General features: G+C 41.8%; 1 protein-coding gene across 2 annotated transcripts; it reads right to left on the reverse strand.

Moving 5' to 3' along the window:
- Nucleotides 1-19,664: 19,664 nt before the first annotated feature.
- Nucleotides 19,665-30,297, reverse strand: VMA21 (vacuolar ATPase assembly factor VMA21). Of its 2 annotated transcripts, none has more exons than XM_049873418.1 (3): nt 30,188-30,297; nt 24,635-24,744; nt 19,665-23,311 (listed from the first exon to the last, which is right to left on the reverse strand). In XM_049873418.1, exons 1-3 carry the CDS (start codon nt 30,295-30,297, stop codon nt 23,169-23,171), a joined length of 363 nt encoding a protein of 120 aa, XP_049729375.1. In that variant the 3' UTR covers nt 19,665-23,168. The 2 variants fall into 2 exon arrangements, with proteins under 2 accessions (XP_049729375.1, XP_049729376.1); XM_049873419.1 differs by lacking the exon at nt 30,188-30,297 and adding an exon at nt 29,959-30,128.
- Between the last annotated feature and the right edge of the window lie 41,792 nt (nt 30,298-72,089).

A 72,089-nucleotide genomic window follows, 5' to 3' on the forward strand; every position in this document is an offset into this window, starting at 1 on the left:
AGAAAGGGAGCAACAAAAGAATCCATCAGGCACCAGAAGAAAACAAATAATAAAAATTAGAGCTGAACTAAATGAATTAGAGAACAGAAAAACAATTGAAAGAATTAACAAAGCCAAAAGCTGGTTCTTTGAAAAAATTAACAAAATTGATAAACCATTGGCCAGACTGACTAAAGAAATACAGGAAAGGAAACAAATAACCCGAATAAGAAACGAGAAGGGCCACATCACAACAGACCCAACTGAAATTAAAAGAATCATATCAGATTATTACGAAAAATTGTACTCCAGCAAATTTGCAAACCTAGAAGAAATGGATGAATTCCTGGAAAAACACAACCTACCTAAACTAACACAATCAGAAGTAGAACAACTAAATAGACCCATAACAAAAAAAGAGATTGAAACGGTAATCAAAAAACTCCCAACCAAAAAAGCCCTGGCCAGGATGGCTTCACTGCAGAGTTCTACCAAACTATCAGAGAAGAGTTAACACCACTACTACTAAAGGTATTTCAAAACATAGAAAATGACGGAATACTACCTAACTCATTCTATGAAGCCACCATCTCCCTGATACCAAAACCAGGTAAAGACATTACAAAAAAAGAAAATTACAGACCTATATCCCTCATGAACATAGATGCAAAAATCCTCATCAAAATTCTAGCCAATAGAATTCAACAACATATCAAAAAAATAATCCACCACGACCAAGTGGGATTTAAACCAGGTATGCAAGGCTGGTTTAATATTAAAAAAACCATTAATGTAATCCACCACATAAATAAAACAAAAGACAAAAAACACATGATTGTATCAATTGATGCAGCAAAGGCATTTGACAAAGTCCAACACTCATTTATGATAAAAACTCTCAGCAAAATAGGAATTGAAGGAAAATTCCTCAACATAATAAAGGACATCTATACAAAGCCAACAGCCAACATCACTCTAAATGAAGAGAGCCCGAAAGCATTTCCCTTGAGAACGGGAACCAGACAAGGATGCCCTTTATCACTGTTCTCATTAAACATTGTGCTAGAGGTCCTAGCCAGAGCAATTAGGCTAGACAAAGAAATAAAGGGCATCCGGATTGGCAAGGAGGAAGTAAAATTATCTCTGTTTGCAGATGACATGATCTTATACACAGAAAACCCTAAGGAATCCTCCAGAAAACTACTGAAACTAATAGAAAAGTTTGGCAGAGTCTCAGGTTACAAGATAAACACACAAAAATCACTTGGATTCCTCTACATCAACAAAAAGAACATCGAAGGGGAAATCACCAAATCAATACCATTCACAGTAGCCCCCAAGATAAAATACTTAGGAATAAGTCTTACCAAAGATGTAAAAGGCCTATACAAAGAAAACTACAAAGTACTACTGCAAGAAACTAAAAAGGACCTACATAAGTGGAAAAACATACCTTGCTCATGGATAGGAAGACTTCACATAGTAAAAATGTCTATTCTACCAAAAGCCATCTATACATACGATGCACTTCCGATTCAAATTCCAATGACATTTTTTAGTGTGATGGAGAAACAAATCACCAACTTCATATGGAAGGGAAAGAAGCCTCGGATAAGTAAAGCATTACTGAAAAAGAAGAAGAAAGTGGGAGGCCTCACTCTACCTGATTTTAGAACATATTATACAGCCACTGTAGTCAAAACAGCCTGGTACTGGTACAACAACAGGCACATAGACCAATGGAACAGAATTGAGAACCCAGATATAAATCCATCCACATAGGAACAGCTGATATTTGACAAAGGCCCAGTGTCAGTTAATTGGGGAAAAGATAGTCTTTTTAACAAATGGTGCTGGCATAACTGGATATCCATTTGCAAAAAAATGAAACGGGACCCATACCTCACACCATGCACAAAAACTAACTCCAAGTGGATCAAAGACCTAAATATAAAGACTAAAATGATAAAGATCATGGAAGAAAAAATAGGGACAGTGTTAGGAGCCCTAACACAAGGCATAAACAGAATACAAAACATTACCAAAAATGACGAAGAGAAACCAGATAACTGGGAGCTCCTAAAAATCAGACACCTATGCTCATTTAAAGACTTCACCAAAAGAGTAAAAAGACCACCTACAGACTGGGAAAGAATTTTCAGCTATGACATCTCAGACCAGTGCCTGATCTCTAAAATCTACATGATTCTGTCAAAACTCAACCACAAAAAGACAAACAACCCAATCAAGAAGTGGGCAAAGGATATGAACACACACTTCACTAAAGAAGATATTCAGGCAGCTAACAGATACATGAGAAAATGCTCTGGATCATTAGCCATTACAGAAATGCAAATTAAAACTACGATGAGATTCCATCTCACTCCAACAAGGCTGGCATTAATCCAAAAAACACAAAATAATATATGTTGGAGAGGCTGCGAAGAGATTGGAACTCTTCTACACTGCTGGTGGGAATGTAAAATGGTACAACCACTTTGGAAATCTATCTGGTGTTTTCTTAAAAAGTTAGAAATAGAACTACCTTACAAGCCAGAAATCCCACTCCTCGGAATATACCCTAGAGAAATAATAGCCTTTACATGAACAGATATATGCACACCCATGTTTATTGCAGCTCTGTTTACAATAGTAAAAAGCTGGAAGCAACAAAGGCGTGCATCGACGGATGAATGGTTAAATAAATTGTGGTATATTCACACAATGGAATACTACGCATCGATAAAGAACAGTGACGATTCTGTGAAACATGTCATAACATGGAGGAACCTGGAAGGCATTATGCTGAGTGAAATTAGTCAGAGGCAAAAGGACAAATACTGTATAAGACCACTATTATAAGATCTTGAGAAATAGTATAAACTGAGAAGAACACATACTTTTGTGGTTCCGAGGGGGGAGGGAGGGAGGGTGGGAGAGGTTTATTTACTGATTACTTAGTAGATAAGAACTACTTTAGATGAAGGGAAGGACAATACTCAATACAGGGAAGGTCAGCTCAACTGGACAGGACCAAAAGCAGTTTCCGGGATAAACTGAATGCTTCAAAGGTCAGTGGAGCAAGGGTGGGGGTTTGGGGACTATGGCTTAAGGGGACTTCTAAGTCAATTGGCAAAACAATTCTATTATGAAAATATTCTGCTTCCCACTTTGAAATGTGGCGTCTGAGGTCTTAAATGCTAACAAGCAGCCATCTAAGATGCATCAGTTGGTCTCAACCCACCTGGAGCAAAGGAGAATGAAGAACACCAAGGTCACACGATAACTATGAGCCCAAGAGACAGAAAGGGCCCCATGAACCAGAGACTTACATCATCCTGAGACCAGAAGAACTAGTTGGTGCCCGGCCACAACCGATGACTGCCCTGACAGGGAGCACATCAGAGAACCCCTGAGGGAGCAGGAGATCAGTGGGATGCAGACCCCAAATTCTCATAAAAAGACCAGACTTAATGGTCTGACTGAGACTAGAGGAATCCTGGCAGTCATGGTCCCCAAACCCTCTGTTGGCCCAGGACAGGAACCATTCCCGAAGACAACTCATCAGACATGGAAGGGACTGGACAATGGGTTGGAGAGAGATGCTGATGAAGAGTGAGCTACTTGTATCAGGTGGACACTTGAGACTGTGTTGGCACCTCCTGTCTGGAGGGGAGATAGGAGGGTAGAGAGGGTTAGAAACTGGCAAAATTGTCACGAAAGGAGAGACTGAAAGGAGGGAGCGGGCTGACTCATTAGGGGGAGAGTAAGTGGGAGTATGGAGTAAGGTGTATATAAGCTTATATGTGACAGACTGACTTGATTTGTAAACTTTCACTTAAAGCACAATAAAAATTATTAAAAAAAACACTCTGAGTTATACCTCTTTTAAACAAAAACCATGTCTCTGCTTTATTTTCCCCCCTCCCTATGGCTGAAAACATGGCAGAACAATGAGGACACTGAGACTTGTTTCTCAGCTCTCCAGCTGCTCCATCTCACTGAATGACACTCTTCTCCACTCAGTTGTCCAAGCAGAAACCTGGGGTCCTACTGGATTTGACTCTTTCCTCCAGCATTCAGCCCCTCAGCTGGATCTAACCACCTCCACTCCATACAATGCCCTTGGTCTGAGCCATTAATTACACCATTTCTCTCCTGGATGACTGCGCTGGCCACTGGCCTCCCATTTGGTCTCCCTGACATCGCCTCTTACGCCTTCCCACCTAATCCAATCCAATCTTCTTTTATTTTTTAAAGTTTACAGTTGGGACGGTATTATGAACTAAACTATGTCCCTGCACTGTCATTAAAGACACAAAGTAGGAAAATCCCACCTTCATTGTTAAATATGTGGTAAGAGTTAGCATGAATCCAATTCCCACCTGGAAGTGGACCTGGGCTTCACCTTCCCACATCTCCATTCCTTGCCATCAGTCACTTCCATGGCATTTCCTCTTTCTGACCTTAACAACCCAGAGTCAGACCTCACCCCCAGCTACCCGGAGCCAGGTCAAAACACACAAGTTAGAAGGACTCTGTCTTAGTTATCCAGCGCTGCTAGGATAGAAAGTGGGTGGCCTTAATAAAGAGAATTTTATTCTCTCACAGTCCAGTAGGCTGGAAGTCCGAATTCAAGGTGCCAGCTCCAGGGGAAAGCTTTCTCTCTCTCTAGGCTCTTGTCATCAGTCTTCCCCTGGTCTAGGAGCTTCTCAGGCTCAGGGACCCCAGGTTCAAAGGATGCTTTTGCTTCCAGCTCTTTTTTCTTGGTGATAGGAGGCCCCCCAAGTCTCTCTGCTCGCTTCTCTCTTTTATATCTCAAAAGAGATTGATTTAAGACACAATCTAATCTTGTAGATTGATTCCTGGCTCATTAACATAACTGCTTCTAATCTTGCCTCATTAACATCATAGAGGTAGGATTTACAACACATAGGAAAATCACCTTAGATGACAAAATGGTGGACAATCACACAATACTGAGAACCGTGGCCTAGCGAAGTTGACACACATTTTGGGGGGACACAATTCAATTTATAGCAGACTCGGTCCTTCTTCATCAACTGCCCGTGCAGCCTTTGCCACCCAGTCATCCAGGGCTGAGCCTTCATTAAAAAATCGGACTTCGCAGCCTTTCTCTGAATTAGCCACCCCAAGCTAAGTCAGAGTCTTATTGCCCCCGTGGGTTCATTAATTTTCTATAATGGCTCAGAAAATTCATGGAGACTACGTATACTTAAAAAAAAAAAACCTATACTTACAGTTACCCATTTCTTATAACCAGAAAGGATACAAATGAAGAGATTCATCAGGTGCAATCTGGGAGAGGACCAGACAAGTCTTCATTGTCCCCAGGGACATGCTACCCTCTCTGGTTCTTGAGTGCTCTCGCTTATCTAGGAAACCCAACTGCTTTCGTGTTCAGAGCCTCTTATAGAAATGCATATGCATGATGCACCTCAGTGCATAGTCATGTTTGGTACTTCATTGCATATGTATCATCAACCAAATCAATGAATATGCGTGCTGACTGTATCATGCCCCCCTCCCCCTTTTCCTGAAGTTATCTGGCCAGGTGTGGTCTTTGGAAGGAGCCCTGATGACGCACTGGTTAAGCACCTGGCTGCTAACCAAAAGGTCAGCTGTTTGAAGCCACGAGGAGTTCCATGGGAGAAAGATTTGGCAGTTTGCTTCTGTTTTTTTTTTTTTTTCTTAAATTACAGCCTTGGAAACTCTATGGGACAGTTCCACAGCAATGGGTTTTTGGGTGGTCTTTGGGGATTCCCAGTACATTTGCAAGTGTTGCCTGGCTATTTTGCGAAACAAAGGCAGCTTGATTGCTGGCAAATCCCAAGGGTTATTTTCAGGAACCAGAGACAAAAGGCCAAATGGAGTTCTTTGTCCCACACAGTCCCCTAAAAAGATATGTTGAAATCCTAACCCCTGTAACTGTGAATGTGACTTTGGAGAAATAGGGTTTTTCTTTGAAGATGTTATCAGTTAAATCAAAAAGTCATCCCAAAGTAGGGTGGGTCCTATCCCTTCTGAGTGGCACCTTATAAAAGAGAATAGACATGGAAATAGAGTCAGGCACAGGGGGAAGATAGCATGGGAGGATCTTTCTACAAGCCAAGAAATGCCAAGAAATGCTCAGGGCTGCCAGAAGTTGAAAGAGACAAGGAATGATTTGCCCCTACAGCCAACTTCTAGCCTCCAAAACTGTGAGACAAAACATTCTTGATCTTTAAAGCCACTTTGTCTTACAGCATCCCTAGAAGACTAAGACAGGCAGATCCTGTTAGTTGCCTGTCCATTTGCTGCTCTCTCCCTTCCCTCCTAACATGAAACCTGCCCCTGAATCGGGAAAATGGATCAGCTCCCTAAGTCCATGGGATGGTTTAGAACTGGGCATGTGACCCACTTCTGACCAATGAGATTTAAGGAGGAAACTTCTGGGGAGTTTCTGGGAAAGAATATCCTTCCTGTTAAAAAGGGACTCACTTTAAACATTGTCACGTGATACATGATGCTTGGAGCCATGGCAGCCATCCTGCAACCATGAGGGCAAAGCAAATAGGTTTACAGAGAACCAATCTGAACCCACAACATGACCATGCTACTAATTAACCAATCCTGGAGCCCTGGTGGTACAGTGGCTAAGAGCTCAGGCTGCTAACCAAAAGACTGGCAGTTGGAATCCACCAGCCCCTACTTGAAAACCCTATGGGGCAATTCTACTCTGTCCTATAGGGTCGCTATGAACCAGAATCGACTCGATGGAAACAGGTTTTGTTTTGTGTTCGGTTTGGAACGACTTACCTCTAACCCTTTTGTTATATGGCAGGGGTCAGCAAACTTTTTCTTAAAGAGGCAGACAGTAAATGTTTTAGGCTTTACAGGTTTTATGGTCTCTGTTGCAACTACTCAACCTTGGTATTGTAGTGTGAAAGCAGCCCAAGACAATATGTAAATGAATAGATGTGGTTATGTTCCAAGAAAACTTGGAACTTTTGATTTTCATATATCACCCATATTATTATGATGATGATTTTTTAATCAATTTAAAAAATGTAAAAACCATCCTTAGCTTGCATGGGCCATACAAAAATTGGAGGTGGGCAAGACTTAGCCCACAACAGTTCATAGTCTGTCAATCCCTGTTATATGGAATAATAAAAACCCCTACCCTTAGACTTTTTTTTTTTTCTTTATGGCAAGGAAGGGATGTTTTCTTACTTGCAGCCAAGAGTATACTAACTGAAAAAAAATTTTTTCTTTTCTTTTCTTTTTTCTACTGTTTCTATTATGAAATATTTCAAATATACCAAAAAGCTCACAAAATAATAGAACAGGCACCTATGCTCCACTACCCAGATTTAATAGATGTTAACATTTTACCACTTGCTTACTGAAAGTGAGAACAACTTGAAACACTTATTGATGAAGATCAAAGACCACAGCCTTCAGTGTGGATTATACCTCAACATAAAGAAAACAAAAATTCTCATAACTGAACCAAATAAGCAACATCATGATAAAGGGAGAAAAGATGGAAGTTGTCAAGGATTTCATTTTACTTGGATCCACAATCAAAGCTTATGGAAGTAGCAGTCAAGAAATCAAACGACGTATTGCATTGGGCAAATCTGCTTTTTGCAAAAGACCTCCTTAAAGTGTTGAAAAGCAAAGATGTCACTTTGAGGACTAAGGTGAGCCTGGCCAAAGCCGTGGTGTTTTCAATTGCCTCATATGCCTGCGAAAGCTGGACAATGAATAAGAAGACAAGAAAAATTGACACCTATGAATTACGGTGTTGGCAAAGAAAACTGATGCCTTTGAATTATAGTGTTGGCAAATAATATTGAATACACCATGGAATGCCAAAAGAACAAACAAATCTATCTTGGAAGAAGTACAGCCAGAATGCTTCTTAGAATCGAGGATGGTGAGACTTCAGCTCAAGTACTTTGGACATGTTGTCAGGAGGGATCAGTCCCTAGAGAACCACATCATGCTTGGTAAAGTAGAGGGTCATTGAAAAAGAGCAAGACCATCAAGGAGATGGATTGACACACTGGCTGCAACAATGGGCTCAGGCATAACAGCGATTGTGAGGATGGCACAGGACCGGGCAGTGTTTCGTTCTGTTGTGCATAGACTCGCTATGAGTTGGAACCAACTGGACGGCACCTAACAACAACAACATTTTACCCTACTTGTTTCAGATATCTCTTATTTTCTTAAAGAGATAAAACATAACAGCTGAAAGCCACACACTGCTCCCTTACACCTCCCCCCACAGAGGCATCCCTTGCTGTGAGGTGGGTGTGGACCTTTCCATGCACCTGTGGGTTTTGTGTGTGCATGTGTGTTTGATACTTCTACGTACTAATGCATTTTATGTGCTTTTAAACTTCACATAGATGGCATTGCACTGCACATAGCCTTTTCAACTTACTCCCCCCTCCACCAATATTATCCATGTTGATACACATACAGCTGATTCAGTCACTTTTGCCATTGCCTCAATAAACCACAATTTCCCTCAACACTTCCCTATTGAGGGGAAGTTGATTGTTTTCCTCATGCCCAAGGAATCTTACATTGTGTTCACTGTAGCAGTTTGTATTGATAGTAAAATACTGGAAACACACAAGGAAAATAATAGAAGTTTAAAATAGTGGAAACTACTTCACATCCACTAGGATGACAGTTTGCCATACTGTGGAGGCTTGCGTGTTGCTGTGATGCTGGAAGCTATGCCACTGGTGTTCAGATACCAGCAGGGTCAGCCAAGGAGGGGACAGGTTTCAGCTGAGCTTCCAGACTAAGACGGACTAGGAAGAAGGACCCGGCAGTCTACTTCTGAAAAGTATTAGCCAGTGAAAACCTTATGAATAACAGCAAAACATTGATATAGTGCCAGAAGATGAGCCCCCCAGGTTGGAAAGCACTCAACTGGCGAAGAGCTGCCTCCTCAAAGTAGAGTCAACCTTAATGACGTGGATGGAGTAAAGCTTTCAGGACCTTCATCTGCTGATGTGGCACGACTCAAAATAAGAAGAAACGGTGGCAAACATCCATTAATAATCAGAACCTGGAATGTACGAACCAGGAATCTAGGAAAAATGGAAATCAACAAAAATGAAATGGAACGCATAAACATTGATATCCTAGGCATTAGTGAGCTGAAATGGACTGGTATTGGCCATTTTGAATTGGACAATCACATAATCTACTATGCTGGGAATGACAACTTCTGCAAGGAAGACCAGTTAATGCAACTATTATTCAAATTTACACACCAACCACTAAGGCCAAAGATGAAGACATAGAAGATGTTTATCAGCTGCTGCAGTCTGAAAATGATCGAACATGCAATCAGGATGCATTGATGATTGGAAATGGAAAGTTGGAAGCAAAGAAGAAGGAATGGTCGTTGGAAAGTAAAGCCTTGGTGATAGAAAAAATTCAGATCAAATGATAGAATTTTGCAAGACCTACGACTTCTCTATGGCAAATACCTTCTTTCACCAACATAAACGGTGACTATACACAGGGACCTCAGCAGATGGAACACACAGGAATCAAATTGACTACATCTGTGGAAAGAGATGATGGAAAAGCTCAATATCATCGGTCAGAACAAGGCCGGGGCCGACCGTGGAACAGACCAACAAATTGCTCATATGCAAGTTCAAGCTGAAACCAAAGAAATCCGAACAAGTCCACGAGAGCCAAAATATGACCTTGAGTATACCCCACCTGAATTTAGAAACCATCTCAAGAATAGATTTGATGCACTGAACACTAGTGACCGAAGACCAGACCAGTTGTGGAATGACATCAAGGACATCATACATGAAGAAAGCAAGAGGTCATTGAAAAGACAGGAAAGAAAGAAAAGACCAAGATGGATGTCAGAGGAGATTCTGAAACTTGCTCATGAATGTCAAGCAGCTAAAGCAAAAGGAAGAAATGATGAAGTAAAAGAACTGAACAGAAGATTTCAAAGGGTGGCACCAGAAGACAAAGTAAAGTGTTATAATGACATGTGCAAAGACATGGAGATAGAAAACCAAAAGGGAAGAACATGCACGGCTTTTCTCAAGCTGAAAGAACTGAGGAAAACATTCAAGCCTTGAGTCAGAATAGTGAAGGATTCTATGGGGAAAATATTAAACAATGCAGGAAGCATCAGAAGAAGATGGAAGGAATACACAGGGTTATTATACCAAAAAGAATTAGTCGATGTTCAACCATTTCAAGTGGTAGCATATGATCAGGAACCGATGGTACTAAAGGAAGAAGTCCAAGCTGCTCTGAAGGCATTGGCAAAAAAACAAGGCTCCAGGAATTGACGGAATATCAATTGAGATGTTTCAACAAACGGATGCAGCACTGGAGGTGCTCACTCGTCTATCCCAAGAAATATGGCAGACAGCTTCCTGGCCAACTGACTGGAAGAGATCCATATTTATGCCTATTCCCAAAAAAGGTGATCGAACCAAATGCGGAAATTATAGAATAATATCATTAATATCACACGCAAGCAAAATTTTGCTGAAGATCATTCAAGAACGGCTGCAGCAGTATTATCGACAGGGAACTGCCAGAAATTCAGGTGGGTTTCAGAAGAGGACGTGGAACCAGGGATATCATTGTTGATGTCAGATGGATCCTGGCTGAAAGCAGAGAATACCAGAAGGATGTTTACCTGTGTTTTATTGACTATGCAAAGGCATTCGACTGTGTGGATCACAACAAATTATTGATACCATTGTGAAGACTGGGAATTCCAGATCACTTAATTGTGCTCATGAGAAACCTTTACATAGATCAAGGTGCAGTTGTTCAGACAAAACAAGGGGATACTGATTGGTTTAAAGTCAGGAAAGGTGTGCGCCAGGGTTGTATTCTTTCACCATACCTATTCAATCTGTATGCTGAGCAAATAATCCAAGAATCTGGACCATATGAAGAAGGACAGGGCATCAGGATTGGAGGAAGACTCATTAACAACCTGTGTTATGCAGATGACACAACTTTGCTTGCTGAAAGTGAAGAGGACTTGAAGCACTTACTAATGAAGATCAAAGACCACAGCCTTCAGTATGGATTGCACCTCAACATAAAGAAAACAAAAATTCTCACAACTGGACCAATGAGCAACATCATGATAAATGGAGAAAAGATTGAAGCTGTCAAGGATTTCATTTTCCTTGGATCCAAAATCAACAGCCATGGAAGCAGCAGTCAAGAAATCAAAAGATGCATTGCATTGGGCAAATCTGCTGCAAAGGACCTCTTTAAAGCATTGAAGAGCAAAGATGTCACCTTGAAAACTAAGGTGCGCCTGACTCAAGCCATGGTATTTTCAATCGCATCATATGCATGTGAAAGCTGGACAATGAATAAGGAAGACGGAAGAAGAATTGATGCCTTTGAATTGTGTTGTTGGTGAAGAATATCGAATATACCACGGACTGCCAAAAGAACGAACAAATCTGCCTTAGAGGAAGTACAACCAGAATGCTCCTTAGAAGCAAGGATGGTGAGACTGCGTCTTACATACTCTGGACATATTGTTGGGAGGGATGAGTCCCTGGAGAAGGACATCATGCTTGGCAAAGTACAGGGTCAGCGGAAAAGAGGAAGACCCTCAACGAGTTGGATTGACACAGTGGCTGCAACAATGAGCTCAAGCATAGCAACGATTGTAAGGACGGCGCAGGACCGGGCAGTGTTTTGTTCTGTTGTGCATAGGGTCGCTATGAGTTAGATAGAACTTGATGGCACCTAACAACAACAACAGGATGAGTGTTATCAAAATTTTTTTTAAAGGAAAATAACAAGTGTTGGTGAGAATGCGGAGAAATTGAAACCCTCGTGTATCGTTGATGGGTAAAATGGTACAGGCACTTTAGAAAACAGTCTGGTGGTTGCTCAAAAAGCTAAATACAGAATTCCCATATCATCCAGAAATTCCATCCTAGGTATATACCCCAAGGATTTGAAAGCAGGGATGCAAGCAGGTACTTGTACAACAATGTTTACTTCAGAACTGTTCACAATAGACAAAAGGTGGAAACAACCCATATGTCCATCAAAAGATGAATGGATAAACAAAATGTGATACACTCATACAATGGAATATTACTCAGCCATAGAGAGGAATGAAGTCCTGATATATGCTACAATGTGGCTGAACCTTGAAAACATTATGCTGAGTGAAATAAGTCAGTCACAAAAAGGACAAATATTGTATGATCTCACTTATATAAAATACCTAGAATAGGCAAATGCATAGAGGCAAGAGAAGATTAGCGGTCACCAGGGGCACGTAGCAGGGGGAATGGGCAGGTACTGCTGAAGAGGTGCTGAGTTTCTGTTCGGGGCGATGAAACAGTTTTGGAAAGAGATGGTGGCAATGTTTGCACAACGTGATGAACATAATTAATGTCACTGAAATGTGCACTTAAAATGGCTAAAACAGTAAAATGTTTCTTTTATGTATTTTACCACACAAAAAAACAAAGAACAGTGAAAACAAAGTATCTTGTCACTTCTTCCCACTGTTGGTAAGGGGAGTTTTCTGGTAACACGGGTTTGATCATGTCCCTCTCCTGGTGAAAACTCTTTTTTTTTTTTTTAATTACATTTTATTGTATTTTCAATGAAGATTTACACAGCAGTTTAGGTTCAAATTCAATAATTTCTACACAAGTTGTTCAGTGACACTGGTCACATTCTTTACAATGTGTGAACATTCTCATTATTTCCGTTCTTGTTGTTCCATTTCCGTTAACCTAGTTTCTCTGCCCTCTTGCATTTTCATCTTTGTTTTAAAGTAAGTGTTGACCATTTGATTTCATTACAGGTGATTTTTTAAAGAAGTACCGTACTTACAGGTGATAATCATTATTTTGTGAGCCAATTTGTTATTTAGCTACAAGGTGACCTCAGGAGTTAGTTTCAGTTCAAGGTTTGATGAGTATCTCAGGGCAGTAGTCTCAGGGAGTCCGTCGGCCTCAACTAGTACAGTAAGTCTGGTTTTGTTTGTTTGTTTTTAGAAATTTGAGGTTCTGTTCCATATTTTTCTCCCATTCTATCAGGGTCCATCTATTGTGGCCCTGATCGTAAAGGTCAGTAGTTGGTAGCTGGGCACCATCTAGTTTTTCTGGTCTCAGGGTAGATGAGGCCATGGTTTGTGTAGATTATTTGTCCTGTAGACTAGTTTCTCCCTTAACTGGTAAAAACCTTTTGGTGCTTCCTTGTTGCCCAGTCTCCTGACCCTTGGCCCTGTGCTTTTGATCCTCGCTTCTTAATCCTTGCAGCTCTGCTCCTGCCATATTGAACTGCTTTCCATTCCTCAAATGCTCCAAGCTCCCTTCCACATTTGGGTCGTGCTTTTGGCCGAGCATAAAGCTCCCAAGGCGCTCTGTGTCCTGATCCTCCTACCTCCCAACCCCTGTCCCTCTCACCCTTGCTTCTCCAATATGACACCTCCTGCTCTGTCCCATGCCTGGAATGCCCTCCTCCCCAGCTCCACTTCTACCCCCACTGCCCACCCCTTTGTTTTCCCCACCCAGATAGGTGTTCCCTCACCAATGAAGCCTTAGTGAGCTTCCCTCGACTTGGGAGAATCAACTCCCATGTGCCTCCAGCATACCACTTGCAGACATCTATTGGAGCACGTCTCAGAGAGGGCTGTCTGCACTTACTTACTACTTCTCCTCTCTAGTCTGGCAGCTACTTGACTTCAGGCACCATGTCCTTCAGGCCTCTCTCTTCCCCCAGCATTTAGCACATGGAAGACACTCGTTAAATATTTGATGAATTAATAACTGGATGATGCATAAAAAGTCTGATCTCTGCGGCATCAACCCCCAGAAAAAGGAACTCGAATTACGGTGCTTGGTATGTGACTGACAGAATCCAATCTAACCGAGTCTCCCATGTGGATATTTGAAACCAGCAAGGCCCCCGAAGCTTTGCTTTGGTAGAATGATTCAACCCATTTTTGTATTGCTCTAAGTTTTCCTAAAATTAATTTTAAACTATTCTGAAACATCAGTAATCGACTAAATTATTTACCTTTCTTTAGGCAGGCTTCTTTCCATGGTACATAAACCTCTAAAGAGAAGAAAATCCATACCTTTTAGGAAACAGGTTCACAAAAAGGATACCTAGACACTAACTGGTAGCGTAGTTCAGGGATCCAAGAGTTAATGTTGCTTCCAGAAGGTGACCATTGGCTCCTTAGTTGCCAGAAGGATCTGGTGCAATGATTACACATTAGTGGTTTCATTTCCATTGACTTTGGGGAAAAGATGTTCTTAGTACTTTATACCAAAGAAAAAGTCATAAGTGGTGTTCCATGAAGTTACGACACTAAATTTCTTGTGTCTCTTATGGAAATCAATCTTTCTGACATACAAGTATGACACCAATCTAAAAACGTCTTGTTTACCTGACAGCACTGCAGTCCAAGAGGTGCCATATAAGGGAATTTTAAAATTTTCTTAACTTACCCCTTTAAATCCCAGAGTTTATGCACTTGGACTGGAAATGCTTCTAAATATACTATGTACTTCTTAAGAGAATGACACAGAATTCTATTTAGCATTCTCTTATATCCCCAGCATTATCCCCTGGACTTTGTGATGCGAAAGAGGCTACTGTGATGCCAAGAGGGTTGGCCTGGGAGTTGGAGAATTGAGTTGCCATCCCAGATTTTCCTTTTTTTTTATTTTTTATTGTACATTACATGAAAGTTTACAGAGCAAATTAGTTTCCCACTCGATAGTTTGTAAATAAAGTGTTCCATGGCATTGGTTGTATTCCCCACAATGTGTCAGCACTCCCCCATTTCCACCCTAGTTTCCCCATTTCCTTTTGTCCTGATTTTCTACCGCTTCCTAGTTTTTTCTCATCTTTGCTTTGGGGCATATGTTGTCCTTTTGATCTTATATCATTGGTTGTTCTAAGGAGCTCAGTCCTCTCCAGTGTTATTGTTTATCTTATGGGCCTGTCTATGGTTTGACTGAAGGGTGGTCTCTGGGAATGGCTTCGTTTCCAGTTCAGAAGGGTGTCTTAGGGCCATAGTCTCAGAGGTTCCTCCAGTCTCTCCATCCCGGCTCTTCCATGACTGACTGCTTCCCTTTTGTGGGACTCATCTGAACAATGAAGAGAAAGACTAGATGGTATTGAGATGGTTGTTTTCAGGTATCTGAAGTATTTATCAAGTTTCCAAGTACACATAATTGTGTCCGTATTTTACAAAAGGAATATAAACAGTTACACCCTGTGCCTTCTAGAATTTGGTAGGCTACAGAAGTATGAATTAAATAAAACACATATGACAATTGTCCTGTCAAAGACAAAAAATGCACTGCGCAATGTTAAAACAGGCAAGGTTGACTTTTATTCAAAGAAAGATGTTAGTAGGAAGGGGGAAAGAGCAGTTAGAGGGCAAGGGCCATTGTAATGGGAGGGAGGGGACCATCACAAAGGGGAGAGAGACCAGAACTAAGTCTGAGTTCCTATTGCACTGAAGCAGAGAACTGAGAGCCTTGTAAAAGAAAGTTGGGGATATGGACCACTGGGATGCTAAGAGATGGGGGGGTTGAGGGGTGCACAATAAGGGTTGGGCCCGAAGAGAGGAGAGAGAAAGGCTGGGAAGGTAAGGAAAATCCCTATACTAATGTTATTTAAACAGAGTAGATCATTAAGTCTGTCTCGTTCAGTTGCTCAAATAAACCCTCTCTGGAACATACCAAAGGGTGAGGGATTTTCTTAACAAAGGGCTCAGGTAAAACTCTGATTAAATAGTGCCATGACCTTTAGTTTAACAAGACCAGGGTTTTGTCGAAATAATAAGCAAACTGTGTCTCATCGGTAGGTCTTATTTTTTAAGACCCAAACTTCTAGATTTTTCTTCCCTGGGATGGGCTCACTTAGTACTCTGGAAAACAATAGTCTCAACACTCTTGTCACTCTGAATATCTACAAGTGCAGACAGATAATTAATATATGTCCACAGGGGGATTTGCAACCACAAACTACATGTGAAAACTGTTCCAAAGTGCAAAACAAACCCCCTAAACCCCTTCCAGAGACAATGACGATTAACAATGGATTCAGTGGAAAATTACTTTGTTGCAGTCAATGCCTGAAGTTCTGCCAGAATAGGAGAGAATCAACAAAATAATAGTGTCGGGCTAGATTGAATCCACAGGCCATATTATAGAAGAGGTACTTAATGAGATAGGCAAAGGATGCTGCTTGCTCACCAGGTGAATTAATAAAAGACCCTTTGACCAAGATTTCCATAACAATGCTCTAATTTTCTCAAGGAGAATTTGCTCCAGTGGTGAGTCACTGCCCTTTTCCTGGCATTATTCTAATGACATGAGATAGAAGAAAAGGTCACAATTTAGATCAATGCCATCTTTGCCCGACAGAGCGGGTGAGTCACCAAATGAAACGAACGCTGAAGCACGGTTATCATTTTTGCTGTATATCCGTTCCCCCGATACACTCTACGCACACCACCTTCAGTGAGGTATTTCAGGATAGTGGTTGCTAGGTTTCAGCCCCATTCAAAGCCCTTCATTTCAGCATGGACAAGAAATGGGGAAACTTCTCAAGATAAGAATATTAAATTCACCGTGAGGCACTCAAAGGGCCCAGATGCCTGTATGTTGACTCTGACCACGTAGTAACTGACATAAAATACAAAAACAAAAGTAAGTCAGAGCTACAAGAACTTTGGAAATCATCTCAGCCCCTCTCCTTAGAGAAACTGACATTCAGAAAAGGAAAGGACTGGCCCAAGACCACACATTTGGTGGCAAGATAGGACCAGATCTTCCTTGACCAATGTGCTTCCCAAGCATTAGGTATTCATGAGACACATACTTAGTTTTTGGCTTTAGGTTTTTACAAAATGTTTCTTATTACTTGTAATGGGAAGGAGTGACCAAGATGACCTTTAAAAAAAGATTAAACTTGTTCAGATTTCCAATCTTTTCTAAAATATTAATTATAAAATTATGCTATCATTTTCATTTAAGATCTTTTAGAACTCAAACATTCTGGAATAGGAAGTACAACATAGTCCATTGAGCCAGTGTACAAGGAAGACTGATAGTCTCAGAAACACACTAAACATTCTTTAGAACATGAAGGAAAACCACTTTAACCCAAAGAAACTGTTAGTACAGAGAGATGTCATTAAGCATCAAAAACTACATTGCATGCTCATAATGAAAATAATTAAAAAATTCAATATACCAATGCTTATTTGATTCAAATAATTACATGTGTTTTAACATGTGACCAGGGATCAAGAAGCTTGTTCCTCGAGTTCCATGTGACAATTAAAACATCTGTTGCTCCTGGTGAGAGGCGTCCTGCTGCAACAGCCACCCCAATGGTCTGAAGGGGGGGAGTGATTAGAACCCAGCCAGCAGTGCCTCGGGAGACAGGCCTGGTGATCTGCTTCCAAAATGTCACAGCCTGGAAAACCCTATGGAGCAGTTCTATTGTGTAACACGTGGGGTCGCCACTAGTCGGAATCCACTCAAGTAGGCAACTAAGAACCATTTGTTCTATCCATTCCCTCAGGGCAGCTGGTTTTAACTGTTGGGAGGGGAGCATCTACAAAGTTGCTAGAATGTGACAACTGCTCTCCAACCTAATTCCTCCCAGGCCTGTATTTTCTAAAAAAGATTCATCTCAGTGCATCTTTAGAGGGCTAGCGTAAGCAGTGAGGAGACAGGGATTTGGGACAGGGGAGGCATCCTATTAACAGAGCCGAATAGGGCAGATATGCCTAGGAAACCATTTCCGGTTTTCTCCATTACTTTCTTTCCTTTTGAAACCACAAATCACCTCCTAGGTTTTCCCTATCTGTAAAGGCCACAAAAATGAGGATTCCAGGTAAGGGCCAGGTATCACTGGAGCAGCAGTGGCCATTTCTATGCACGGCTAAGTTGTTTCCAAGTTGGTCATTGCCTGTGCTAAACTTCTCCTTTAACATAATCTACTAGCAGTGAAGCCGTCTCAGGATGGATCTGCAAGGGTACGGTGATTTCAATGGAACCTTCAACACAGCATCGCACAGGGTCTGCCTTTGGTGAATAAAGCGGGTGCCCCCTTGAGGATTTATGCAAGCATCTTCAAGTCCAGCATTAAAAGAGGGAAAATGCTAACTCTTGCAGCAGTTCTCAGTTCTGGCTGCACGTCAGATACAGATAAGAGATTTCCAGGTCCCGCTCCCAGAGGTTCGGATTGGTTAACTTTTAGAATTGCTGCTGTATGGTTTCTGCAAGGTCCTTGTTGTGTAGGATTTTAGAAATTAACAGTTTATGCATGACAAACCCAAGTATCTATTAATTTCTCAAAATCCTACACATAAACTCGTTTAGTTTATTGCAAGGTAGTTATGGCAAGGCATATAAGACCTCACAACATTCATCCAGAACCGGAGAATCAGAATTCACAATTGCAATTACAGTGTTAGTTCAACGGTTAGGGTCCACATCTTTAGATTCCACGCTTTTAAGCAGAGTTACCTTATAGCCACGGTCCAAGGTTGAAAGCGGGGGAGGGGGAGGGTCTCAGCAGGCTCTTGGTGTTTGCCTCTGTAGGGTCGCTATGGGTCAGAATCGACTCCATGGCAACGAGTTGGGTTTTTTTTTTTTTTGTATTCTCTCAGTGAGAAAGCAGAAATTCAGTGTTTACATGTGAAATTCTCACTTTGGCCTCACACAGTAAGGGCTAGTGTGACGCCAAAAACTAGTATGCTATGTCATTTCTCCAGGCTTAGAGATTAGACGATTGTCACATTTTTCTTTTCTTCAAGGTTAGAGATTAGGAAGGTTGTTTAGACTTATGACCTAAGGACAGTTTATAAAGATTAACTATGCTATGTTTTCTTTTATCACAGCATGTCGGGTCAAAGTCAACTTATAGGTTGTTTACCACATTGTTCACATGCTTCTGGGTCTGAATTCAGAAATTTTCTAAGTAACTTTCTCATGGCTTATGTTAGAGAGCCTTACAAAAGTATACATATTTCTAAGTTCTTATCACGAGTGATTATGCAGGCGCATTTTGAAAGCATCACAGTGACTTCTATCTTATGGGTTTTGACGGCATTATAGAAACATACAGAACAGTCATTAGCTGTCCCTGAGGTCCCTGGACATTTTATAATCTGTAACCATATATTCTTATACTGCAAGGCCTCAAATCTGTTAGAAGTGGATTGCAGTTGGGAGCAAGGACTCACTGGAGTCCTCAGCAGCACAGAAAGGAGCTGGAGTGGAATCAACACCACACGGGAGGCCACGGGTCCTTGGTTATGATGGGGTGGCCTGCTGGACATCACCACAAGTACGTCTCAACCTTTCTCACTCCTTTAAGTATTTAAAGCCTATCCACCCCCCCTACCCCCAGCCCACCCCAGACAAGTGTGACCAGGCTTTGCTGTCTCACCTCCCTCACAGACGCCCCCAACCAGTCTAACAACTCACACGTACTTACTGCATAGAGGTTTACTCTTGGCGGCTCTGTACATATTCTACATGGTATAAACAGAGAGGCAGACAAATTCATAAAAAAGAGATGCTAATAAACATACTATTAATTGAATCAAGACACATCAAAGTGACATTACGAACACTTTTAATGACACCAGATGGCTAATTTATACAAATTACAGGCTAGAATCTAATGAGTACAAAACCCATTCAGATAACGGTTAGAAAAGCATCATTTACAAAGGTAAATCGGATTCAAGAACTCAAGCCCGCCATTTTGCTAATTACACATAGCTTTAAATGCAGCGCACCTAAAACGTCCCCCTAGTCAGGGCACTATTCATACTACAGCATACTCAACAACTCTAGTGATTTCAAGTTTCTAATACTTTCAGCATCGTTGTCGAGACATCTCGTTAACAGGTTCACTATGCAAAACTCAAATGAGAATGTGTGACTGTTCTTTGCAAACTGTAAGGTGCTGTGCAGATATAGTTAGCTATTGCTATCATTACTGTTCGGTGAGATTTCCCTGAACTTGGGAGAAAGGAAGACTAGTCTGTATAACTGACAAATATGACTTAGAGAACATCTTTAAAAGAATGCAGATAGTACTTCAAGTACACGTAGCAACAAAACAGGCAAGAAAAGTGTGGCCAGAAGTGATGTTAAGTAGAGGAATTCCACACTGCCTTTTGATGACTACTATATAAGGGGCTAAGTCATTTATAGTACATGTTAATATTTATCTTTAGCTTCCCCAAATCCCTGAAAATAATTTTTTTAAGGTGACTCTTTCTCTGTAAAAACGAAGAAGAAATCTCACCAAGTTACGAACGTGCTGCTTCAGCCCAGCTTTTGTAAAAACGATCTACGTTTAGGAGTCTGAATTCATCAAGTTGTACTACTCTCGTGGGCTACACAGAGCACCTGACAGCCGAGAACTCTGCTGCTGACCTGAGGCCAGGGACAAACCCTGTGCTCTATCCAATGGGCCTAGCAAGTCTACAACTTCACTTGAGCATAATGAAACCATGAACATGAACTTGTCTGGAGACTAGAAATAATCAGCCTCAACCAAACCAAACCCACCGCCATTGAGTTGATTCCGACCCACAGTGACCCCAGAAGAGAGCAGATCTGCCCCATCAGGTTTCCAAAGAGCAGCTGGTGGATTTGAACTGCCAGCCTTTTGATGAGCAGCCCTGTCACTTAACCACTGTGCCACCAGGGCTTGAAATCCATAATAGGTAAGTGTAAAACATGATATAAATCCTTTGCTTCACGTACCTTCAGCTTTAATCTTTCTTCGGGTACACCTTATCTGTGTAACTCTTTTTACTGGCCTCCTTGGGACACTAGCTGTAGATACAAATTTATATGGAAACGGAAAACAAATACCAAACAAGCCAATCATTGCTTTTGGCTAAGCTGATGAGATTCTGATAAGAACATTCTCATGTTAAATTATTACTATGTATTTCTGTTAGGTTGCCATGAAAAATGACAAAAGTTTTTTTATGGAGGCTTACATTTCCTCAGTAATAACTCAAAACTGCATTCTACTATGACATGTAAAATGATATCCATTTGAAGAGCTAATGACATCAGATGCATTTTCAGCAGACTGTTCATTTTTCAGCACAATGGGGAAAAAGAGTACATTCTGGGGGGCAAAATGGGACGTGAGGAAAGTTCTGTTATGGTCAACAGTGCTCATTGGCAGCTCATACCGACACTGCAAGTTCCACCTCCTAATTCAGGTTATTCTTTACAAACAATTTTCAACCAATAGTGAATATATTCCTCACATTTATAAGGGCTCGAACTGTAGCTTTCCTTTCTATACAACATGAAGTATGTACACCGTGCAAGAGAAAACCAGTGAAACATCTTGAAAAATAAATCTATTTGTTAAATACCATATGCTATTTAATATAGTTAAGAATAGCAGCGAACTAGTGAGTTAACAGTTAAAACCGTAGGAAAAAACTAACTGGTTTGAAAACAAGCCTACTTTGTAATAATTTGAAGTATCGACCCTAGCACCCAATCCTAACTTTCAGAGCCTTGGTACTTATTACCAAGAGGAAATTCCAACTGCTTTTACATGCATTCCTAGTTTAAATACTTGCAGAAAAAAAATACTCTCATCACTGTCTACTCAGCAAATGTTTGAAACCAACCAAAATAATCCAACATTGGACATTATTATTTTACAAGTCCAAGAAAAAATGTGGCTTTGTATAGAAAACAAATGAGAGGGCAATTCTAAGCATGACAGGGCATCTGAAGAGGGGATGTCCAGAAATCTACCATTCACTCAAACACCATTTATTAAAATCGTAGTCTTTTTTAGAAAACATTTTACATTTATAACAAATGCTTAAAGAAGACATTTAAACTGTAAGCAACATTTAACTATAAGAAAAACAGTCCTACAATAGTCGTATTCATCTTTTATTGTTCTTGACAATCAAACACAAATGCCTACTTGACGTTCATGCCTAAGCATCACTATTCCTCTAGTCCAGTTCCACCAAAAGAATAAATGATAAGGGAGAACAAATATACGGGTGCTGGCAAACACGTAAGAGATGTCTAGTTAAAAGATTAATGGTAGAATGTGGTTTACTAGAAAGCAGGCAAAGTAATCCCTAACCTGAGAAACTGCAAATGGTTGTCAGGGAAAAGTTGGCAGAATGTGAACTTACACCAAACTTTTACTGTCTACTGAAGCAGCATTAAGAAATGGCTCTCAAAACATAGGATACAAGCCAAAATAGTGGTTATCTCCAGGTGACAAAATTATGGAAAATTCTAATTCTCTTCACATTTTATTATGCGTTTTTCTATTTTCTACAGTAAACATGTATTATGAAAGAAAACATTTTGGAGGCTTGTTTTTAGAGCACACATAAAAACCCACATAAGTAGTACCAAATGGCTGGAAAAAATAGACTAAGGATAGGACCTCAAGGATTATCTAACCATACAGATCTGTGACTTGCTTTGCTCTCTATATCCTTCAATAAAACAAGTCCTTTTATCATGAATGGTCTGATGTAGACTAGTTTACCCATAAAATAATGTAAAAAAAGAATCCCACTGACCAGGGAATTATACTTTATGCAGAATTCCTCAGTGGCATTCAGATTAATTCCAGTGTGTACAATTTAAACATTTTGTAAGAAATCTAAAATAACAAAATCCAATGACCTGGCATTTTTCCTGAGTTAGGAAAGTGTTCCAGTGTAAAATGAAGCTTCAATTTCCTTCTCTGTATCAACCTTAATATGTCCAGAGAAGTACCACGCAAAACCAAGTAAAAGACAAAATGCTGTAAAACACACTGTTGTAAGATAACATTTTTACCAGAATTACGTGGAACTAATTCAACATACTATTTGGAACTAATTTAACTTTTCTAAATTCTCATCTGCAAATGAAAGACACATACAGTTAAAATTGATTATTACAAACCACTGTATTACAAAGATCAACTTTTACACTAGTCAAACATGACTCCTTAGGATTGATTTTAACATGTTCTTCCAATTTTATTATAATCATCACTGCCCCCAGAAGCATTTTCATTTTGAAAAATCAACTGAACGTTATCAGAAGGTGGTGTTCTCTTTAATCTTGTTTGCCTTCACGCCACTGTCGTGAGCCTTCGTTCCACGCCACGTACAGGAACAGGGCCAGCACCACGTGGACAGCAACCACTGCCACAATAGCGGCATAAAAATAGCTGTCCCGACTGGACATGCCCAAGGCGCCTACAAGGGAAAAAGGTTTTCATTTTATTCCAAATTTTACCAAAATACAAAAACCAAAGCCTACTACATTTTATTAGCTATATATTTATCTAGTCAGGAGCCTGGGTGGTGCAAGTGGTTTGCAATTGGCTGCTAACCATTAGGTAGGTGGTTTGAACCCGCGCAGTGACTCTGCAGAAGAAAGGCCTGGCCATCTGATTCCATAAAGATTACGGCCAAGAAAACCCAACGGAGCAGGTCTCCTCTGTAACACATGGCGTCACCATAAGTTGTGGGCCAACCTGATGACTCGTTGCCAAGCCTGTTGCCATTGAGTCGATTCTGACTCATAGCTACCCTGTAGGACAGAGTAGAACTGTCGCATAGAGTTTCCAAGGAGCGCCCGGTGGATCTTAACTGCCAACCTTTCGGTTAGCAGCCACAGCTCTTAACCACTATGCCACCAGGGTTTCCAACCTGATGACAGCTAACAACATTTACCTAGTCAGGCAATTAAAAAGTGAATACTTGTGAGTGGTGATCAACCAAGTACCTACTCAAGGACATGAGTATCTTCTATATACTAACAACATTATCTTAAAAGGAAACTGTAATTATAACTTCATCTAAAGACTTCAGCAACAAAAAGGGAACTTCATTTTCTCTTCCTTCCAATGTCTGTCACCAAAGGTTGGTTGTTAGCTGCTGCTGAGTCAACTCCAACTCATGATGACCCCACGCACACGGGAACAAACCGGTGCCCAGTCCTGTGCCATCCCCATAATGGGTTCTGGATTGCAGTTGTGATCCATAGAATCATCACTGGCTCATCTTTGAAAGTAGATCACTAGGCCTTTTTTCCTAGTTCCTCTTAGTCTGGAAGTGCTCAGAAACCTGTTCAGCATCACAGCAACAAGCCAGCCTCCACTGACAGATGGGTGGTGGCTGTGCATGAGATATACTGGCCAGGAATCGAACCCAGGTCTCCCACGTGGAAGGTGAAAATTTTACCACTGCCCCCACCCAAGGTATACTAAAACCCAAATTTCACTTCCTGTACCAGCCAAGCCCTGCTCTCAAAGGGATACCGAAAGAAATGATTTGCAATCAATTTCACAGAAAACCATAAACAAATAAGACATCAAGCAGAAATAACTGCGAGTGATGAAAAGTACGTTTCCTGAAGTTAAGACTCATTGTGAGCAGTATTTTTGGAAAAGCAAAAACAGTTGGAAGAAACGAAATAGACGACCCAGTCTGCAATTATGAAAAAAAAAAAAAAGCACAGGATCTTAAGTAAATATATTGAGGGGAAAATGTCTTATTTTATGGGTCTAGAGTTACCTTCAAAAACGTATGATTTAGTCGTGAAATATAACCCGATAGGAACCGTAATCATCAAGGCGGTGAAGAACAGGAGCGTCTTCAGGGTAGATGCTAATGAACTTTCACTCCTGGAATAAATTAGACAAAGAAAATCAGCACCTGCTGGGCCGTTCCTGAGCATCCCTGTGTGCAGGCGTTCTAGGCAGCCACAGGCAAGACTCTGAACCGTGGTCCCTGCCTCGGAAGCAGTGGCCACAGGAGGACAAGTCCAGCCAGGGACTCGAACTGGAAGATCCCAGAGCCCTAACTGGGGATCACACCGCCACCACCACCTCCAAGAGGCTGTCATTAAGATCCAGTGAGCGAATGAGTGTGGAAGTGGCTCCTGACCTCCAAAGCATGACAAAAAAATGTACAAATCATAATTACAGATTTTATAACCCCAGAGGTGTGGGAGAAGATACATAGAAAACAACTAATGAATGTTCACAAAGGATCGCCACCAACAAGACCCGATGGATACGGGTCAACGAGACCCGAGAGCCTAAGGAGAAGCAGCAGCCCGGAACAACCCAGATGCAGCTGCAGCCAGCAGACTTCAAAGGCCTGCATAATTAGTAGCTGGAGTAGCTAAAACTGAGGCTCCACCTAAGAAAACGGACACATTAAAGCTTGATGTAAACGTTTTCTATTTGGTAAATTCTGTCTACTGACTATTTTAAAATCAAACACATATTCCAATGAAAAAAGTTTTCTTCTAAAAGCAGTACGATTATCCTTAAGAATGCAATAAAGCTTTTCGAATTACTTAAAGGAAAAGAAATCTGATAAGCTGCTACTTAAAACATTAGCTATATACTGACGGAGCAGGAGAGCAATGGGATGCAGACCTCGAATTCTCATAAAAAGACCAGACTTAATGATCTGACTGAGAGTGGAAAGACGCCAGAGGTCATGGTCCCCAGACCTTCTGTTAGCCCAAGACAGAAACCATTCCCGACGCCAACTCTTCAGACAGGGATTGGACTGGACTACAAGATAGAAAATGATATTGGTGAGCAGTGAGTTTCTATAGGGTCGCTATGAGTCGGAATTGACTCGATGGCAGTGGGTTTTTTGGTTTTGGAGTTTCTTTGCTGAAGTATACACATGAGGCTATGTGGGCAGGGGACTGAGGCTGGTTGAATGGACAAAGGGAATACGGGGAGAGAGAAGGAGCGTGCTGTCTCATTAGTGGGAGAGCAACTAGGAGTATATGGCAAGGTGTCTATAAATTTTTGTATGAGAGACTGGTTTGTAAACTTTCACTTAAAGGACAATAAAAATAAAAAAAAAACATTAGCAATATAAACATCAACATAACAGTACAAAGAAACAAAACTGGGTAACATAAAAATGTTCAATAACAGGAAAATGATTTTTAAAACCGAATCAAACCTGTTGCTGTCGAGTCCACTCCAACTCATAGCGACCTTATAGGACACAGTGGAACTGCCCCATAGGGTTTCCAAGGCTGTGATCTTTAAGGAAACCGACTGCCACATATTTCTCCCGTGAAGCTGCTGGTGGGTTTGAGACGCTGACTTTTTGGTTGGCAGCTGAGTGCTTAACCACTGTGCCACCAGGGCTCCCTATACTATCCCAATTATGTTCAAAATATGTGCACACAAAAAAAAGACTAGATAAAGTACATAACTAAAGTTATTTTTCCTGTTTTCAAAATTGTCCTTAATGTTGTTTTTACTGACTTTTCATTAAGTAAATGTGTACGTTAGCAGCTGTTCTAGACCGTGCTACAAACAAGCCACGCTACTGAATGTGCAGCTTGGAGACACTGCCAGAAACCTTGGACACATGCCCACAGCTTGCCTCATACATTATAAAAGCAGCAAGCCCCAGAACTACAATCACTTAGTTTAAGGTTCCTTTAAAAGAAAAAAGCAAGCAGCCTCAGACTACCTTAACACACTTCTAACCGTATCCCCATAGTTAACACTTGAGCTTGTTCTCTTTCTAGTAATCCTCAACTGGAGGCACCACTGAAGTTTTCATCTGTATCCTTAGGAAGGAGGCAGCCCAGCCTCCAAGGGCCAGAAAAAATAGCCTCTCTTCCATGCACCTTTCCTGATATATGGCCAGCTGGACCAAACTGTCCTCTGCTCTGGGATCCGACTGCATTTAGTTCATACCTGTTAGCCCTGGTGGCGCCGTGGTTAAGAACCCAGCTGCTAACCAAAAGGTTGCCAGTTCGAATCCACCAGCCACTCCTTGGAAATCCTATGGGACAGTTCTACTCTGTCCTATAGGGTCACTATGAGTCAGAATTGACTCAGCAGCATCAGATCGGGTTTATTACAACACTTAATGGAACAGCCTGTTTCCTAGATAGTCCGGCACATTTCTCTGTACCCACAGTGAACCCAGGCTACAGTTATTAAAACTGGGTATACGATTAGCTTGGAGGGTTCTGGCAGCCCAGAAAAGGGAACATCTCAACTTTTTATCAATGGTCTCCAAACTTTTTTGACTCAATAAAACTTCTGACCATCGGTTAAAAAAAATTTTTTTTTTTTAAATACACAACCCAATATAACCAAACCAGTTGTCATCAAGTCAATTCCCACTCATGGCAACCCCATACGTGTCAGGGTAGAATTGTGCTCCACAGCATTTTCAAAGGCTGCTTTTTTACAAGTAGATTACCTGGTCTGTCTTCCAAGGTGCCTCTGGGTGGACTGGAACCTCCAACTTCTCAGTTAGGAGCTGAGCTTGTTAACTGTCTGTACTACCCCAATATAGACATGGAGCCCTGGTGGCACAGTGGTTAAGAGCTCGGCTGCGAACCGAAAGGTCAGCAGTTCAAATCCACCAGCCGCTCCTTGGAAACCCTATAGGGCAGTTCTACTCTCTCCTATAGGCTCACCATGAGCTGGAATCAACGGGTTTGGTGGGGTTTTTTTTGGTTTTAATATAGACATCAAATTTTTTATAAATTATCTACATTCTACTGACACACTCTTTACAACATAAAACACACACAAAAATAGATACTACAAAGGATGAGATTAAAAGTACGTTGAAGTTAATAAATGGAAGTTCTATTTTCTTTTAGTACTTCAATGGATCTTTGCAGATCACTGAATTACACAGCCCTCATCTAATAAACACAAGCCCCCTCACTCTCGGAAGACACCTACTGTTCCCTAGCACTAAAATTTTGGAGGGATTTATTGTGTAACTCTTCCTGAAGAACATGACCATCTCCAGCAGCAATTCTCAAAAACATATAAAAAGTCACCATATGACCACTTCTTTGATGGACCACCCAACAAAGCACAGGACCTTCGTGTTTCTAAGGTGAGTTCAAGGATGTGTTTCAGGTATTCGAGTTTCAGGTTATCTAACTTGATAAAGGGACATAGTTTAGATAATCTAGAGAAAAGGAGGGTTCACAAATTATCTTTAGATTATCCCTGTTGAATACGTATTATCTGGCCCAGATTTTGGAAAAAGGCTTATTATTGAAGAGCTGATATATCATAAAACAATTTTAAACAGCATCAACCTTTCCTTTTGTACATGTTAATTTCTAGCCCCCATGCACTCAGCATACCATATCAATCTGTAGCCTATTTTCTTTCAATTCCCTCTCACTCCTGTTTTTACCTTAACCTTCAAAAACTTTGACTATTTTTCTGGGTTATGGCTGTTGCCATGTGCCATCGAGTAGATTCCAACCCTATAGTGCAGAGTAGAACTGACTCATAGGGTTTTCTGGGCTGTAATCTTCATAGAAGGCACCTTGGTGGCACTGTGGATAAGCAAGCGCTGGGCTGCTAACCGAAAGATTGGCCAGTTCGAACCCACCAGCTTCTCTGCGGCAGAAAGATATGACCATTTCCGTAAAGATTACAACCTCGAAAACCCTATGGGGCACCCACCGGTGATGAATTTTTATGGGAGCCGGTCTCCAGGTCTGTTCTAAGTGCTTAACCATTGTGCCACCAGGACTCCTTCATTTTTCCGGATTATAATTTCACAAATATGGGACTAGGTATAAAGGCAACCTAAGTGCACAAGCTTTTGAAAACTAGGAAACGTCCTCTCACTTTTATAGGCCATTTCCAGTCTCAGCTCACTACAGCTGGTGGCTCTACCGGAACAAAGCTGCTTGGGTAGGACTGGTGATTTATTCTCGAAACAAAGCAACTGATGCAAGTAATTGATTTCCTCTGTGTGTCTCCAATTCAGTATTATTGAGACTTGTTAGAAATGAGGACAGCGAAAGGCCAGAATTAAAGCTGGCCTCACACAAAGGACAAAATTCAGGTTGAGGCTTTTTGTGCCCCCACTCTTACCACCACCTAGAGTTCATCCACTTCACATCAACTTCTGCAGTGAATGCTGAGCAGAGGGAGATTACCACGCTCCCTTTTGTGGCAAGTAAGATTTAAGATGGGAATTCTTTTTTCAACTGCAAGTAGATTTCCATTGCAAATTCCATCAGAAAGCACTACAATCAATCTGGTAAAGCTACTGTATTCCAACCTGACGTACTGAAAAAAATTGGCTGGTATCCTCATAATAGTGGAAAAAATACCCAGGTCGGCATTGTGAGGGACTGAAAAGATGATAGAACTCCAAAGATCAGGGGCTTTGGAGTCAGCGGGCCTGGTCAAATGGCAGCTTCACCACTTACCAATTGTATGGCCCAACTTTGTGATCTTGGGCAAGTTACTTATCCTGACTCTCAACATCACCACCTTTGAAATCGGGAAATGAAGCAGTTTCTTAATTCGGAGGCTGGCTCTAAAGTGCCTACACTGAACCTGGCACAAAGGAGGTCGTCCCATCAATGGGGGCCAACCCCTCCCCACTCCCCAGCCTACCTGCTCTCCCACCAAATTCCTACTCTCAGCCCCCGGCCTACAGGCTCCCCAAGGGAAGCAGTGTCCCCCCAGCCGCTGCCCCTACTCCTTTCCATCTGCACTCCTACAACCAACAGTCACCAAGCCCCTGTGAGGCAGGCCCTGCAGGGGAGGAGGAGGAGGCGAAGCAGGCCAGGTTCCTATACTCAGGGAGCTCTCCCTGGAGTGAAGACAGAGTGCAAGGTCGCACCACAGACAGGGAGAGGAAGCACAGGACGGGGGCTGGAGCTGCAGGCCCGCGACTCAGCCGCCTCGCCCCCCGCGCCCCAGCCCCGTTCCCGATCGCGGGACCAGCCTCCCGTGCGGACGCCAATCCAGCCAGCCCCTTTGAGGTCCCCGGCCCGCAGCCGCCCCAAGGGCCAGGCTGGCCGCCGGCCGCGGGCAGCCGGCCTCCCCACGGCCCGCTCGGGGTACCTGAAGTCGGGCGGCTGCAGGGCATTCAGCGCCGCTTTGTCCAAGCGCTCCATGGCGGCACCACGCCAGCAAGGCTAGAGGGCGGGGCGGTGAGGCTCCTGGCGCGCTCTGTCCGCGGGCGGAAGACAGGGCAACCTGGCCGGCCGGAAGTGCCTGCCGGCGGGGCCGCGGCGCAGGCGCGGCGCGACGAGGGGACGCAGGGCGCGGAGCAGGCGCTCACGTGACTTACCGACCTGGGCGGTGCGGCGTGCGGCCTGCCAGGGGCGGCCTGCGCTCGAGGAGCAGGCCTGGCGAGTGGCCTAGCCACTCCACGTTGAGCCGGGCCTTGCCGCGCAGCATGGTCCTCTGGGGCCGGCGGCGCGGGCGCCGCCCCCCGAGCGCGCACAACCAGCTCTGCTCCCCGCCGTCCTGGCCCTTCTCTCCAAGCTGTGGCAGGGACGCGACCAGGCCCAACAAGGCACAAGTAAGGACGACCAGACGGACGACTGCGGTGCTAGGCAACTAAGCAGTTTCCGACAACAGCAACAACACAAAAAGAGAAATGCACATTATTCTCTCAGCCCTCGAGCAAACGCTTAGCTCAGTAATAATTACCCGCTGTGGACCTCCAGCCGCAGGAAGCAGGGAGGAATTAGCTTAACACTCACCCTCGTTCTTAAAACTAGAGACTGTCAGAGCTGAAAGAGCCCTTGCTGAAAGTGCTGAGAGGGCTGAGAGTGACTGTTCTGGGCCCGATGCCGGTGACCCCAACTTCCACTTAAAGTTACAAACATTTTGCAGCTGCTCAGAAAGCAGCCAATGAGACAACAGAGACTCAAATAGTAAGGACAGATGGGCTTGCCTGGCTTCGGCAACCGAGAGAGGTCTAAACGAAAAGGGTGCGTAAGCCTAGGGTCAGGCTTGACAAAATTAGGCTGCCACTGGCTGCTACCAAGAGGACAGCCCATACATGGTCAATGCCTGGACAAGGCAGCTGACCACACATCTATTTTCTGCGCTACATGGACACAAAGACCACATCTGAAATCATGACTAAACTAGCAGCTTAGAACAGTAGAAAGGGCCATGGACTGGGTAGCAGGAAGCCAGGGTTTAAGTCCAAACTTAATCCCTCTCTGGACCTCATCTGTACAAGGAGGCGGGTGGCTAAGAACCACCTAATGTCACAACTAGGGCAGAACTAGAGCTAATCTACCTCTGGGGTCGGCAAACTGTGGCCAGCAGACCAAATACATAGGGCCTATCAGCCGTTTGGAAACCCTGGTGGCATAGTGGTTAAGTACTATAGCTGCTAACCCAAGAGTCGGCAGTTCAAATCCGCCAGGCGCTCCCTGGAAACTCTACTGGGCAGTTCTACTCTGTCCTATAGGGTTGCTGTGAGCTGGAATCGACTCGACGGCACTGGGTTTTGTTTTTGGATCAGCCGTTTTTGTACAGCCCATGAGCTAAGAATGGTTTTTACATTTTTAAATGGTTGAAAAAAATCAAAAGGAGAACTATTTCATGACATGAAAATTCTATGAAATTCAAATTTCAGTGTCCATAAATAAAATTTTATTGCAACACAGCCACACTCATTCATTTGTATTGTCTGTGGCTGCTTTCACAGTACAACAGCAGTGCTGAGTAGTTATGACAGAGACCCTATGGTCTGCAAAGCCTAAAATATTTTCTATTGGGCCCTTTACAGGAAAAGTTTACCAATCCCTGTTCTAGCTAATCACCCTGCACTGAAGTCCTTGAAGCCTTAAAAAACCAAACCCATTGCCATCAAGTTGATTCTGACTTATAGCAACCCTACAGGACAGAACTGCCCCACAGGGTTTCCAAGGAGCGCCTGGTGGATTTGAACTGCCGACCTTTTGGTTAGCAGCCATAGCTCTTAACCAGTACACCACCACCGTTTCGTTTTGTTTCCTTAGGGACCCATAAATATAGTAATGGGGCTTCTGAAAACAATTTTCAATATTTTTAAAAACCTAATGGATTGAACGTATTTACTTGCTATAAGGTGGCAATAGCCACCAATACTATACCGTCATCTTTCTTTGATTTTTGGCAGTAATTATATCACATTGATGAGGTAATCCTGGTTATCTCATGAGAAAATACACAAACTATTCCTAAATGAAAATAAACCAAAGTATACTTTGGTAGACTAAATCTTTTAAAACATAGAATGTAAGCACCACAGGGGTAGGGATCTTTGTTTCCCACCTTCAGGTATCCGCCTAGAATACGGCCTGGTATATAGCTAAAAAACAAAACAAAAAAACCATTGCTGTTGAATCGATTCCGACTCATAGCGACCCCATAGCACAGAGTAGAACCACCCCATAGGCTTTCCAAGAAGCAGCTGCTGGATTCAAACTGCTGACCTCTTGGTTAGCAGCCAAACGCTTAGCCACTGGTCTGCACTCCTCCTTCTACAGTTGAGGAAACTGGTCTACAGAGGGGAAGGGACTTCCTGGATGTCACCCATCGACCTAGTGGGGCCTAGCTTGACTCCTAACTCCCAAGCTGACACTTTTCACACTCTCATATTAGCAGTCTGGATGACAGCTGAGAGAGAATTCCAACAAGTACCATTAATACCTGAGTTTTGAAGTGGGACAAGATATCCATCTAATGTCATTCACATATTAGTGTTTGTCTTTTATAAACTAAAATCCTCATACCTTTTTTCTCTCGCTGACTTCTACAGGCTATCAACATTTACCGTGAGCTTGCTGGTGTGGAGATAGAAGAACTGTGAATAAAGGGAGAAGCTGTAAGAGAAGGAGACAAATTAGCCAGCACAGTCCACTCTGCCCCCTCAACAAAGCCCTGAAACCTCCTACCTGCGGCAGCTGCTAAAGAATTAGAGGCCAGTGGAGCCCAAACAGAGCCGTTGCCATGGGAATGGAGTGGAATGCCAGGGGGCGTGGTCACTCTGGAGGAAACCATAGTAGTGCCTCGGGTGTTCCCTGAGAATCAGAAAATAATTCTCAAACTAAAAGGGCCCCAGCCTGGCCTTGTCATTTTCAGTTAAGAAAACTGAAAGCTAAAGATGGCCAGGGACTTGCCCCAGAGCTCTGGGGTCAGAGACAGGAGTAGAGAATTTGTATTTCCTAACTCGCAGTCTAGTGCCTTTTCCACCGAATTTGTTCAACCTCTGTGGTGTACACTCGGCGACATGGGAAGTGTACACCAAGTCACATTTGGCAACATCCCTCGCTTTGCTTTACTGACCCATACTACCATAGTCCTCCTCTCCCAGTTCCCTTCTGGTGGTGGGTGATGGGGTGGATGGGAAAAGCTGCACTTTGAAACAGCAGCTGGTACTTTCTGAAACCTGTCCCAGCACAAGTGTGGCATCTTAAGAACTAAGACATGAGGAAAATAGAAATAAACTCCACTACACAATGAGGAAAACCCATACTTAAAGAGGGGGCAGTAACTGTGGCTTCTTTATAATGTGGGGCATTACGTCTTTTTTAAAAAGTGTATAAGTTGGTAAAAAAAATTTTTTCATGTCTAGAAAAAACAACGATCACTAAGGGGTTCGTTTGGGGCAGGAGACTTTATAGTAAAAACCTCCCCTGTCAGGAAGACCTGGGCAATGAATTGCAAGTGTTACTCCAGGGTGACTTTTTCCTTGAATCCTCCCTCCGCTCATTACCTCACCTTACTTTGGCCTCGGGCCACCACTGAGCCACAAAGCAGGTGTCCAGTGCTTTATTTTACAAAGACTGTTCACAATGATTGCTTATAATCTGGACATAATCCCTACAATCCATATCCCCCATTTCATAGGTGGAAAAACTGAGGCTGCCCCTGTCTCCCCTTCCAGGAGGGGAGGGGTGAGGGTGTGTTTTGTGAGTGCATGAGTGTATGTGTCTGCCTGTACCCAAGTGTGTCACCATGCTTGACTGTGCACATACTTGTGACTGTGAGTGTGTCTTGTGCATGTGTGACTAAAGGCCAGGATGTGTGTGTGTGCACATGCTCATACACACGCACACACGTGACTGCGTGCAGCCAAGACAAAGCCCTTTGCAAGAGTCCTTTGGCACCCAGGACCCCACCTGCCCAATGTAGCCCCTCTGTACCCGCTTCTCCAGCATGCTCTTCCCCAACAGTCCTCCCCTCCTTGGACCCTCCAAACACACCTCTGCCGGCACACACACACAAACACACACACACACCTTGTTGTTGTTCTTAAAAAAAATTTTTTTTTTGTACCATTAAGTTGGTTCCAACTCATAGCGATCCTATGCATAACAATGAAACACTGCCTGGTCCTGTAACATTCTCACAGTCCTTGTTACACTTGAGCCCATCGTTGCAGCCACTGTGTCAGTCCATCTCATTGAGGGTCTTCCTCTTTTCCGCTGACCTCTACTTTACCAAGCATGACCTCTGGCATCGTTTCTGACACCAAGGCCATATTTTCCAACTACCGATCCTTCTTTCTTTCCAGCTTTCACATTGTAATCACCAGTAATTATCAGTGCATCCTGATTGCACGTTTGATCGATTTCAGACTGCAGAAGGTGATAAAAATCTTCAGTTTCTTCATCTTTACCCTTAGCGGTTGGTGTGCAAATTTGAATAATAGTTGTATTAATTGGTCTTCCTTGTAGGCGTATGGATATTATCCTATCACTGACAGCATTATACTTCAGGATGGATCTTGAAATGTTCTTTTTGACAATGAATGCAACAGCATTCCTCTTCAAGTTGTCATTCCTGGCATAGTAGACCATGTGATTGTCCGATTCAAAATGGCCAATACCAGTCCATTTCAGCTCAGTAATGCTTAGGATATTGATGTTTATGCCTTCCATTTCATTTTTGACAATTTCCAGTTTTCCTGAATTCATAATTTGTTCATTCCAGGTACTGATTATTAATGGATATTTGCAGCTGTTTCTTCTCATTTTGAACCATGCCACATCAGCAAATGAAGGTCCCAAAAGCTGTACTCCATCCACATCATTAACGTCGACTCTACCTTGAGGAGGCAGCTCTTCCCCAGTCACCTTTTGAGTGCCTTCCAACCTGGGGGGTTCATCTTCCAGCACTATATCTGATAGTGTTCTGCTGCTATTCATAAGGTTTTCACTGGCTAATGCTTTTCAGAAGTAGACTGCCCAGTCTTTCTTCCTAATGTCTTAGTCTGGAAATTCAACTGAAAGCTGTCCTCCATGGGTGACCCTGCTGGTATCTGAATACCAGTGGCATAGCTTCCAGCATTACAGCAGCACACAAGTCCCCATGTTGTCTACTGTCTTTCCCTTCACCAAAAGTACTTCTTATCTACTATCTAATTAGTGAATGCCCCTGTTCCACCCTCCCTCCCTCCCCCAACAAAAGAATATTCTCTTCTCAGTTTAAACTATTTCTCAAGTTCTTATAATAGTGGTCTTATACAATATTTGTCCTTTTGTAACTGACTAATTTCACTCAGCATAATGCCTTCCAGGTTCCTCCATGTTATGAAATGTTTCACAGATTTGTCACTGTTCTTTATGGATGCGTAGTATTCCATTGGGTGAATATACCACAATTTATTTAACCATTCATCCATTGAAGGGCACCTTGGTTGCTTCCAGCTTTTTGCTACTGTAAACAGTGCTGCAGTGAACATGGGTGTGCATATATCTGTTCATGTAAAAGCTCTTCTTTCTCTAGGATATATTCCAAGGAGTGGGATTGCTGGATCATATGGTAGTTCTATTTCTAGCTTTTTAAGGAAGCGCCAAATCGATTTCCAAAGTGGTGGTACCATTTTACATTCCCACCAGCAGTGTATAAGTGTTCCAATCTCTCCACAGCCTCGTCTACATTTATTATTTTGTGTTTTTTGGATTAATGCCAGCCTTGTTGGAGTGAGGTGAAATCTCGTTGTAGTTTTGATCTGCATTTCTTTAATGGCTAATGATCGTGAGCATTTCCTCATATATCTGTTAGCTACCTGAATGTCTTCTTTAGTGAAGGGTCTATTCATACCTTTTGCCCATTTTTCAATTGGGTTATTTGTCTTTTTCTAGTTGAGTTTTTGCAGTATCATGTAGATTTTAGAGATCAGGCACTGATCAGAAATGTCGTAGCTAAAAACTTTTTCCCAGTCTGTAGGTAGTCTTTTTACTCCTTTGGTGAAGTCTTTGGATGAGCATAGGTGTTTGATTTTTAGGAGCTCCCAGTTATCTAGTTTTTCTTCTGCATTCTTAATGATGTTTTGTATACTGTTTATGCCATGTATTAGGGCTCCTAACGTTGTCCCTATTTTTTCTTCCATGATCTTTATCGTTTTAGATTTTATATTTAGGTCTTTGATCCATTTTCAGTTAGTTTTTGTGCATGGAGTGAGGTATGGGTCTTGTTTCATTTTTTGCAGACGGATATCCAGTTATGCTAGCACCATTTGTTAAAAAGACTGTCTTTTCCCCATTTAACTGTTTTGGGGCCTTTGTCAAGTATCAACTGCTCATATGTGGATGGATTTATGTCTGGATTCTCAATTCTGTTCCATTCGTACATGTATCTGTTATTGTACCAGTACCAGGCTGTTTTGACTAATGTGGCAGTATAATACGTTCTAAAATCAGGTAAAGTAAGGCCTCCCACTTTGTTCTTCTTTTTCATTGATGCCTTATTTATCCAGGTCCTCTTTCCCTTCCATATGAAGTTTGTGATTTGTTTCTCCATCTCATTAAAGAATGTCCTTGGGATTTGGATCAGAATTACATTAAATGTATAGATCGCTTTTGGTAGAATAGACATTTTTATAATGTTAAGTCTTCCTATCCACGAGCAAGGTATGTTCTTCCACTTATGTAAGTCTCTTTTGGTTTCTTGCAGAAGTGTACCGTAGTTTTCTTTGTATAAGTCTTTTACATCTCTGGTAAGATTTATTCCTAAGTATTTTATCTTCTTGGGGGCTACTGTAAATGGTATTGATTTGGTGATTTCCTCTTCGATGTTCTTTTTGTTGGTGTAGAGGAATCCAACTGATTTTTGTATGTTTATCTTGTATCCCGATACTCTGCTGAACTCTTCTATTAGTTTCAGTAGTTTTCTGGAGGATTCCTTAGGGTTTTCTGTGTATAACATCATGTCATCTGCAAATAGAGATACTTTGACTTCTTCCTTGCCAATCTGGATGCCCTTTATTTCTTTATCTAGCTTAATTGCTCTGGCTAGGACTTCCAGCACAATGTTGAATAAGAGTGGTGATAAAGGGCATCCTTGTCCCTTGTTCCCGATCTCAATGGGAATGCTTTCAGGCTCTCTCCATTTAGGGTGATGTTGGCTGTTGGCTTTGTATAAATGCCCTTTATTATGTTGAGGAATTTTCCTTCTATTGCTATTTTGCTGAGAGTTTTTTTCATGAATGGGTGTTGAACTTTGTCAAATGCCTTTTCTGCATCAATTGGTAAAATCATGTGATTCTTGTCTTTTATTTATGTGGCGGATTACATTAATTGTTTTTCTAATGTTGAACCATCCCTGCATACCTGGTATGAATCCCACTTGGTCATGGTGAATGATTTTTTTGATATGTTGTTGAAATCTATTGGCTAGAATTTTGTTGAGGATTTTTGCATCTACATTCACGAGGGATATAGGTCTATAATTCTCTTTTCCTGTGGTGTCTTTACCTGGTTTTCGTATCAGGGATATGGTGGCTTCATACAATGAGTTTGGTAGTATTCCGTCCTTTTCTATGCTCTGAAATACTTTTAGTAGTAGTGGTGTTAACTCTTCTCTGAAAGTTTGGTAGAACTCTGCAGCGAAGCCCTCTGGGCCAGGGCTTTTTTTTTGTTGGGAGTTTTTTTTTTTTTTACTACCTTTTCAATCTCTTCTTTGTTATGGGTCTATTTAGTTGTTCTACCTCTGTTTGTGTTAGTTTAGGTAAGTAGTGTGTTTCTAGGAATTCATCCATTTCTTCCAGGTTTTTTAATTTGTTTGAGTACAGTTTTTCATAGTAATCTGATTCTTTTAATTTCAGTTGGGTCTGTTGTAATATCACCCAACTCATTTCTTATTTGGGTTATTTGCTTCCTCTCCTGTTTTTCTTTTGTCAGTTTGGCCAGTGGTTTATCAATTTTGTTGATTTTTTCAAAAAACCAACTTTTGGTCTTATTATTTCTTTCAATTGTTTTTCTGTTTTCTATTTCATTTAGTTCAGCTCTAATTTTTATTATTTGTTTTCTTCTGGTGCCTGTGGGTTTCTTTTGTTGCTCTCTTTCTATTTGTTCAAGTTGTAGGGATAATTCTTTGATTTTGGCCCTTTCTTCTTTTTGGATGTGTGCATTTAGTGATATAAATTGGCCTCTGAGCACCGCTTTTGCTGTGTCCCAAAGGTTCTGATAGGAAGTGTTTTCATTCTCATTGGATTCTATGAATTTCTTTATTCCATCCTTAATGTCTTCTATAATCCAGTCTTTTTTGAGCAGGGTATTGTTCAGTTTCCAAGTGTTTGATTTCTTTTCCTGTTATTGATTCCCACTTTTATGGCCCTATGGTCAGAGAAGATGCTTTGTAATATTTCAATGTTCTGGATTTTGCTAAGGCTTGCTTTATGACCTAATATGTGGTCTCTTCTAGAGAATGTTCCATGTGCACTAGAAAAGAAAGTGTACTTGGTTGGTCTTGGGTGGAGTGTTCTGTATATGTCTGTGAGGTCAAGTTGGTTGATTGTGGCATTTAGATCTTCTGTGTCTTTAGTGAGCTTCTTTCTCGATGTCCTGTCCTTCACTGAAAGTGGTGTGTTGAAGTCTCCTACGATTATTGTGGAGCTGTCTATCTCACTTCTCAATGCTGATAGAGTTTTTTTATGTATCTTGCAGCTCTGTCATTGGGTGCATAAACATTTAATATGTTTATATCTTCTTGGTGTATTGTCCCTTTAATCATTATATAGTGTCCTTCCTTATCCTTTATGATGGATTTAACTTTAAAGTCTATTTTGTCAGAAATTAATATTGCCACTCCTGCTCTTTTTTGAGTTGTTTGCTTGGTATATTTTTTCCATCCTTTGAGTTTTAATTTGTTCGTGTCTCTAAGTCTAAAGTGTGTCTCTTGTAGGCAGCATATAGATGGATCTTGTTTTTTAATCCATTCTGCCACTCTCTGCCTCTTTATTGGTGCATTTAGTCCATTTACTTTCAGGGTAATTATGGAGAGGTGTGAATTTAGTGCTATCATTTTGAGGTCTTTTTTGGTGTGTTGACAGTTTCTTTTTCCCACTTGATTTTATGTGCTGAGTAGATTTCCTTTATATATTGTCTTTTCCCACTATTTGTTGTTGTTGATTTTGTTTCTGCTGACTCTGTATTTTTGCCCTGTATTTTATTTTGATGAGTAGGATGGTTTGTCTCCTTTGTGGCTACCTTATTTTTCTAAATTTAAAACTAACTTTTATTTCTTTGTATCGCCGTATCTTCTTCTCTATATGGAAGGTGTATGATTACATTTCTTAGTCCCTCTTTATTATTTTAATGTTGACTTCTTTTATGTAATAACATCATTGTTACCCTGTGTTGGGTTTTTTTTGTTTTTGTTTTTTTAATCTTCCTTTGTTTTTTTGGTATTCCCTGTCTGGGTTGACTTCAGGTTGCTCTGCCCAGCGTTCTAGTCTTGGGTTGATACCTGATATTATTGATTTTCTAACCAAAAAACTCCCTTTAGTATTTCTTGTAGTTTCAGTTTGGCTTTTACGAATTCCCTCAACTTGTGTTTATCTGGAAATGTCTTAATTTCACCTTCATCTTTAAGAGGCAGTTTTGATGGATATATGATTCTTGGCAGGCCGTTTTTTCCTTCAATTTTATAAATATGTCATCCCATTGCCTTCTTGCCTACATGGTTTCTGCCGAGTAGTCCAAGCTTATTCTTATTGGCTCTCCTTTGTAGGTGACTTTTCATTTATTCCTCGCTGCTCTTATAATTCTCTATCTTTAGTTTTGGCAAGTTTGATGATAATATGTCTTGGTGACTTTCTTTTAACATCTACCTTATGTGGAGTTCGATGATCATCTTGGATAGATATCTTCTCATCTTTCACAATATCAGGGAAGTTTTGTGCCAACAAATCATCAACAATTTTCTCTGTTTTTTCTCTTATCCCTCCCTGTTCTGGTACTCCAATCACTCGTAGGTTATTTCTCTTGATACAGTCCCACATGATTCTTAAGGTTTCTTCATTTTTTTTTAATTCTTTTATCTGATTTTTCTTCAAATATATTAGTGCCAAGTGATTTGTGTTCAAGTTCAGAAATTCTAGCTTCTACTTCCTCAATTCTGTTCCTCTGACTTTCTAGTGAGTTGTCTTATTCTGTAATTTTATTGTTAACCTTCTGGATTTGATTGCTGTCTGTCTATTGATTTTTCCAGCTTATTAAACTTTTCATTATGTTCCTGAATAATCTGTCCGATTTCTTCAGTTGCTTTATCTGTGTGTTCCTTGGCTTGTTCTGTGTATTGCCTCATTTCCTTCCTGATGTCTTGAAGGGTTCTGTATATTAAACTTTTGTATTCTGCATCTGCTAATTCCAGGAATGCACTTTCATCTAAAAGATCCCTGGATTCTTTGTTTTGAGAGCCTGTTGAGGTGATCATGGTCTGTTTCTTTGTGTGACTTGATATTGACTGTTGTCTCTGAGCCATCTATAAGGTATTGTATTCAGTTTATGCTTGCTTACTGTGTTGTAGCTGCTTGCTTTGTTTTGGTATACCCCTATGGGTTGCTTGAGTGAGCTAGCTTGATTATTTTCGCCTTTGGAGTTCTGGTGTCCTGTCCCCACTGGCTAGAGCTGTTATCAGGTATATCAGTCTAGGAGTCCATTCAGTTTTCTTGTATGAATTCAGCTCAGGTTTCCAGGTATCAAGTGTGTGATACAGGCTCTATCATACAGTCTTAGAGATGCAGGGGTGATTTGCATATATACCGGTATCTGATTGCAGCAGTGGGTCACACTCGGAACAAGGCAGGGGGCTGAGAGCCAACCCCCAAGTGTCTCTGAGGAAAACATGTCTCTGTTCCCTAGAGCATGCTGGTGGGTGGGTTCTGCTGAGGGACCATGGGCACCCAAGTTTTTGGTTCTAAGGACTTGGAGGTACCAGTTATCTTTGGACCCCTGTCGCAGGTGGCTGGGTGACCTGAGTGGAGCTACCACACCCTAGGTCCCTGACGTGGGTAGGTGAGGACCTTGTTTAATAGGCAAAGCAATTTCAGTGGTCAAACACTCATCTCTCCACCGCACAGCTGAAATAGTTGGAGTTTGCCAACAAGGGCTTATTCTCCCGAAATAGGCCCACACATGTCCATGCAGAAGGGAAAGGTGCTCAAGGTCCACGGACGGTTTATGCCTGGACAGGAGCCACTTCTGTCCTGAGCTCCCCCAATTAATGGAGCTAGCAAATTATCTTTTACCCCCAGTTGCAAATTTTTTCCTTACCCAAGGCCAGGAGTATGGCTCTAGGTGCTCACCAGGGTCTATCTCAGGCCCAGGGATTCAGCCGCTGAAGCCGGCTTGGGGGTGGGGGGGCACGGTAAAATATCTGCAAGTCCTTAGCTTTTGCCAAGAGCGCCCTTCTCCTCAGGTCCCGGAGGTGTGAGCGGGCTGTGTGGCTGCTGCTTCTCCCCGAGGAACCTGCGTTCTCCCCAGGTCCCGGAGGTGTGAGCGGGCTGTGCGGCTGCTGCTTCTCCCCGAGGAACCTGCGTTCTCCCCAGGTCCCGGAGGTGTGAGCGGGCTGTGCGGCTGCTGCTTCTCCCCGAGGAAACTGCGGCCAATCGCCAGGACCAGCCTGCTGCCGCCGCTCCGGGAACGGTGCCTGAGGGCTTCCTGGGATTCAGGTCCGGTAACCCCTCTCCGCTTCTGAACAGTCTCTTCCTTCCCCTGCCCCTCAGTTCGTTGTCTAAGCTTGCCTTTGATGCTCAGGGCTCCCAGGTTGTCACAAATATACTCGTTTCACTTGTTTTTTTAGGGTCTTTGTGGTAAAGAGGGCGCGACGGAAGCGTCTGTCTATTCTGCCATTTTGGCTCCGCCTTCGGAGAGTTATCTGATTTTGAGAGCATACATTATTTTATAAAAACCATGCCCCCTTTTCTATTTTTATAATCACAACCCAATTTGTGAGTTTTCTCTATTCCACTGGCAAGCTTTGTGGTCGGCTGCTGAAGAAAGACTCATAGGATGAAGTACAGGAAACTGTTTCAAAGTAATGGGAGTGGTGAATCCTCAGTATGGGGGGCAGCATGGCTCACACACAGGTGCACAGCAGGCTGGCACGTCTGGAAATTTCGTCACCTGGAGAATGGCTGCAGGAACAGGACTGAGCCAGGGAAGGCTGGGAGGAGCACCTGACTAGGTGTCTGAAGGGCTGTCATGGGGAAGGGAGATGCAATTAGTAAGGAGAACGAGGGGTGAGTGGGCCTAGGATCCACAGGACCAGGACAAGGGACTTTGGTTTCCACCCACTATTAGGAGTCACTTTCTAAATATGAAACTGTTAGAATGAGCCTACAAGGCCTCTGCCCCTGGGCGGGCAGTGGCTGGAGCAGAAGAGGATCCTGCGCTGGCATGGCAGTGGAGGGTGGCTTGTACTAGATGACCAGTTCCTTTCTACCTGATTGTATGAGTTGGTGTTCTCTGAGGCCAGGGTGAGATCAGGCCTATTTTTTATAGTACCTAGTGCTGACTTGTATATACAGTTGGGCTTCGTTGAATGAGCGAATGAAGCTTGCTTTCTTCCTGTAACAGAGAAGGCCTGTAATGCCGTGTTATCCTTGGCCCCTGCCACCAGGGTAACGATGGCATCCTCCAGTCAAACATTTCTGAGCATAAATATCACTGAAGTCTGCACAACGTTGTCAGTGAGGTCTGGACAGAAGCCAGTGCACCAATCCGGAAACATTTTTATGGTAATCATTTTCCTACAGGCCTCAGCCCTTCAAAGGGAGGGCATTCAGTGTTCCCCTCGAATCTAGCAGCTGGAAGGAACTTCAAAATCACAGAAGTCAGCCCTTTCATTTCCCAGATTACAGAGCTGCGCACTGGCTGGGGGGTGCCTTCCCTGGCCCCAGGATGGGCACACAGTAGGAGCCTAGCAGGGCCTTGCCACCTGTCTGACATGTGCCAAGCCAGGCACTGGCAGAAGGGGCTGGAAAGTAGCCTTTGCCACCACCCTGGTGTGGCAATAGACCTCCAGTTTGACCTGGGGGTTGCTGGAGGGAAGAAAGTGATAGAGACGGGCTGGAAACAAGATCAGGTGGCCAGAAAAGGGAAGAGGGAAGGGAGAGAGGGCCCAGTCAGGCAAGATAGCTCTCTGGGTCCAATATGGCAGGAGCAAGAAGCAGAATGAGATGCCACCAGCCCATACCTCCTTCAGGTGGGACGTGGAAGCTCAAGCAAAGACACCGTCCCTGTAGAGGAGGCCCTGCAGGTCTGCAACCTGGGGCAGACCGTAGGCACCCCTGCCCTAGTGGTCAAGTATGGCCCACAGAGCCAAGTTGTCACCCTCCACAGGGACCATCCCTTCTGGGAATGTGCTGCCCCAAATCTACCTTCCCAACAGCCTTCGGTGCTCCCCAATTTTCCCTTCACCTAGAATGCACTTCTTTTGTTTTTGTTTTTAACTTTTTTTATTTTTATTGTGCTTTAAGTGAAAGTTTACAAACCAAGTCAGTCTCTCACACAAAAATTTATATACACCTTTGTGTACTTCTAGTTGCCCTCCTCCTGATGAGACAGCACACATCTCCTCTCCATTCTATTCCCCGTGTCCATTCAGCCAGGTTCTATCCCCCCGCCCCCGTACCTTCCCATCTCCCCTCCAGACAGGAGCTGCCCACATAGTCTCCTGTGTCTACTTAATCCAAGAAGCTCATTCCTCACTAGTAACATTTTCTATCCTATAACCCAAAACCCAGTGCCTTTGAGTTGATTCGGACTCATAGCAACCCTATAGGACAGAGTAGAACTGCCCTGTAGGGTTTCCAAGGAGCGGATTCAAACTGCCAACCTCTTGGTTAGCAGCAGTAGCATTTAACTACTATGCCACCAGGGTTTCCATCCTATAGTCCTGTCCAATCCCCGTCTGAAGAGTTGGCTTCGGGAATGGTTCCTGCCTGGGCTAACAGAAGGCCTGGGGACCATGATCTCCAGGGTCCTTCTAGTCTCAGTCAGATCATTGAGTCTGGTCTTTTTATGAGAATTTGAGGTCTGCATCCCACTGCTCTGCTCCCTCAGGGGTTCTCTGTTATGTTCCCTATCAGGGAACTCATTGGTTATAGCCGGGCACCATCTAGTTCTTCTGGTCTCAGGCTGATGTAGTTTCTAGTTTATGTGGCCCTTTCTGTCTCTTGGGCTCAAAGCTACCTTGTATCTTTAGTGTTCTTCATTCTCCTTTGCTCCAGGTGGATTGAGACCAATGGATGCATCTTAGATGGCCACTTGCTAGCATTAAAGACACCACTCACCAAAGTGGGATGCAGAATGTTTTCTTAATAGATTTTAGTATGCCAATTGACCTAGATGTCCCCAGAAACCATAGTCCCCAGACCCCCGCCCCTGCTGCTCTGGCCTTCAAAATGTTTGGTTTATTCAGGAAACATCTTTGCTTTTGGTTTAATCTGGTTACGCTAACCTCTCCTGTACTGTGTGTTGTGTTTCCCTTCACCTGAATTAGTTCTTAACTAGTATCTAATTAGTGAAAACCCCTCTCCCGCCCTCCCTCCCCCCACTCTCGTAACCATCAAAGAATATTTTCTTCTCTGTTTAAACTATTTCTTGAGTTCTTATAATAGTGGTCTCATACAATATTTGTCCTTTTGCAACTGACTAATTTTGCTTGGAAACCCTGGTGGCATAGTGTTTAAGTGCTACGGCTGCTAACCAAGAGGTCGGCAGTTCAAATCTGCCAGGTGCTCCTTGGAAACTCGGGCAGTTCTACTCTGTCCTTTAGAGTTGCTGTGAGTCAGAATCGACTCGACGGCAGTGGGTTAATTTTAGTCAGCATAATGCCTTCCAGATTTCTCCTTGTTACAAAATGCTTCACAGATTCATCGTTGTTTTTTTATCAATGCGTAGTATTCCATTGTATGAATATACCGTAATTTATTTATCCACTCATCCATTGATGGACATCTTGGTTGCTTCCATCTTTTTGCTGCTGTAAACAGTGCTGCAGTGAACACGGGTGTGCATATATCTGTTTGTGTAAAGGCTCTTATTCCTCTAGGATATATTCCAAGGAGTGGGATTGCTGGATCGTATGGTAGTTCTATTTCCAGCTTTGTAAGAAATCTCCAAATTGATTTGCAAAGTGGTTTTACGATTTTACATTCCCACCAGCAGTGTGTAAGTGTTCCAGTCTCTCCACAACCTCTCCAACATTTATTATTTTGTGTGTTTTGGATTAATGCCAGCCTTGTTGGAGTGAGATGAAATCTCATTGTAGTTTTGATCTGCATTTCTCTAATGGCTAATGATGGTGAGCATTTCCTCATGTATCTGTTAGCTACCTGAATGTCTTCTTTAGTGAAGAGCCTGTTCATAACCCTTTGCCCATTTTTTTTAATTGGGTTGTCTTTTTGTGGTTGAATTTGTGCAGTATTATGTAGATTTTAGAGATCAGACACTGATCGGAATTGTCATAGCCAAAAACTTTTTCCCAGTCTGTAGGTAATCTTTTTACTCTTTTGGTGAAGTCTATGGATGAGCATAGGTGTTTGATTTTTAGGATCTTCCGGTTACCTGGTTTCTCTTCTGGTGTTTGTGCAGTATTAATAATGTTTTGTTTACTGTTTATGCCAAGTATTAGGGCTCCTAGTATTGTCCTTATTTTTTCTTCTATGATCCTTATTGTGGTAGATTTTATATAAAAGCCTTTCATCTATTTTGAGTCAGTTTTGTGCATAGTGTGATGTATGGGTCTTGTTTCATTTTTTCTGCAGATGGATATCCAGTTATGCCAGCACCATTTGTTAAAGAGACTGTCTTTTACCCATTTAACTGACTTTGGGCCTTTGTCAAATATCAGCTGCTCATATGTGGATGGATTTATGTCTGGATTCTTAATTCTGTTCCATTGGTCTATGTGTCTGTTGTTGTACCCATACCAGGCTCTTTTGACTACTGTGGCGGTATAGTATATTCTAAAATCAGGTAGTGTGAGGCCTCCCACTTTGTTCTTCTTTTGCAGTCATGCTTTACTTCTCCGGGGCCTCTTTCCCTTCCATGTGAAGTTGGTTATTTGCTTCTCCATCTCATTAAAAAATGCCATTGGAATTTGGATCAGAATTGCATTGTATCTATAGATCTCTGTGGGTAGAGTAGACATTTTTACAATGTTGAGTCTTCCTATCCATGAGTAAGGTATGTTTTCCCACTTATGTAGGTCTCTTGCAATAGTTGTAGTTTTCTTTGTATAGGTCTTTTACATCTCTGGTTAGATTTATTCCTAAGTGTTTTATCTTCTTGGAAGCTACTGTAAATGGTATTGATTTAATGATTTCCTCTTTGACACTCTCTTTGTTAGTGTAGAGGAATCCAACTGATTTTTGTATGTTTATCTTGTAACCTGATACTTTGCTGAAATCTTCTCTTAGTTTCAGTAGTTTTCTTGAGGAATGTTTAGGGTTTTCTGTGTATAAGACCATATCATCTGCAAATGGAGATACTTTTACTTCTTCCGTACCAGTCTGGATGCCCTTTACTTCTTTATATATCCTAATCGCTCTGGCTAGGACCTCCAGCACAATGTTGAATAAGAGTGGTGATGAAGGGCATCTTTTTCTGAGTCCTGTTCTCAAGGGGAATGCTTTCAGACTCTCTTCATTTAGGATGATGTTGGCTGTTGGGTTTGTATAAATGCCTTTTATTATATTGAAGAATTTTCCTTCTATTCCTATTTTGCTGAGAGTTTTTGTCATGAATGGGTGTTGGACTTTGTCAAATGCCTTTTCTGCATCAATTGATAAGATCATGTGATTCTTGTCTTTTGTTTTATTTATGTGATGGATTATATTGATTGTTTTTCTAATATTAAACCAGCCTTGCATACCTGGTATGAATCCCACTTGGTCATGGTGAATTATTTTTTTGATATGTTGTTGAATTCTATTCGCTATAATTTGGTTGAGGATTTTTGCGTCTAAGTTCATGAGGGATCAAAAAAAAAAAAAAAAAAACCAAACCCACTGCCGTCAAGTTGATTCCAAGGGATTTAGCTCTGTAATTTTCTTTTTTTGTGGTGTCTTTACCTCGTTTTGGTATCAGGGATATGCTGGCTTCATAGAATGAGTTTGGGAGTATTCCAACCTTTTCTATGTTCTGGAATACCTTTAGTAGTAGTGGTGTTGACTCTTCTCTGAAAGCTTGGTAGAACTGTCCAGTGAAGCTATCCAGACCAGGGCTTTTTTGTTGGGAGTTTTTAAATCGCCTTTTTAGTCTCTTCCTTTGTTATGGGTTTACTTAGTTGTTCTAACTCTGTTTGTGTTGGTTTAGGTAGGTGGTATATTTCTAGAAATTCATCCATTTCTTCTAGGTTTTCAAATTTGTTGGAGTACAATTTTTCATAGTACTCTGATATGATTCTTTTAATTTCAGTTAGGTCTGTTGTGATACCGCCCATCTCATTTCTTATTTGGGTATTTGCTTCCTCCTCTGTTTTTCTTTTGTCACTTTGGCCAATGGTTTATCAATTTTGTTAATTTTTTCAAAGGATCAGCTTTCGGTGTTGTTAACTCTTTCAGTTGTTTTTCTGCTCTCTATTCCATTTAATTCTGCTCTAATTTTTATTATTTACTTTCTTCTGCTGCCTGAGGGTTTCTTTTGTTGCTCTTGCTCTATTTGTTTAAGTTGTAGGGATAAATCTTTGATTTTGGCCCTTTCTCCTTTTTTTAATGTGTGCCTTTATTGCTGTAAATTGCCCTCTGAGCACTGCTTTTGCTGTGTCCCAAAGATTCTGATAGGAAGTGTTTTCATTGTCATTGGATTCTGTTAATTTCTTTACTCCATCCTTCATGTCTTCTCTAACCGAGTCGTTATTGAGCCGGGTATTGTTCAATTTCCAAGTGTTTGATTTCTTTTCCCTGATTTTTCTGTTATTGATTTCTATGTTTATGGCCTTATGGTCAGAGAAGATGCTTTGTAATATTTCAATGTTTTGGATTCTGCTAAGGCTTGCTTTATGACCTAATATGTGGTCTATTCTAGAGAATGTTCCGTGTGCACTAGAAAAGAAAGTATACTTGGCTGCTGTTGGGTGGAGTGTTCTGTATATGTCTATGAGGTCAAGTTGGTTGATTGTGGCTTTTAGATCTTCCGTGTCTTTATGGAGCTTCTTTCTGGATGCCCTGTCCTTCACCGAAAGTGGTGCGTTAAAGTCTCCTACTATAATTGTGGAGCTGTCTATCTCACTTTTCAATGCTGTTAGAGTTTGTTTTATGTATCTTGCAGCCCTGTCATTGGGTGCATAAATATTTAATATGGTTATATTGTCTTGGCGTATTGTCCCTTTAATCATTATATAGTGTCGTTCCTTATCGTTTGTGGTGGATTTAACTTTAAAGTCTCTTTTGTCAGAAATTAATATTGCCACTCCTGCTCTTTTTTGATTGTTGTTTGCTTGATACATTTTTTCCATCCTTTCAGTTTTAGTTTGTGTCTCTGAGTCTAAGGTGTGTCTCTTGTAGGCAACATATAGACAGATCGTGTTTTTTTATCCATTCTGCCACTCTCTGTCTCTTTATTGGTGGATTTAGTCCATTAACATTCAATGTAATTATGGATAGGTATGAGTTTACTGCTGTCATTTTCATTTCTTTTTTTTTGTGTCTTGTGGATCATTTCTTTTTCCCACTTAATTTTTTGTTCTGAGTAGTTTATATCTTGTCTTTTCCTCTTATTCCTTGTTGGTGGTTTTGTTTTTGCTGAATATTTTTTCTTGTATTTTATTTCATGAGTAGGATTATTAGTCTCCTTTGTGGTTACCTTAATATTTACCCCTATTTTTCTAAGTTTAAACCTAACTTTTATTTCTTTATAGTGTCTTGACTTCCTCTCCATATGAACGATCTATGACTACATTTTTTAGCCCCTCTTTACTGTTTTAATGTTGTTATCTTTTACATAAAGACATCGCTCTTTCCCTGTTTTGGGTGTTTTTTATCTTGATTTATTTTTGTTATTGCCCTATCTGGGTTGACATCTGGTTGCTCTGTCCTGTGTTCTAGTCTTGGGTTGATATCTGATATTATTGATTTTTTAACCAAAGAACTCCCTTTAGTATTTCTTGTAGTTTCAGTTTGGTTTTTATGAATTCCCTAAACTTCTGTTTATCTAGAAATGTCCTAATTTTACTTTCATATTTGAAAGACAGTTTTGCTCTATATATTATCCTTGGCTGGCAATTTTTTTCCTTTAATGCCTTGTATAAGTCATCCCATTGCCTTCTTGCCTGCATGTTTCTGCTGAGTAGTCTGAGCTTATTCTTATTGACTCTCCTTTGTAGGTGACTTCGTTTATCCCTAGCTGCCCTTAAAATTTTCTCTTTATGTTTGGTTTTGGCAAGTTAGATTATAATATGCCTTGGTGACTTTATTTTGAGATCTACCTTATGTGGAGTTCGATGAGCATCTTGGATAGATATCTTCTCATCTTTCACAATATCAGGGAAGTTTTCTGCCAAGAAATCTTCAACAATTCTGTCTGTATTTTCTGTTACCCCTCCCTGTTCTGATACTCCAGTCACTCATAGGTTATTTGTCTTGATAGAGTCCCACATGATTCTTAGGATTTCTTCATTTTTTTTAATTATTTTATCTGATTTTTCTTCAAATATATTGGTGCCAAGTGTTTTATCTTCATTCTCACTAATTCTGCCTTCTACTTCTTGAATTCTGCTCCTCTGACTTTTTATTGAGTTATCTAATTCTGTAATTTTATTGTTAATATTCTGAATTTCTGATTGCTGTCTTTCTATGGATTCTTGCAGCCTATTAGATTTTTCATTATGTTCTTGAATAACCTTTTTAATTTCTTCAGCTGTTTTATCTGTGTTCCTTGGCTTGTTCTGCATTTTGCCTGATCTCGTTCCTGATGTGTTGAAGAGTTCTGTACGTTAATCTTTTGTTTGTACATCTGGTAATTCCAGGAACACACCTTCATCAGGAAGATCCCTTGATTCATTGTTTTGAGAGCTTGTTAAAATGTTTATGGTTGGCTTCTTTATGTGATGTGATATTGACTGTTGTCTCTGAGCCATCTATAAGTTATTGTATTAGTTTATTTTATGTTTGCTTACTATATCCTAGCTTTTTGCTTTGTTTTGTTTTGATATGCCCAAATAGGCTGCTAAGTGAACTAGCTTGATTATTTTTGTCTTTGAAGCTCTTACACCCTGTCACCAGATTGCTAGAGCTGTTTCTAGGATTATGAGTGTAGGAGTCCATTCACTTTTCTTGTATGGATTCAGCTCAGGTGTCCAGCTAGTTGGTCATCAAGTGTGTGGTACAGGCTCTGTCCTACAGTCTTAGAGAGGCAAGGGTGATTGGTGTAGGTAGCAGTATCTGGTTACAGCAGGGGGTCATGCTCTGAACAAGGCAGGGGGCTGACAACCATCCCCCCGAGTGTCTTGAGGAAAGCTTGCCCCTGTTCCCTAGAGTACACAGTTGGGTGGGTTCTGCAGATGGACCTTGGGCACCCAATGCTTTTGGTTGTAAGGTTTGGGAGGTACCAGTTATCCTTGGACCCCAGTCGCAGGTGGCTGGGTGACCTGAGTGGAGCCACCCGTCCTTAGGCCCCTGATGTGAGTAGGTGAGGACCCTAATTAATAGGTAAAGCAGTATCAGACATCAAACAACAACCTCTCCATTACACAGCTGAAACAGTTGCAGCCTACCAAGAAGGGCCTATTCTCCTGAAATAGGCCTGCTCAAGTCCATGCAGGGGGGAAAGGTATTCAAAGTCCACAGACCATTTATGCCTGGACAGCAGCTGCTTCTGTCCTGAGCTCTCCAGGTTAGTGGAGTTGACATATTATCTTTTCCCCAATTGTGAATTTATTCCTTCTCCAAGGCTGGGAGAATGGCTCGGGTTGCACAACAGGACCTATCTCAGGCTGAGGGAAATTGACAGCCACTGAAGCCGGCTTCGAGGTGGGGGGTGTGGTAAAATATACACAGGTACTTAGCTTTTGCCAAAAGTGCTGTTGTTCTCTGGCTCTGGACGTGTGAATAGGCTGTGCGGCTAGCTGTCTCTCCCTGAGGAAACTGTGGCTGAACGCTACCACCAGCCCACCATAGCTGCTCCTGGGGATGGTGCCTGAGGGTTCCTGGCAGGCAATTCAGGTCTAGCAGCGCCTCTCCACTTCTGAACCGCCTCTACCTCCCCCGCCACTCAGTTTGTTTTCTAACTTTACCTTTGATGTTCAGGACTTCTAGCTTGTCATAAATGTAATCTTTTCGCTTGTTTTTTGGGTCTTCGTTGTAAGAGAGTTCACCGGAAGTGTCTGACTACTCTGCCATCTTGGCTCCTCCCCTGCCTTTTCAAGCTTTTTATTACATATTTATGTATCCCTAAAAAATATACTCTTTAGCTTTGCTTGTTCTAGTAACTTTATTAAAAAGGCACCATGCCATATGCTGTCCTGGGAGTTGACATATGGGTTATTTTGATGAAAAGAAGTTCTTTATGGTTATGCACTTAAATCTATCAGTCTTTTCCCTTGTGTTTGTGGTTTTTTGTTTCTTATTTAGGACATTTTTCCTTACCTCATATGGTCATGTATTACCTTTTAAAAGATATATAGCTTTGTCTTTCGCGTCTATGCCTTTTTTTATTTTGAAATCATTTTAGTCTCATATAAACATTGAAAATATAGTATTAAAGAGTTCTGTGTAGTCTTTACCCAGCCTCCCAAATGAGAACTTTTACATAACCACAATGAAATTATCAAAACTGGGATATTGATATTAAACTACAGATCTTATTCGGATTTCCCGAGTTTTTACGTGTACTCTTTTTTGGTGGGGAATGTATAGTTCTGTGAAACTTGATTCCATGTATAGAGCCATGTAACCATGGCCACAATCAAAATATAGAACTATTCCATTTCCACAAAAATGCCCTCATGCTGCCATCCCTTCACCCTTAACCCCTGGCAGCCATCAATGTGTTCTCCATCACTATAGTTTTGTCATCTTGAGAATGTCATATAAATGGAGTCATACAGTATGCAACATTTTAAGATTGGCTTTTTCACTCAATGTAATGCCCTTGAGATCCTCCAAGCTGTTGCATATATCCACAGTTTGTTCATTTTATTTCTCCATTTACTCATTGAGGGACACTTGGGTTGTTTCTAGCTTTTGATCACCACAAACAAAGCTTCTGTGAACATTCATGTGTGAACTTGAGGTTTTATTTCTCCGGGATAAATACACAGGAGTGGAATGCTGGGTCATATGTTAAGTGTATGCTTAACTTTATAAGAAACTGTCAATCCCAAGAAACTGCCAAAACGTTTTCCAAAATGGCTATACTGTTTTACATTCCCAAAAGCAATGTATGAGTGATCCAATTTCTCTGCACCTTCACCAGCATTTAGTGCTGTTACTACTTTTTTTTTTTTTTTTTTTGTCTATCCTAGTAAGTGTGACATTTCTCTAATGGCTGACTAATGATGGTGAACATCTTTTCATGTGAGCATTTGCCATCTGTGTTTCTTCTTTGGTGAAGTGTCAGTTTAAGTCTTTTGCCCAATTTCTAACTGGATTGTTTATTTTCTTACTGCTGAGTTTTGAGAGATCTTTACGTATTGCTGATACAAGTCCTTTGTCAGATATGTGGTTTGCAAATATTTCCTCTCAGTCTGTGGTTTGTCTTGTCATTCTCTTAACAGGGTCTTTGGCAGAGCAAGTTTTAATTTTGAGGAAGTCCAATGTATATCAAGTTTTAATGTTTATATTCTAGCAATTATTAGTTTGAATACATGGTGGGAGCTCCCATTCACAATATCTATATAATTGAAAATATCCAGGAAGTCTGAGAGACATAATTAGCAGTAAATATTTGCGACAAACATTATAGATCAAGGGATAATATGAACATAAAACATCATCACATGTCAATAAGAAAAATTCTGACACCCCAAGAGGAAAGTGGGTAAAAGACTTGAATAGAATAATCACACAAGAAGTAATATAAATGAATGGTAAACATAAAAAAAATGTTCGACCTCACTAACGAAGGAAGAAATGATAACAATGAGATAGTCTCACCCATAAGTCTGGCAAATATTTCAAAGGTTGTTTCTTCACAGTCTGGATAAGGGAGTGTGAAGCATCTATCTCTTACACTGCTGATGGAAGTATTAAAAAAAAATCTGTCAAGTCAATTCTGAACCATAGCGACCCTGTAGAACAAAGTAGAACTGCCCCCCACAAGGTTTCGAAGGCTGTAATCTTGTTGGAAGCAGACTGCCACATCTTTCTTCCATGGAGCGCCTGGTGGGTTCAAACCATTGACCTTGCAGTTAGCAGCTGAGTGCTTAACCACTGTGTCACCAGGGTGCCTTGGTGGGAGTATAGATGCCTACATTTCTGGAGGACAGTTTGGACATGTATATCTCAGTTCTGCTTCTAGACACTTGTTCTCAGGAAGTCATCAGACTAGCATGCCTACCTGTCCTCATCTGTCAAATGGGGATGCGAGCAGACATGGTTGTTAAGCGCACTAATGAGACACTGCGTTTAAGGGCTGCTGCTGACCCATATGATGCTTTGGGCAAATTCAAGAAAGGCGTCCCCTCAGCGGCTATATTGCTCCTTTTCCAGGTAGTTGTAGTTTCACTGGTCCAGGGCTTGGCAAATTGACAGGGCCTTTGTGTAAAGCTATGGAGCACAGTTCTACTCTGGCACACACAGGGACCCCATGAGTTGGGACCAACTGGACTGCAACTTAACTGGTTTTGCATAAAGAAAAAGGGAGCCCCTTCCTACAAGCTGATGCAGTCCTGTGCTAGAGGGCTTTGCCTGGGGAATGGAGCCTGGATTTGATTTAAGCACTCACTTTGCAACCCCCCACCTTTGTTCAGTACACTTACATAAACAAACCTATTGCCGTGGAGTCGGTTCTGACTCACGGTGACACCTATATAGTGGCCCTGAATCCATGTAGTCTCTGGCAAAATGCCTAGTATTTTAACGTTCAATAACCATTACCTATTACTATATTTTTCACTATAGGGTTGCTATGAGTTGGAGTTGACTCCATGGCAGTGGGTTTTTCTTTATTTTACTATGTTCAAGGACGTTCAATATAGTGATATTTATAATGGTGAAAAATTTAAAACAACCAAAGTGTCCAGTAATATAGGACATTACATTAATTTGAAACATTCATATAACGAAGCTGTTTTAATCCATGCTTTTGAGGAATAGTGAATGATATTGGGAAATTCTCAATAGATTATTTTAAGTTAAAAAAAAATCAAGATCCAAACTAGATATTTAGTGCGATCTTAGTTTTGTGGAAATCCTAGCATATTTACATATGCATATGTACCTATGCATCACAATGTTTTACAGTGGTTAACTCTGCTTGGGGGAGTGGTTCCTGGTGATGTTTATTTCATATTTTACCCTTTCTCTCATTGTTTTAGGGGCCCTAGTGGCACAATGCTTAAGCAATTGGCCGCTAACCGAGAAGGTCGGAACCCACTCAGTGGCTCCTCAGGAGAAAGACCCAGCATAAAGTTTACAGCCCAGGAAAGTGCCCCAGTCACATCAGGTCGCTGAGTCGGAATGGGCTCCATGACACACAACAACTCATTGCCTTACAAATTGTCTGCAACACGTATACATGACTTTACAAGCAGAAAAAGGCATTTAGGAGGTCTCTTCCCTCCGGACCCATCCTCTCAGTTCTGAAAGGCAAGTGTTCTTTGACAGTGGTGCCCTGGGGAGGGCGACCAAGGTGGCAGAAGCTAGGTAGGGGCTGCTTTGCTTGTTTTGGCTCTCAGCCCTCCTTGACATCTCCGAGCTGGAACAGGCGGCCTGTGAACAAGCTGGGCCCACTGCACACGAGTGCATCAGGAAGCATATTCTCTAGGCCCCGGGGCAGCTGCTCCCTGGGCTCTGCACCTCCCCTCTGGATCCCTCCAACATTGCCGGAAGTAGAAAAAGGAAGCACAAACCACTGCCGTAGTTAGGCACAGGGATTCAAATCAGTTGGAACTGGTTCAATTGTGGCTGACAAGTGAAACCGGAACAGACCCAATTTTTTAAAAATTTTGGTGATACCAAACAGTAACCAGAACAGGAAAAATTATGGGTTGAACCCCTGGGAATGGGAGACTCGGAAGAGACATAGTGAGCCCTTTTAGGAGCCTGATGCATGAGACTGGGTTACTGGCAAGACTGAGGAGAAGCACACACGAAGTGGCCCAGTCCATGGCCATCTTTGAGTAGGGTACCGCTGTTTCTGGCTGCGCAAAATGCAGCAGGCAAGAAGTCTGGTTGCTATGCGATGTATACGCTGCCCTTGTTTTCCAACAGGGAGATCAAGTTTCTAGCAGGGCTTTGACCCGTAATTTCTCCTGTTCTGGTTCTGGTTCCAGTTCACCCAAAGTTAAAAACTTCAGTTCTGTTCCAGTGTCACTTCCTTGGTCCTGACTGAATAAAGAAAAACCAGTTCGAAGCCCTGGTTAGGAAAGACCAGCCGTGTGTGCTTTGCTCTAGGCACTCCTTTCAAAGTGTGCCATTCACTCAACTCTCTGACCCGCAAGTCTTCTCCATAAGGGACTAGTTCCTCCAATAAACACAATGGGGACCCTCCCTAGGATATAAGGGGAGACAGGTCAGGGGAGGAAGGAATGTGAGGCTGGCTGTTTAACAACAACAACAAAAAATAATAATAATATATTTATTTATTTTACAGCCAGGGTTAATTCTGTGACACCCTTTCCAAGGAAACCAACTGCAGGAGTTCCTGATGGACAGATTCTAGGAGCAATGTTCATAGGATCGGTGGTGGAAATAATGACTCATCTCCAGTGAAAGGATTGCCATCAAAGCCATTCCCTTCTTCTCCATGAATTCACCAGAAAAATCAGGCCTAGACAGCAAGCTGTAGAACAAAGGGATTAGGAGAGAACACTCTGGAGTCAGATTGGCTGGGCTCAAATTCGACTCCTAAACTGACAGGCTGTGTGACCTTAGGCAAGATACTGAACCTCCCTGTGCCTCTGCCTTCTCATCTGGGAAATGAGCAGAATAATAGAACCTACCTCTCCCCAGAATTGATGTAAAAGTGATAGGCAGTCCTGCTCCTAAAATGCTTAGCGCAGAATCTGCCCTGGGGCAGAGGGCCTCAGTGGGGTCTGATGGCACTGGGCCTAAGGGCCTTCTCCCTCCTCACCACCCATGGCTACTGCTCAGTGCCTTGACCCCTGTGCTTTTCATTGGAGGGCAAGTCTTCGCAGCACTGAGTGTGGGCTTCTCTCAGATCTGAACTGTGGCGGGAGATACAGCCAGCAGTCTGGAGAACCAAGGCCTGGGTTCTAGGTTCAGCCATTCCCCATGCCCCTTCCTATGTGGCCTGGGCAGAAGCAGCTGCAATTTTCTGGGCTCCACCCCAAGGCTAATCATCCCTGTCCATCGTCCCTCAGAGGGCTGCCGTGTGGATCAGATGAGATAATGGGAGAGAAATCACTTTGTGGGATACAAACCAAACCAAACCCATTGCCATCGAGTCAATTCTGACTCATAAGCCCCAGTACATGTTCACACACACAAAAAATGGCCTCAATTTTGTACTCAAAGGGTGTTCTCCCTGTGTAATCTCTCTCTCAAGTGTTCATCTGATTTCAATCGTGGTAATACCCAGGCCTGTGGATCTGCAGTCATCTTGGTGGTTCTTCCTTTTTAATTGTGGGGGGGGGGGTGTTTTTTCAGAACCAGAACTTTGTTGCACTCGGCATTTATTTCTACCCCAAATCTTTCTGTCCATAAAATCTCCCGGGGTGGAGGCCTTCTCACCTGTGCTCACACTGTTCACTGCCGGGAATGCCCTCATCCTTGTCTCAGTCTGATCGCCATTCAGACCTCCCTCCTCTGGGAAGCTTTCTCCAAGTTGCCTGGAGCAGGAGGGCACCTGCTTTCTGAACTCCTCTGGCTTTTATTCCAAGCTTTCCTCACTAGGTTCCAACAGAGCAGCCTCCCAGCATCAGCTGCCCTTCTTCCCTGGGGTGCTGAGCCTGGGCTCTGGTGGATCCACCTGGGGTCAAGGCCTGGCTCTATCCCCTATTAGCTACTGGTTGCTGGGAAAGAAACTCCCCTCTAGGGCCCTGGGGTCAAGTGGAAATGATGAGAGTTTCTTCTACTTGCCAGGTAATATTCTCAAAGACCTGACCTCATTCAGTCCACACAGCACATGGATTGACCTATAACCTTCACGTGACCTCATTTCATCTCACACTGTTCCATTGTAGCCCACTGGGCAGGGATTGTGGCCACATCAGTCCAATCTCTGCCTCCATGGTTACATGTCTTTCTCCCTGTGTGTGTCAAATCTTCCTCTCCTTTCTCTTACAAAGATACCAGTCATTGGATTTAGTTGTTGTTGTTAGGTGCTGTCGAGTCAGTTCCAACACATAGAGACCCTCTCTACAACGGAATGAAACACTGCCTGGTCCTGTGCCATTCTCATAATCTTTGTTATGCTTGAGCCCATCGTTGCAACCACTGTGTCAATCCATCTCGTTGAGGGTCTCCCTCTTTCTCACTGACCCTCTCCTTTACCAAGCATGATACTCTTCTCCAGGGACTGGTCCCTTCTAGTAACATGTCCAAAGTACATGAGACTGTGTCTAGCCATCTTTGCTTCTAAGGAGCATTCTGGTTGTACTTCTTCCAACACAGATTTATTCTTCTGGCAGTCCGTGGAATATTCAATACTCTTCACCAACACCACAATTCAGAGGTGTCAATTCATCTTTGGTCTTCCTTATTCATTGCCCAGCTTTCAAAAGCATATGAGGTGATCGAAAAGACCATGGCTTGGGTCAGGCGCACTGTAATCCTTAAAGTGACATCTCTGATTCCTAACACTTTAAATAGGTGTTTTGCAGCAGATTTGTCCAATGCAATATGTCATTTGATTTCTTGACTGCTGCTTCCAAGCATGTTGATTGTGAATCCAAGTAAAATGAACTTCTTAACTTCACTCTTCTCTCCATTTATCATGATGTTGCTTATTGGTCCAGTTGTGAGAATTTTTGTTTTCTATATGTTGAGGTATAATTCATACTGAAGACTGCAGTCTTTTGCGATGATATGGCGGGGTGAAAGTGTTTTGCATGTGGCAAAACATGAATTGGGGGGGGAAACGTGGAACGTCATGGATTGAATTGTGTGCCCCCAAAATATGTGTCAACTTGGCTAGGCTATGATTCTCAGTATTATGTAATTATCCTCCATTGTGTGATCTGATGTGATTATCCTATGCGTTGTAAATCCTAACTTCTATGATGTTAATGAGGCAGGATTAGAGGCAGTTATGTTATTGAGGCAGGATACAATCTACAGGATTAGATTGTATCTTGAGTCAATCTCTTTTGAGATATAAAAGAGATTAAACAAGTGAACAGGAATCAAGGGACCTGACCCCCACCAAGAAAGAAGAGCTGGGAACAGACTTGGTTCTTTCCACCCAAAGTCCCTGTGTTGAGAACCTCCCAGACCCAGGGGGAAGATCAATGCCAGGACACATGGAGATCTCCAAGGAACGCCGGGCCCACAGACACTGAAAGGAGACAAGGACTAGAGCCAACAGAGAAAGCCTTCCCCTGGAGCTGGCACCCTGAATTTGGATTTCTAGCCTACTGGACTGTGAGAGAATAAATTTCTGTTTGTTAAAGCCATCCACAGGTGGTATTTCTGTTATAGCAGCATTAGATGACTAAAGCAGAAATTTAGAAAAAAAAAGGGCCCACCCTAAATCCAGGATGGTCTCATCTCAAGTTCCTTAATTTGATATCATCTGCAAAGACTCTATTTCCAAATAAGGTCACACTCACAGGTACCGGAGGTCAGGACTTGGACATATATTTTATGGGGACACAATTCAAGCCACTACAATAAGCATGCTTGAAAATAAGAAGGAAAACTCTCAGTGGACCAGAAATTGGAAAATGACAGATAATAGGCAGGAGTTACAGAGAGACCCAGAGAAATTCTCCCAAAGAAGGATGGTTGAATTGTGGTTCTTTTCCGTCCTTGGAGTCACTGGGTACACAATGGTTAACAGATTCACTGGTAACCAAAATGTTGGAAGTTCAAGTTTACCCATAGGTACCTTGAAAGACAGGCCTGGTGATCTACTTCTGAAAAACCAGCCACTGAAAACCTTATGGAGCGCAGTTCTAACCTGACACACATGGGGTCATCATGTGTGGGAATCAACTGTAACTGGTGGACTGGTTTCCCTCTGCTTGTCTACTTGTCTAAATTTTCAATAATTATTATTAGTATGTATACATTTTGTTTTGGAAAAGTAAGCTTTATTCTTGAAATAAAGACTAGATAAACAGAAAAAGAAAACAAGGAAAGAAGGAGGGGAAAGGAAGGACGGGAAAGAAATAGTTATCAGTGAGCCAGGAATCAGATTCGATGGATCCTAGGCCCCTTTCTGTCACCAACTCCCTGTTGGCCTTGCCCTTGGCCCTTCCTCTCTCTGGGCCTCCTCTCCTATCTGGGAGATCTCACCACAAGCTTCCTGCGATCAGACCCAGAGGCCAGGTCATTTAGGTGTGGTAGAGGGAGGGTTATGGAGATTGTAACCACTGCACAACCAGGGCTGAAGAAGCCTACCAGAAATTCCAAGATCCCTGAACTGTTTTTCTTTAATCATAGAGTAAGTGGGTCTTTTTTCCGGACCTCATCAAGCCTGGACAGCTCTCTAGACTCAAAGATGTCTCCCAAGTAGTCCAAAAAAGTCCACTGCTGTGGCGTTGATTCTGACTCATAGCGACCCTGTAGGACAGAGTAGAACTGCCCCATAGGGTTTCCGGGCTGTAATCTTTACAGAAGCAGATTGCCATATTTTTCTCCTAAGGAACGGCTGGTGGGACTGATCTTTCAGTTAGCACCTGCACACTTTAAACACGGTGCCACCAGGGCTCCTCTCCCAAGTAGTAGCTGCTGTTGTTAGGTGCCCTCGAGTCGGTACTGACTCATAGCGACCCTATATACAATAGAATGAAACACTGCCCGGTCCTGCATTATCCTCATGGTCATTACTATGTTTAGCCCATTGTTGCAGCCACTGTGTCAATCCACCTCGTTGAGGGTCTTCCTCTTTCCTGCTGACCCTGTGCTTTACCAAGCATGATGTTTTTCTCCAGGGACTGGTCCCTCCTGACAGCATGTCCAAAGTATGTAAGATGCAGTCTTGCCATCCTTGCTTCTAAGGAGCATTCTGGTTGTACTTCTTCCAAGACAGATTTGTTCATTCTTTTGGCAGTTCATGGCATATTCAGTATTCTTGTGAGCAAAAAAAATAAATGAATCCTATGACTCCCTCCCTTCTTTCCCATCTCCATCTTTAAGAAAATATTATGTTTCCATTACACGAGTAATACATATCCATTGTAGAGCAATCAGAAAATTAAGATTTGGGTGTATCCATACAAGATAATAATATGCAGCTGTTGAAAGGCATACTTTTTTAAAAGCATGAACTAAATCTGTGTGTATTGACATGGAAAGATGTCCATGTTTAGTGAAAGAAGTGAGTTACGGCACAGTGTATATAGTGTGATCTCATTTATGTTAAAATATACACATATATATTTCTGCACATACAAATGTCTGGAAAAATATATACCAACCTGTTGACAGCGATTCTGTCTGGGGACTGTGATGAGGAGAGGAAAAGCGTCTATATTCTCTCTGGTTTGAACTTTTTGCAAGTCCATATTACTTTTGTAATTAAAAAAAAAATGAAGAAATAAAAGAAAAATAAAGGAAAGAGGCAGTACTGACATTTCTACTTTGAAATAAAAAGAAAATATCAATAAGCCGATAAAAAAAGCACATATAATTCTTATCTCTTTCTTCTCGACTCAAGGCAGTTAGCCAATCTGTTTTTTTATCCATGTGATACATACATCATTCTTACTTATATAAAAGCAACGATGTTAAGCATACTATTTTCTTCTAACCTGTGTTTCTCACCTAACAATCTAGCATGAACCTGTTTCCATGTGGATGAAAACACATCTGTCTTATCATTTAAAATGCTTGTAGAGATATCTAGCTTGTGACCTTTTTTGTGTATTAAGAATAAAAGATGTACAACGGTTTTGAAAGGAATTTGGGGAATTGATCAAAAACACCTTTCAAAATAATGGGAGAATAGGGCAACTTCTCAGGGTAATGGACTTGCATTGCCCAATACACTGGAAATGTCACATGTCACTTGTATGTCTGAGGAAATTAATTTTAAAATTTATTTAAGTTTAAATGGAAGCAGAGTATTTTTCATTTGATCCTACCTTTATTGCTTTAGCAGAACTACAAGTCACTTTAACCTTTGAAAATTTAATGTTTGAGCTGAGATGTTCTGTAAGTGTAAAATACATACGAGGATTCAAAGAGAATGTAAAAATCTCAATAATTTTGGGTATGGATTATTTTTGATACAATAGCATTTTGAATATATTGGGTTAAATAAAATGTAGTATTAATTTTTTAAAAAAAAAAGTAAGGCTATTAAGAACATTCTTGGGAAGTTAAATCTTTGCACACATCCAGCATGATTTCCTTAGGATAAATTTCTGAAAGCGAAACGGCTGGGAGGAAGGATGTGCAGTGTTTGTTAAGCTTCTAATAGCGGGTACCAAACTGCCTTCCAGAAAGGCCCCCTCTCCACAGCATCCAGGGTGAGTACTACTCTCTGTGACCTTGTAATGATCATTTCCTTCATCACTACTTGTGGTTAGGTGCTGTCAGATCAATTCCCCACTCATGACGACCCAATGTGCGAGTAGAACTGCCCCATAGGGTTTTCTTGGCTGTGCTCTTTATGGGAGCAGATCGCCAGGCCTTTCTTCCGAGCGGGTCTGAGTAGGTTCAAACTGCCTACCTTTCAGTTAGCAGCCAGGTGCTTAACAATTTGTGCCACCGAGGCTCTTTTATTACTAGAGTTGAGCATTTCTTAGTGTTTCTTGGACATTTGTTGATCTTTTGTTTATGTGCTTTTCCATTAGAGGGTGCCTTTTTCCTACTGATTTCTAAAAGCTCCCTATGTATTAAGAATATAAATCACTGTCCTATATGTTGTGTTTTTCCAAGTATGTTACTTTGGTTTTTAACTTTATCTAGGGTGTCTCTTCAATGTACAGAAACTTTTCAACTTTGAGTCAAATGTATCAGTCTTTTGTAGTTTCTGTACTTAGTGTTGTATTTAGGATACCCTTCTGTTCCAAGCTTACACAATTATTTACCAATAGTTTCTTCTAGTGTGACATTAAACCCTTCAGTCCACCTGGCAGCTACTTGAATGTGCAGTGTGAGGTGGAAGTGAAAATGCCCTTTCTTGAAATGGCCAGCTAGCTGTCCCCACACTGCCGGTGGTGGTCAGTCCGCTTGGATCCGGTTGGGAACGTCATCGCTATCTCATCTGCTGAACAGCTCTGGCACATGGGCCTGTGGCAAGACTTGCTCTCCTGTTTCTCCCATTTGGTCAAGACTAGAGATTTGGAGGCAGCTCCTGGGTTTCTCCAGAGCTTTCGGTGTCACACTGGCCCTAAGTGTGGGCGCCGGGGACAGGGACGCAGCTACAGGAGACAGGCTCCGAGGGGACTGAATACACAGCCATACACCCAGAAATGACCTTCTTCAAACCTCGAAAGCAGCAGCCACTGCCCGGCCTGCCCCCGCGCTCAGAGACTCCGCCGCGGTGCGGGCAGCCTCTGGGTGGCACTGCGGAGCCGTCTGCGAGGGCTGGAAGGCGCAGGGGGTCGGGAAGCAGTGCTGGGGCTCTCTGGGCACCCTGGCCACCCTGGGGCTCCGGGAGCCCGGGCAATGGAATCCCGGGAGAGGCCGCTGCGCCCCAAGGCCACCAGCTGCCTTCACCACTGTTCTTGGCACAAAACCACACACTGCCTCTTCAAAAGGGCAGGTATGGCTGAGGATCCAGGGGCAAGGCCACTAGGAAGGCTTACTGGCAGAGGCTCGTTATAAATTACTCCAGCGGCAGCAGTACAGGCAGCAGTACAGACAGTTCGTTGGCCAGCTCGCCAGCCTGCTGACCTCGAGGACCAGGCCAGATGGGGGAAAGGGCAGGGCCGGTAGGGAAGGAGTTGGTAGGGACACTCAGCAGATGCCATGTGGATGCTCACAGTTTCGCATTACTTTATAAGGTCTTTCACAGCCAGGATCACTTCCTTTGGGGAACGCAGCTCCAGGCACAGTTGGTCATCTTCACTTCAGAAGCGTCTAAGGCCAAGGCTTAGCACCCAGTTCAAGAAAAGTTTGTTAAATGAACAGGTGGGAAAAATCCTTGTGGGAACTTGAACAAGTTCTTTTCCTTCTTTGATGTATTTCTCACTGCACAACTACAAAGCTGTGTCAAATATGAGGATTTTAGCAAACAATTGTGCTGTGAATTCACCAGGTTAAGATCCTGGGAAAAGCTTTCTAGAATGAAAATACCTGGAATGCTCACGGGAGTGTGGGAGAGCCCATGTGTGTCCAGGCACGGGCTTTGGTGTGGCTGGCAGGCTAGGGTGCATATTAACAGGGTGGACTCTGACCCATGCTGGAGAGGGGGCTCCGAGGTACATCCCGCAGGTCCACTGAAGGGGTCACAGCAGGAAAGAGGGCAGATTAGTACTTTGAAAAGTTCCTTCTGGCTGCAGGATGGAGAGTCAATTTTCAACTCATAGCAACCCTATACGAGAGAGCAGAACTGCCCCACAGGATCTCCAAGGCTGCAATCTTTACAGAAGCCAACTGCCATGTCTTCTCCTGCAGAGCAGCTGGCGGGTTCGAACTGCCAACCTTTCAGTAAGCAGACGAGAGCTTAACCACTGCACTACCAGGCCTCCTTAAGATGTTCCGCAGTCACCTCAAATTCTACTTGTCCAAATGGAACACATCGTCCTCCTAAAAAATGGGATCCTTCTCCTCCTTCTCTTCTTTTTCTTCATGGCATCACCTCCTGCCCAGCCCCCCTCCTTAAGTTGCTCAAACTAGAAAATGTGGAATCAGCCTCAACTCCCCCCCAATCTATCTCAGCTGCCACAATCATCACCAAGTCCTGACCACAGGGACTTTAAAGTGAATCCAAAATTGTTTGTTTCCTCCACCCCAGTTGCACTGCTATTTTCCCCATGGGGCCAAGTCATACCCAGTCTTTTAGCCCTAGGCGAGGGGCCTGGGTATTATCTTCCGGGCTACAGAAAGGCCACAGAAAGGTTGCCAACGAAGGTTGCTTCTAAAGCGGCACAGTTCCTCTGGAAAAGAATTTGGCAATACCTAGCAGAATTGCACATGCATTTACCTGGTGGCCCAACAATCCCACATCTATAAATCCATCCCAATCTACCCCAAAGATTCACTGACAAAAATATGAAGTTATATATGCAGTTTTATATGCAGAGGCTCTTCCTTACAGCACAATCTGTAGGAGCAAGTGATTGGAAACAACAATGTTCATCAGTAGGGGACTGGTTGAATAAAGTCCATCTAGGTAATGCCGCTGTAAAAAAGAATGAGGACCATCTCGATAAACTGCTATAGAGTTCCAGGATACATTGCTAGGTTTAAAAAAATCAAAATGTAGATGAGTGTATATAGTACACAATCTTTTGTGAAAAAAATCAGAATATGAATATATATGTTTATCATTTCAAAATCAAATAATGACAGAATAAATTTAAAAAACTGACAATAAGCGGTTACCTGGTGATGAAGAGAGAGGATGGAGAGAGGGGACAGAGATGGAAGCTAAATGTCTATAAATATAACTTGTTTTATAGTTTTGGATTTAGAACTATTTAATATTTCAAATAATTTAAAAGCAAAATTAAATCAGAAAGAAAAATCAATCCCTTAAAATTGAAAACAAATTCAAATAAATGAGCCTATCTGTATAACAAGGTGATGGTATAATCATGCCAAACAGAATAATTTTAAGATTTTGAAACACAGTGTTTTGATTGTATATCCCTGGAGGAATACTTTATGAAAATGACAAGCGCCTTCTGCATCTGTTTGCCAGCCATGCCCTACCCCTATGAGACACTCTCACAAGTGCCACCACCCCAATCCCCATCCACATGTTGCTGTTAAAAAAATCATAGCACGCTCATGAAAATACCTGGGGGGGGGCTTGGCTGGCAAACAAACACAGTAGGTGTGAGTTATTTGCATAAAAATACAGCACCGGAGACAAATAAATAGAAAAAAAAATTAAATTGTATTTAGCCTGTCAATAGTTATATTCACATTGTTATTCTGACACATACACACACACATTAGAATAAAACAAATAAGTAATAACGTTAATGCCATTAGGAACCATGACTTTCAGCATGAGAAAAGAGATACCCACGATAAAATCAAAGAAGTTAACTAAAATACATTATAATCTTTCTTATAGATTATCATTATCAGTGTGAAATCTTTAGCTTTTGATTTCTTAAAGGTACATATTTTCAGGCTCTGTTTACTGAAAAGGCCAAGAAACAATACAACCCAGTAGTAAAGAACAATCCTAATGTCAAGTGTGCGGTTTTTGAGTACTATTTCCCACTGAAACAAGCCAGGGATCCTTGGAAAACTGTTGGATTCCAGGTCTAGGACAGGAAATATACAAGATGAGCCATGACCTCTTGTAGTGTCCAAAATTTTCAAAGGTTACTAGGGTCAAGTTAAAAGGACATATTAGGATATCCACTTCCGATAATGCCAGAATAGCTTGTCACAGACCGAGCTTTCTTCTGAGAACAACTAGAAAAGCCGAGCAAAATATGAAAAAAAAAATTTGAAGACACTGGGAAGCTACCATGGTAGCGAGGGCTTGAGACCAGGATGACAGAGAGAATGGAGACACAGGAAGCAACGAACATTGGCACCACTTTTTCCCTCAAAGCATTTGCCAATTTCAAGCAGTGGCGAAGAGCCTGGAAAGCTGAGTGGAATTCCCACTGTCTTATGGGATTGGACAGAGAAACACTGGAAGTCAAGACCCACCAAGAAGTAGAGGCCTGGTAAACATGCTTTAAATTGGGATCCCTAAAGGACTACAACTAAGATTGGGAGTGAACAAAAAAATTACCAAGCCTCAAAAAGACTGAAGCCCAGCTTTGAGTGGGCTCAATCTCTCCTTAGACTTAGACTTAGCCACACTACCTGTAAGAAATCAAAGTAAATTCTGTCTTCAGGAAGATAACATCATCTGGAACCTTATACTGTCTCTTCATATGTTCATATACAATGTCCGGCATTCAATAAAAAAAAAAAATCAATCATTCCAGGAGATAAGAGCATATGACTAAAAAACCACAAGAGAAAAAAATAAACAATAAAAACTGGCTCACAGAAGATACCAGATATGAACTTTAAAAAATAATGACAATTAATATGGTCAAGAAATTACATGAATAAATAGACATTACGAGCAGCTAGTTGAAAATCATAAAGAAGAATTAAATGGAAATTCTAGTACTGAAAGACAGAATAACTGAAAATTAACAATTTAATTAAATGAGTTTAGCAGTAGATTAGACACAGCTGAAGGAAAGTCAGTCAGCTGAAAGATAGGTTAGAAGAAGAAAAAAAATCCATACGAAAGCATGTACAGAAAAAAGGGATGAAAAATATAGAAGGGTATAAAAAATATTTGGGGGATGGTGAAAAGGTGCATATATACTCCCTGGTGACGTAGGGGTTAAGAGCTCAGCTGCTAACCAAGGGGTCAGCAGTTCGAATCCACCAGCTGCTCCTTGGAAACCCTGTGGGGCAGTTCTACTCCATCCTATAGGGTTGCTATGAGTCGGTATTGACTCAATGGCACACAACAGCAACAACATATACATATCCGGAAAGAGAGGAGAGAGACAATGCAGCATAAAAACATTTGAAGAAATAATGGCCGCCAAGAATTTTCCAAAACTGACAAAAGGCTCCAAACTACGTATTCAAGAAGCACCACTGACTCCAGGAAAAACACAAAGAAAAACACATGTACTGTTACAGATTGAATTGTGTCCCCCAAAAATGTGTGTCAACTTGGCTAGGTTATGATTCCCAGTATTGTGTGATTGTCCACCATTTTGTGATCCTATGTGCTGTAAATCCTAAACTCTATTATGTTAATGAAGCAGGATTAGAGGCAATTATGTTAATGAGGCAGGAGTCAATCCACAACATTAAGGCATATTTTAAGTCAATCTCTTTTGAGATATAAAAGAGAGAATCAAGCAGAAAAGAGAGGAACCTCCTTACTACCAATAATGAAGAACCAGGAGAGGAGTGCATCCTTTGGACCTGGGGTCCCTGCACTGAGAAGCTCCTAGACCAAAAGAAGATTGATGACAAGGACCTCCTTCCAGAGTCGACAGACAGAAAAAGCCTTCCCCTGGAGCTGGCACCCTGAATTTGGACTTCTAGCATCTCAGACTGTGAGAGAATAAATTTCTGTTTGTTAAAGCCATCCACTTGTGGTATTTCTATTATAGCAGCACTAGATAACTAAAACACCTTCCTAGGCACTTCAGAATAAAACTACTGAAAACCAAAGGCAAAGTGAAATACTAAAAACAGTTAAAGAAAAAAAAAAAAAGACTGTAAGAATGGCGTGGCAGAGGCATCAGACCTCCTCATCTAACTTCACAAGAGGAGGGAGAGAGAATCATTGTCAGCACCAACAGCCCAAAGTTCCTCTCTCCAGCCTTTTTACCAATTCCGTCACCAGCCATCCCTCCCATGGCAGGGTGTGGCTTGAATAAGGGTGGTAGGGGTGGTGACTGGGATAAGGGTGGTGACTTGAATCACACCTTCTAGTAAGGTAGTGACTCAAGATACATTCCACCCTAATCCTGTCTCATCAACATAACAGATGACTTACTCCCAAATGGGAGCGTAACCACAGGCAGAGAGGCTAGGATTTACAAACACATCACAAAATGGAGGATAATCACATCAGATCACAAAATGGAGGATGACTACATCATTACATAACTGCCAGATTACATTATTAAAATCATGGCCCAGCCAAGTTGACACATAACCTTAACCATCACAGGTTCCATACACCTGCTTTGCATAGTCTCACGCAATCATTGTGTGGGAGTCACAAAGACTGTGGCTATAGTAATATGGCCATATTAAGTAGTTCACTGCACCTCAAAGACATATTATTGCCTTCAAAGAAACAATGATGAGACTGATAGCTTGACTTTTTAACAGAAACTATGAAAGCCAGAGGAAAAGGGGATGACATTTTCAAAACCCTGGCAAAAAATAACTGACAACCTGGAATTTTATATCAAAGCCTCTATCCTTCAAAAATGAAGGTGAAATAGAGATTTAAGAAAATAAAAATAAAAACAGAAAAATTATCACTGGCAAAAACACACTAAAGGAAAACCTAAAGGGGATTTTTTCAGGCAAAAAGAAACATCGCGGATGGAAGCATGGAGATGCAAGAAGGAATGAAGAGCAACAGGAAAGGCAAATATATGGGTAAATCTAAATGGAAATTGACTCTATAAACCGGTAATAGTAAAATCCTACAGCATTTCAAACATATACATAGTTAAAATATATGGTGGCAGTAACACAAAAGGTGGATGATAAATGAAGTTAGTGTGTTCCAAGGTTATTATTTTGTCCAGAGAGTAGTAAATAATGTTGGTGTTTGATGTCTCAAGGATATAACCTCTAGGGTAACCACCGAAAGAGTAATAAATGAACGCACTTCTAACTATTAGAAGGGAAAACAGGATAATAAAAATCCCCTATCTTTCTCAGGGAGAGAACGATAAAACAAGTGTGGTGAAATGGGAACAATCGGTGAATTTGGCTGAAGAGTATAGAGGAGTTTTTTGCACTATTCTTGTAACTTTTTTGTAGGTTTGAAATTATATCAAAATAAAATGTTAAGAAAAAAAAAACTTCTCTTACCAAGGATGCATAGAACAGTGCTCCCAAGGCTTTGTAATTTCACAGATGAGAAATTGTTCAACAACTTATTGGTATACAGAGCAATGAAAATGAATAAGCTATAGCTACATCACAAACAAAATATTTAGCAAAAGGAGCCAGGCAGAATACATTTCCTATTAATCAATGTATATAAAGTTCAAAAGTAGGCAAAACTAATCTATGATATTAGAAGATAGGATTGTGGTTATTTTGGGGGAGAAGGAAGGAGATAGTGATTGGGACGGGGCATGAGACCAGCTTTCGGTGTGCTGATAATTTTCTTTTGTCTTGGGTTGTGGTTACAAGGGTGAGGGATGATTTGTTGAGCTATACACTTATGGGTTATGACCTTTCCTCTGTGTGTGCTATACTTCAATAAAAAGGGCAAGAAAGGAGAATAAAAAGAACACAGAATAGGACAAATAAAAAATAAATAGTAATATGGAAGATTAAAAGTAAATACATCAGCAATTACTTTAAACACAAACATCTTAAATAGCCCCAAATAAAAGACAAAAGTCAGAGTTGGGGGAAAAAAATCTGCTCACAAGAGGCATTCTGAAGTTAAGGATAAGGAAAGGTCAAAAATAAAAGATGACAGAAGTGAATACTCTACAGAGTATAACCAAAAGAAAGCTGATGTGGCTATACTAACTTCAGATAAGCTAGTCTTTGAGGCAAGAAGAATCTCTAGAAATAAAATAGAACATTTCATAATAAAGTTTAATCAGCCAGAAAGATATAATTATTCTAAATTTGTAGGTGCCTATTAACATTGTCCCAAATACTTATAAAGCAAAAAATGTAGAACTGTATGGAAACCCTGGTGGCGTAGTGGTTAAGAGCTATGGCTGCTCACCAAAAGGTCAGCAGTTTGAATCCACCAGACGCTCCTTGGAAACTCCACGGGACAGTTCTGCTCTGTCCTATAGGGTCCCTTTGAGTCAGAATCCACTCCACAGCAATGAGTTTGGTTTGGTTTCTTTTCTAAGGAGAAATAGGCAAAATGGGAGAAAGTTCTCAGCAACTAATGGATAAGAAGACAAAATCAGTAAAGATACATAAGACATATAAGACTTGAGCATTATGGTGAAAAACATGACATACTTAACATATGTAAAAATTTCACACAATAACTGCAAAATACACGTTCTTTTCAGGTGCACATGGAACATCTGCCAAAATTTGCCATGTGTTGAGCAATAAAGCAAGCCTCAACAAGTTTCAGCAGCTTAAAATAACATTGAATATGATTTCTTATTATGGTGGAGGAAACGCTGGTGGTGTAGTGGTTAAGTGCTACGGCTGCTAACCAAAAGGTCAGCAGTTCGAATCTGCCAGACGCTCCTTGGAAACTCTACGGGGCAGTTCTACTCTGTCCTATAGGGTCACTATGAGTCAGAATTGACTCGATGGCAGTGGGTTTGGTTTTTTATTATGGTGGAAGTCCCCATATGTTTAGAAACTTTTATTGTTGTTAGGTGCCATGGAGGCAGTTCCAACTCATAGGGACCCTGTGTAATACAGAACGAAACACAGCCTGGTCCTGCGCCATCCACACAATCGTTGCTATGTTTGAGCCCATCGTTGCAGCCAATGTGTCAACCCATCTCGCTGAGGGTCTTCCTCTCGCCATCCGTGCCTCTAAGGAGCATTCTGGTTGTACTTCTTCCAAGACAGATTTGTTCGTTCTTTTGGCAGTCCATGGTATATTCAATATTCTTCACCAACACCACAATTCAAAGGCGTCAGTTCTTCTTCACTCTTCCTTATTCACTGCCCAGCCTTCACATGCATATGATGCAATTGAAAACACCACGGCTTGGGCCAGCACACCTTAGTCTTCAGAGTGACATCTTTGCTCTTCAACACTTTGAAGAGGTTCTTTGCAGCAGATTTACCCAATGCAATGCATCTTTTGATTTCTTGACTGCTGCTTCCATGGCTGTTGATTGTGGATCCAAGGAAAAATGAAATCCTTGACAATTTCAATATTTTCTCTGTTCATGATGTTGTTTATTGGTCTAGTTGTGAGGATTTTTGTTTTCTTTATGTTGAGGTGCAGTCCATACTGAAGGCTGTCATCTTTGATCTTCATCACAGTAAGCGTTTCAAGTCCTCTTCACTTTCAGCAAGCAAGGTTGTGTCATCTGCATAACGCGGGTTGTTAATGAGTCTTCCTCCAATCCTGATGCCTTGTTCTTCTTCATATAGTCCACTTTCTTGGATTATTTGCTTAGCATACAGATTGAATAAGTATGGTGAAAAGATAAAACCCCGACACACACCGTTCCTGACTTTAAACCATGCAGCATCCCCTTGTTCTGTTTGAACCACTGCCTTTTGGTCTAAGTACAGGTTCCTCATGAGCACAGTGAAGTGTTCTGGATTTCCCGTTCTTCACAATGTGATCCATAAGTTGTTATGATTCACACAGCTAAATGCCTTTGCATAGTCAATAAAACACAGGTAAGCATGTTTAGAAATTAAGAACTACAACTCTAAATAACCCACAAGTCCCAAGAAGAAATAACAACGGAAATTAGAAAATATTTAAAAGTGAATGTTTATTAAAACATGGCACATTGAAATTTATGAGATGCAGCTAAAGCCATGTATTATGGATTGGATGGATTGTGTCCCCCCAAAAATATATGTTGTAAACCCTAATCTCTATTCCATTTGGGAATGGGTTGCCTTTGTTATGTTAATCAGACAGGATTAGCGTGGGGTGTTTCTTATATCAATCTCTTTTGAGATATAAGAGATTAAACAAGAAAGTGAGAGAAGCAGAGATGGGGAAAGAAAGATGCCAAACCACATGAAGATCGCCCAGGAGCAGAAGCTAAAAGAGACAAGAACCTTCCTCCAGAGCCGACAGAGAGAAAGCCATCCCCTAGAGCTGGCACCCTGAATTCAG

This window comes from Elephas maximus, chromosome X, assembly GCF_024166365.1.
Source record: "Elephas maximus indicus isolate mEleMax1 chromosome X, mEleMax1 primary haplotype, whole genome shotgun sequence".
Taxonomy (NCBI): Eukaryota; Metazoa; Chordata; class Mammalia; order Proboscidea; family Elephantidae; genus Elephas; species Elephas maximus.

Excerpts from the sequence above, each read along its gene's own strand:
- VMA21 (XM_049873418.1), bottom strand. The coding sequence starts at position 30,297 with ATGCTGCGCGGCAAGGCCCGGCTCAACGTGGAGTGGCTAGGCCACTCG. Across the intron at positions 24,745-30,187 it reads ACGCCGCACCGCCCAGGTCG|GAGTGAAAGTTCATTAGCAT; the intron begins GTAAGTCACGTG and ends AATTTATTCCAG. Across the intron at positions 23,312-24,634 it reads TAAATCATACGTTTTTGAAG|GCGCCTTGGGCATGTCCAGT; the intron begins GTAACTCTAGAC and ends TTTCCCTTGTAG.